Source organism: Arvicanthis niloticus, chromosome 1 (assembly GCF_011762505.2).
Source record: "Arvicanthis niloticus isolate mArvNil1 chromosome 1, mArvNil1.pat.X, whole genome shotgun sequence".
NCBI classification, from domain to species: Eukaryota; Metazoa; Chordata; class Mammalia; order Rodentia; family Muridae; genus Arvicanthis; species Arvicanthis niloticus.
In genome coordinates this window covers 91,956,590-92,028,678 of record NC_047658.1, presented here as the reverse complement: position 1 = coordinate 92,028,678, position 72,089 = coordinate 91,956,590, and positions in this window count along the sequence as shown.

Genomic DNA, 72,089 nt, shown 5'->3' with positions numbered 1-72,089 from the left:
ATTTGCCTGGAGCTTTGTTAATATTTTGTTATATATTTTCCATTCCACTCAAAAGAACTGATATTCACACACACACATGCATACGCACATGCACACACACACTTTTGCAAATAATTCAATCAAAGCTCAGAGAAATGTATTCTAAGGTTACAAAGTGGTAGAACCTGCATTCAACCTTGGCTGCTGTAGATTGGATGCTGTCAATCACCCAGCTGCTCATGAGAATAGAATTGGGACCCAGAAAATAAATCCTTCTTTTTCTTAGCTCAGTCTAGAGAAAAATCAAATGGGGAAGGGGATCAATGTCCTCTGGTCTTCTCACTTCCGCCAGCCGAGGCTATTCAACCTTGAAACCCCCATAGTGTATGTGAGCCAATTTTTCTCTCATTTCCAAGAAGTTACATTTAGCATGAAGTAAATGACCTGAATCCTACCACGGCTGTTTCATTCCCACACTCGTCTTATGAATTTGAGCACTGTTGCTATTTTCATCAACCCTCCCCTTCTTGGTCTCTAGGAATATAGGCCTACCTTAGGCAAGACAGCTGCCAAGTCATCTTCATCTTGTCTCTCCTAGTGGAACTTGAACCCAGACTCAGCAGCAATAGAGCCCCAGGTGCCTTGGTCACCCTTCCAAATGCCATCATGGCCAGAGAAGAGAGAGGCCTTGAATAAATAGTCAAATAAGGGAGGTGTTCATCCACTGTGTATTGCTCCATTGATGTGTGTTGCCATGGTGACCTCTGATTATTTTTGAGCCAGGAGAGTTAATCCTATTGGATTTTCTGTCCTAATAACTTAAGAAATTAATTTTCCATATTATAAAATTCAAATGCACAATCTTGTGAACCAAGATTTAGCAAGCTAAACTAATCCATTCAATTGCATTCCAGGCTGAGGTGTACAGGCTTCTACGTAGCAAAAGGGCAGAACTTACTGGCAAATGGCACCACAGACTTCAGTCATGTTCTGAAAGGTGGCTGTTCATTTTCAAAAAGCTGAGTCTTAAGACAGCACTAGAATTTTCTAGAAAGGTCAAAGCATGCTGAAGCATATAAAGCTTTATTTTCTTTTGCTTGTAAATTTCCAAAGCTTGTCTAGTGAGCCTGAATCATTCTCAGTCTCCTCTTCTTTCTCTACTCTGGGTTCATCCTTCCTTTTATTGGAAACAAGACCCAGGGATCTCTGAATGGATGATTCTTAAAGTTAAACTCATCCAACTAGACTCCAGAACATGGTGACCTGGGCACCATACCTTTGTGTCCTTGACTTCATCCCTTTATAGCCAATTTTGTCTTACTACAGTCGTGCTTCCAAAGCTTCTGCCCCCAGACCTGGGCTGTTGTTACATTGTTCCCACATTTTCTACTCTATTCCAACCATTGTACAGTCTCTTCTTCTGCCTTGGTCTGTTGCCATTTTTTGTAAAGAGTTTTAATATCATGTGAGTGGACACTCTGTGTCTTGGTTCCCACTTGCTAGTCCTCTGGTTTCCTTCAAGGCCTTTAACTTAATTCTGCATACACATCATGGACTGTCACACCTATGCCCAGGAGATTAACTTACTTTCCAGCATTCCCTCATTCTGGGCTTCTTTCTGGGATTTCATATCCACTTTGGGATATTGGCCAGAGCCTGAACTCCAACTGGTACGTGAGGATGCTTTTCCCCATCTTGGATATTCACTGAACATCCAATCTCCAGTCAATCTTTGCTGGATTCCCAAGCATCATCCAGGATCCTGGCTTACCTTCCCACCGGGCGCAGTCATTTCTGGAATGGAAGTGTCTGAATTCTCATTTTGAACTATGGCAGCTCTCTCTGACTTCCTCCATCTCCCACCTACTTATCTTTTGGGGTTTCTGGAGATAACACCTCCTACATGCATACTTGATTTAGATGCATTTCTGGAACCTTCACACTGCTTAGGATATGGTTCCAGCATAGATGTTTAGGTATCCTATTATAACCACACTGGACCACAAACACCCATATTTATTCTGTCAGTTTTGTATCCCATCCCCCAGAAACTGACAATAGATTGTCCATTGTTGGAATGAAGCTTTTACAGAAACAAAAGCCTTGTCTGAACATTTTCTTAAATAACCAATTGTTAAATACTCTATCTAAACTTGTTACTTTTCCAATTTATAATGTTTGTGATTCTTCCTGCCTGCCCTTCTGTCTTACACAGTGTTTTATTGCTGTAAAGAGACACCATGACTACAGCAACTCTTATAAAAGAAAGCGTTTAACTAGGGCTTGCTTACTGTTTCAGAGGTTCAATCCATTATCGTCCTGGCAGGGAGCATGGCAGTGTGCAGGCAGACTTGGTGCTGGAGAAGCAGCTGAGAGTTGAATTTCCTGATCTGGAAGCAGCAGGAAGAGAGAGGCACTGTGCCTGGCTTGGGCTTTTGAAACCCCAAAGCACACTCCTAGTGACACACTTCTTCCAACAAGGCCACACTTCTTAATCCTTTCAAATGAATGGTACCACTTCCTGATGACCAAGCATTGAAATCTATTAGCCTGTGGGGGCTGTTCTCATTCAAACCACCACATCCTTGATCCTGAATCTGAGCTGTCTGTTATCTACTCCTTCATCTCTCCTCTTTCTACTCCCTCTCTGATGTATTCTACCCCCTCTTCTTTTACCCTGAAGAGGGTCAGTTTTTTTGTCTGCTCTAGCAGACCAGAGCTGGCAAAACTAATTTAAAAAATAGTAGAACTTGACAAGAAATACCTAAGATAATTATCTATTTAAATAGTATTTAGTAACACAAAATGAAAACCAATCAAAAAAGTAGTGACATCTCCAAAGATGTTTCCATACAAGTTTCAGTAAAGTATAAATTTTAAAAGAAATAGATTGTTTTATAATTGTGTGAATTTTGTAATGATCCCAAATAAATCATTTTTTGTGTGTGAATTGGCTTTGGAAAATTGATCTTGCATTAAATTAAAGGGATCTGATACTTATTAGTTATGCTTGCTCTATGACTACCAAGTTCCTCTCATCTGTCTGTCTGTCTGTCTGTCTCTATCTCCCTTCCTATCATGCTTTCACACACACTTGCATACACCATCCTTAATTTCTCTTTTCACTCGCACATTTTTAAAATGCAATATTTAAATGTTAATGCTTTAAATTGAAATAGTATTATGTAATTTCTCACCTAACTTTCTTCTTTCCAGACCTTCCCAGCTCCCGTTGCACTTGTTGAACGTGTGTGTGTGTGTGTGTGTGTGTGTGTGAATAAATATGAATTCCTCTGCCTGTTTTTGTTGTTTGCATGTATATGGTTTTAAGACTTTCCAGTGTAAATTGGATAGCCAATAAGGGGGCTCATCCCTGGGAGAAGCTATTTCCCCTCTCTTAGTAGTCATTGGTTGCTTGTTTGTCTATGGGTGATACCCCACAAATTTTTCTTCCCATGTTAATAAGTCCACAGATAATTTGTTCTGGTCTTGGTTAGACAGTCATTTCTAGGAGGCTTCACAGCAGGCTTCCTGGTATTCTGGTTTTATGATTTTTCTACCTTCTCTTCTGTGGTGTTCCTTGAGTCATAGATGCAGGAGCTATAATGTAGAAATATCAGGTGGGCTGGGTGCTCCATGATTTCTTAATCTCTCTATTCTGCCCAGCTGTGGTTGTCTGTGATGGCCTCTGTTTGTTATAAAGAGAAACTTCTTTGATGAGGGTCAGTAGTTCACTTACCTCCAAAAGATGGTTCACATCTTTTTCTTTTCCCACCCGCTCTTCCATTCTTAGCCATATTTGAATGTACACACACACACACACACACACACCACACACACCTGAGCACACTATGATGTTCTTCCCAACAACACATTTTTTTGTTCTCATAAACAATTCCAATCTATCCCTGTGGTTTCTCTTCCCTACTCCCTTCTCCTCCACTTTGTTGCCCCTCTCCCTTTCAAAGTGCTGTCTCTGTTTCTTTTTCTCTTTGTCTTTGCCAAATCCCACACTCTTCCCTCTTCCCCTCTTTGCCCTTTGGAATGCTGTCAAGTCCTCCCATATGCATCTGAAGGAGAGGAGGGAACCAGTACTGAAGGCAGCCCTGGCTTTTAGCCCAGAGAAGACACCCTGAGCAGCTTTCCAGCAAAGTGAACTTCCCATCACTGCCAGGGGACTTTTGTTTTCAGTGTACTCAAAAACTAATAGTGATAATAGTCACAGCCAAGGTTTAGAAAGAAAACACAGCCTTCCAGTCCAGAAGCTCACACATAATTTTTAAAGGCAATTTGGAAAATGTTTGAAAACCCTGACTACATGTGGCAGGCTTTCCTTTAGTGTGACTGTGCTTTCTTGCCCCTGGGGTTTACATGTGCTTTACTCCCCAGTTTCATGTCCCATTGTGGTGGCATCCAGGTGACTGAGTCTTTGAGACACCTCCTGTCTTAGCCAGTGTTCTTTTGCTGTGAAGAGATACCATAGCTACAGGAACTCTTACCAAAAAAAGCACTTAATTGGCACTAGCTTACTGGTTTGGAGGTTTAGTCCATTGTCATCATGGCAGGGAACTTTGTAGCACACAAGCAGACATGGCACTGGAGAAGTACTGAGAGTGTCACATCTGGATCTACAGGCAACAGGAAGAGAGAGCCACTGAAACAGCCTTGAACATTTGAAACCCTAAAGTCCACCCAAGTGACACATTTCCTTCAACAAGGCCACACCTCCTAATCCTTCTCATATAGTGCCACACTCTGATGACTAAGCATTCAAATGAATGAGGCTATAGGTGCTGTTCTTATTAAAACCACCATACTTCCTCATGGAAAGGCTCAGGTCATGTGGTCTTTAAGGCTTAATGTTGCCTTGTAAGTGTGTGTGTGTGCATGTGCGTGTGCGTGCGTGTGTGTGTGTGTGTGTCTATGTGTGTTTGTGTATGTGTGTGTTTGTGTTTGTGTCTTATAAAAGAGAGACTCCCGCCCATCCATCTCTTGCTTCCCGGATAGCACATGAGCTATTTATATGCCAAGGTTGGATACCATGAGGGACCATCTACAGGATACCTGCTGTTGGGATCCTCCAGCCAGAAAAGTCATGAGTCAAATTCATTTTACTTACACAGTCCAGGTACTCAATTGGAGCAATTGAGAATGGACTAAGACACTTTCCATTGAGATTGAAACTGAACAAGCTGGTGCTTCCTGGTCATCGGCCATCTTGAGATATCACTGTGAGCACTCACTAATCACCAGTTCTGTGGATTTTGTGATTTCCTGTTCACTCAGCTAAAGCCTCAGTTTCCTGGTGATGGGGGTGTGTCAGGGCTGGATGTAAGTTGCAGCATCAGGCCTGGGTCCTAATGGGTGGAGAGAAGGGAGTACACTTTTGAGAATGCTTCTGTGTACTTTCTTGTCCAAGCTTTTCTCTAAATATATCCATGTCTGATCAAAGCTTATTGGACTTTAGTTTTCACATGAACCATCTACCCTTCAAACTGTGAGCAATCAAAACACAATGGTCATTGGATACAATGGCTCCTCGAGAGAAAAATATCTAGGAATGTGCTCCTAGTACCCACCTATGAGAACAAGTATCTCAACTCAGCAGAAAGCCCTAAACAGAAGGTGGAATCTTCTGGTCATCCTGATATGCATTGAATATGAGAATATGGTTGGCTGGAAGGGGACAAGGGTTGATTGATGAATTTCTCAGTTCAGAGCCTGGATTCAGGGATTCTCTCTGATCTAAGGAGCAAGGAATCTTCTCTGCTATCTGGCGCCTTCCCCAGCATTAGGTGTTGAAAACAGGATCTGAAGCTGCATTTTCAAGTCATCCTGAACACCACAAGGCTTAGCTTCTCTCCAAAGGTCATTAGATAGAGTCTGTTTTAGGTTCATGTTCGTCTAGAGGTTCACAACTAAAGATGCCCCTGGGACTATATGTACATCCATCATTAATGCCTGTAGGTTTGTGTGTGGGCTTGGTTGACTGAGATAAGGGGCATTGGAAACAAAGGATGAGAGTGGTGTACATGTAAGATTCTGTGTAGTTTGTCAGGTGTTGAGTTTCCTGGCTCACTGGACTCCTGTGCGAGATCTTGTGTGAGATCTGGGATTCTGACTCTGCAACTTTTTTCATTGCTTTTCCTGTCATTGTGCCAAAGACTGACAAATGCTACTTAAGGGAAAGAAGGTTTATTTTGGCTTATAGTTTGTGGTGATGGTCCATCATGGGAAAGCCACAGAGGCAGCAGCTATTTAAGGAGTTTAGTTTGTCACCTTGCATCCACAGCCAAGAAGCAGAAAGCAATGGACACTTGGGTTTCACTCACTTCTTCTTAAAGAACCATAAACCCCCCACCCCCAACTCAGGGAATGGTACCACTCACAGCGGGCAAGTGTTCCCTCCCCAACTACATAGTCAAGGTATTTCCTTACAGGCATTCCCAGAGACACCTAAGTAATCCCTCACAGTTGTGACTAGAGGATTGTCTCCCAGTTGAGTCCAGATCCTGTCAGACTGACAACACTAGCCACACATAGGTGAGCTGTTTCTAGTGACTTCATAATGCTATATATGAGTTATGATCTGTGAAAAGTGAAGGATATATAATGATTTGCACATGCACACACCCTTCAATGTACACATGGGGGCATGTGCACACACACAATTTAGCCACAAGAAGCTACCAGCTCCCACCCAAAACAAAATTTCATAAAGATGTCTACTCAGTCACTTACAAAAGCTTTTGATAAAAAAAAAACCTAATTTGCTCTTTCATTTATCATGGTTCTTATAACCTTAGAGGACACTGGGAAATGTATGGGTAATATATAGTATAGACATGATCTCTCTGTCCTGTCTGTCAAAGATATGCTCACATACTTATATATGTGCACATGCACAAACCAAGTTGTAATCCCTCAAATATGTTATGCACGGGGTACATTATCATATACCTAAAATACAGGCTTTTTTCTGTCATATTTATTTGTTTATTTATTTATTTATAAACTTTCACATACACAGATATTAATAAAAATTTTACCTATCATTAATGCTATTACTTCTGAAATACCACTGGAGCAGCGTCTTCCAATTTTTTGAAGTGTATGAGCACACTCTGGGGCCATGTTACAAGACAGAATCTGATTTAGAAGGTCTTAGGTAGGGGGTAAAACTCTACATTTCTGATAAGCTTTTAGAATGTACTCAGGATTCATACATTAAGGTCGTTCCAGGACAGGGGGTAGGTGACTGTGTGAACTTCCCACCAAATCTTCCCAGGCACCAAATCTGAGAAGCTCTGTTACTGGCTCCTGTTGTGTCTCCTCTGACACTACAGCCAGGGCATCATATAACCAGTGAGGTACAATGTTCAGTTTCACTAGACTTTAAAGCAGTTGTTCTCAACCTGTGGATGGTGACCCTCTGGGGGTTGAATGATCCTTTCATAGGGATCAAATATCCTGCATCGGTATTTACATTATGATTCATAACAGTAGCAAAATTACAGTTATGAAGTAGCAACAAAATAATTTTATAGTTGGGAGACACCACACAAGGAATGGTATTAAAGGATCCCAGCATTAGGATGATTGAGAACCACTGTGGGAGAGAGGTCTGACTATGGCACATCTGTACTGATTGCACTCACTCTCCTGCACAGTACACATTCGTGGTACCCACAGAACTGTTGTTTCAGCACCAATCTGATCTACACGCATGCTCCTGTCCCTTTACTATCTAAGGGTCTGAATTTTGTTCTATAGTATACAGTAAGTGATTTTCTCTTATAATTATAAGAGAAATTTTCTTGGTGGCACATAAGAGTTACACTTGGTTCTACCTACAAAGAATTTAACCCAACTGGACTAAAATTCAATTAAAAACTAACCAGATAACATAAAATTAAGATTCTCCTCAACAATCCCAAAGAACAGCCAGACTTGGGCCAAGTTGACTAATGATCAGCCCAGAATGCTCATTCCCGCATCAGCTTGTCCTGCAGCTTCGTCCTCAGCCTAACCATCCTCATCCCACTGTCATCACCATGCCCTGGTGACCACACTTCCCAATGTTTCCATGCACATCACTTTGTCCCATACTTTTAGGTCTCGTTTCAAAGCATGGCCTTCTTTTTTTCTTAAATGCCTTCTCATATTCTATCTAGCAAATTACTCTCCACTGCTGTCTGATCTTTGAACCCATGTCCCCACACCACCACTGTGACAGACTTAATTATTCTTTTTTTAGGAACTAGCTGTGATCCTTTCATAACTCAGCATGGCTGTATTTGCACCCATGGAGTCTATGATGCTAAGTCTGAGCTCTTGAGGTTAGAGGTGATGCATTACTATTGGACTACCTAACCTGGGAAAGAAAGAGGCAGACAGAGACAGGACTGGGCCCTGAGCCTACTTCTGGTTAGCTAGTGGGAAGGCTATTGATCTGATGATGTCTCTTCCTGATTCCATTCCCTTTTTTTAATATAAGCAAGAAAATTTACCAGCGAGAGCTGCTGCAGAGATTAAATGGGAAGACGCTGCAGGAGAAATGGCAGATAAAGGATCTCATCACCTGTGCATCCTTGACACGCAGAGGCTGGCCTTGGAATGTATCAGGAAATCAAAGAGGCTGCAGGTACCTTAAGTGGGAAGACAATGCTAGGATCCACACTTGTGATATGGGCTGCAGCAACCACGGAAAAGGGGAAATGAAAATTATAAATAGTAACAGTGATGATGTCCTTGGATCTAAGCCCCTCACTGTTGGGAACATAGCCTGAAAAAAAAATGGAGATAACGAAATGAAAAAGGATAAACAATCACAGAAATGGCTGCTGTTGTGGTGTCTGTATCAAAAAAAAAAAAAAAAAAAAAAAAAAAAAAAAAAAAAAAGGCATGCATGCAAGGTTTTTAAGTGGCCCCAAGTCAAACTGGCAGTACAAATTGTGGTTTCTCTTTATAAAGCTGTATTGATCAGCTATCTCAAAGTGAATCAGAGAATCTATAGAAATGTTGGGAAATGCTTGTGTTCCCACATTAAACTGAAATGATGAATACTGAATGACCATGCTGGAATCATTGCTCATATGAAACTCACCGGCAGGAGAGATACGACTAAAGAAAATATGTAGAAAGAAAAGAAGATGTGCATATGTTTTACGATTATAGAATCCATGGCTTTCTCTCCTTATTTTAAAGAATGGGGGCTTTTTGTTTTATTTTGTTTTTATAATTTTAGTAAAACCATTCCTTTTTTTGTTCTCTGGCTACAAAACTGGTCTGTTTCATACATCTTTGCAGCAGCATGCTCACATCATGTAAGAATCCAGGATCGTACTCAGTGAATCAAGCTCCCGCCTGTACCCAGGAGGAGCTGTGTTCTCATGGGATTGAGATGTATGGCAAAAACAAACAAACAAACAAACAAACAAACAACAGATGCCTAACCATGAAAGAGAAAGAATAGCCTGAAGTGAAGGGGAAATCGACAAGCTCAGGAAAAGCAGAGCTGAGTCCCATGCAGCTCCACACCCATCACTCCTAGTGAAACTTCTCAAGGCCTTCTGTGCTATGAGCCTAAAAGCCAAGGGTACGGAAGTGGTCTCCAGGATGCTGTATGCTATCCCTTCACCATCTGGCCTTTCTGCCTTACTCACGACACTCTGTCCACTCTGCCCTCTGTTGCTCTTTTCATGCCAAGTATGCGAGCCCCAGGGCCTTTGCAACTGGTTTCCCTGCTTTAAATGCTCAGTTCCAAATAAAGATTGGAATGATGTCATTTTAGTGAGGTCGTAAAGACCATGCAATCTCAGGTCTCTGGTCTTCCTTGTTTCCTGTTTTTTGTACAGCACTTGTCACCAGGAGACATCTGTGTCTGTGTAGTCATTATTAGGTTTCTGTCCTGTTCTACTTCAACTTTAATTCATCATGGTCATGGGACCTTGGTGTGATTTGCTCATTGTCAGAGCCTAGAATGCTGCTGGGCACATAGTAGGTCTTCAACAAAAGAATTACTGAATATATGAATAACCGTGGGACTGTCTACAAAAGGTAGTGTGGTGGCATTTTCCTCTGCACTAAGTCACAATGCCAAAGCAGCCTGTATCCAAGCAGACACTAAGAAAACACAATACCAAGCAACCAGAGCTCCCAGGGTTTAAACCACCAGCCTAGGAGCACATAGGGAGGGACCCATGGCTCCTGCTGTATAAGTAGGGGAGAATGGCCTTGTCACATATAGGTGGGAGAGGAAGTCCTTGGTCCCATGAAGGCTGAATGCCCCAGTATGGGGAAATTTGAGGGCAGGGAGGTGGGAGTGGGTGAATGGGTGGAGGCACATCCTTATAAAAGTAGGAGGAGGGGGGATGGGATAGGAGGTTTCTGGTTGGGGGTAAATGGGGAAAGGGGATAACATCTGAAATGTAAATAAAATATCCAATAAAATTAATTTAAAAAATTAAATTAAATTAAAAGTGACACTTGCAGAGCTCCTATAAAGAGCAGCAGGCTGGGCCAGCTGGCTCCAGGCAGCTAGAATCCCTTGTAAATGAAGCAGCGTGCCTGTGAAACCCCAGTGCCTACCTGGGAGACTCAATGCATTTTAATAAGAAAACAGACTTCATTTCTTTCTGTACTCCACAGCACAGGCTGTCAGCAGTCAAGGGAGGGGGAAAAATGAAATGTACTTCAGCTATTTTTGCATTCAGCAAAGTATACAGCTTAAAAAATAAAACCAGAAAAACAAAGGCAACCAGTCTAACAAATTAGATCTAGCTCTCGGCAAAGAGAATGTTTTTATTTTTAGCCAGTGCTAAACAACCCTCCCAACACTGTAAAAGTCTCTTGGACTGTGAAACTCTTAGAGCTGGAAAAGGTCCCTCTCACCAGCGCAAATGCTTCCAGTAACACCGTGAAGCAAGATTCATTAAGAGCTATCTTTAGCATTATCAGCAATTTTGCTATTATCCGGTGTCCTTCATAAGGTGCGCAGTAGCCTCCACTCTGAATTACAAAAGGGAGATGAAGGAGGACTGGCAAGGAAAGCTGCCTGGTCGTCCTAGGAAATTGCTGCTGAGGAGAAGAGGGAAGAAGACCAGCAAGAGAAAGAGCAGGAATTTAAAGAGAAAAATTCAAACTAGAAACAGCAGGGGCATTAAAAAACAGTCACATGTCACTGGGTGCTCTCCTGAGGAAGAGTTTGTATGAGTTACAAAGTATCAGTAGCAGCAGAAAAAATTAAAACCAGAGGTTCAATAGAACCCATGAGAGCCTGGACACTCCCTTAGAATGACCTCCTGCCTCCATTAGGTATTTGTTCTGTGGATAAATGGATGGATCCAAATTAGAGCAATGAACTCTTAAAATGCACACATACACACACGCTCATATGCACCAGTGCATACATGCACACTCACATACACACACATTCACATAAATTAACATGTGCCAATGCACACATACTCATACATACACTCTCATACTCTCTTAAGCATACACTCATATGCACCAATGTACACACATACATATACACATACACACATGAAATTACATGCACACACACTCATACTCTCAGACACAGTCACAGTGTAACATATCTATTTCATACACACATGCACATGCATCAATGCATACACATAGGCTCATTCACATGCCCATACATCAACACAGACAGTATTTATACACACATAATCAGCAATTAGATTCAACAATGCAATACACATTTGTATACACATAATCACCAATACGTTCATTCCCATAAACACATTCACATGTGCCAATGCACACACAGGAATGCACATACACTCACATACTCACTCACACACTAATATATATTATATATTATATATATACATATATATATATTTCATACACACATACAATCACAAACACCAACATGAAATCATTCCCATATATACAGACATCCACATGCACAAATATATATACATTTCCATTTCCATTCACAGAAACATATTAACTGCATCAGTGTGTACACACACTCACATTCACACACTCTCAAGCATACCCACACAATTTCTCACTCCCATGCACCCTGCACTGGCTATTATCAAAGCCCAAGGGATGCAAATGGCATAGTTTCCTTGAATTGATTTGTGGAGGTGCAGAGTTCAGGTAAGCTGACCCATGTGATTTAATAAATTTTCAAAAGGCAAGTCCTTTGGTCGCCATGATGGCAGGGCAGGTACAATCATCAAATTTTTGACATTGGTTTGACATATGTGGTAACATTCAGATTCAGAGATCCCAAAGAATAAACACACACACACACACACACACACACACACACACACACACACCACTTCAAAACAACCTCATGATGGTGCACATAGTAGAATTTATGTCCTCATTTTTCTTTTCCATGCAAATGGTAAGCTCCTGGAAGCCTAAGATGCAATGCAATGTGCCTTTCCATCTTGATAACATGGTAGGGTGCTTTGATGTCAAGATGTGTGTGTGTGTGTGTGTGTGTGTGTGTGTGTGTGTGTGTGTGTACACCAATGTATACCAATAAATTTCATTAGGGTGCTCATAGGAGCATGGGCAACTTACCGGTGGCTACAGCATTGAAGAACTACACACACACACTCACACACACACACACATTTGGGTGTACATATTTGCATGACAAATTGTTGACTGGCCCAACCTTGTGAAAACCAGCTCAGGAGCTCAAGAGCCAGACTTGGATTCAGCTTTTTACACTCTCACTCTGCCTCTGCCCACTTCTCCTGGCTCTTTTGTTCTTTTTGTCCTTCTTTTTTTTTGTTGTTGTTTTGTTGTTGTTGTTGTTTGTTTTGTTTGTTTGTTTTTGTTTTGTTTTGTTTTGTTTTTTTTGAGACAGGGTTTCTCTGTGTAGTCCTGGCTGTCCTACAACTCACTCTGTAGACCAGGCTGGTCTCGATCTCAGAAATCTGCCTGCCTCTGCCTCCCAAGTGCTGGGATTAAAGGCGTGCGCCACCACTGCCCAGTTCTTTTTGTCCTTCTTTCCTGATGTTTCCCAGCCTTGCAAGTGGTAGTATGGGTACCCTGTTCATGTCTGGGCATCCTGCAGTCATCTCACCTCTGAGTGTTTGACACTCTAAATGCACAGTTCCAAGAGAGAACTGCACAGACAGAAAATTCGAGTGAAAGCAATCAGCTCTAATGTCCCAAGATGACAGTTTTTCCCAGCAAGCATGGGTATTGGAGGATGTCCTAGGAAAGGGAAATAAATCAATGACCCTCAGCTGATCTCAGGTGCCACATGCTTCTCAGAAATTCAACATCTTGTCACGCTGGGTAACACCCAATCAAAACACTGAGACTTACAGTGGAAAGAAGAGACTAGGGCTAAAGTTCTGGTTCTGATTTGAAGATTTACTTTTTTCTAACGCTACCTGTCAATGTCACGAGGGCATGTTCATTGAGTGATATCATGGAGCGAAACCAGTGAAAGGCAGACCCTCCAGAAAGCATCTGTGCTGTTGAACAGCTGTGCCTGTGACTCAGCAGAGAAGTGCTGTTGTTCTTGTAGATGGCCCGAGTCTGATCTCCAGCACCTTTGTGAACCTCCAGCTCACAACTGTCTGTAACTCCAGTTCCAGGGTGTCCATTCTTACACTCATTTACACCTTCTATGTACACACACACCCATACACATGTTCACATGTATGCATGTACAAACACCTAAGATAAGAAATCTAACATTATGATCTATTTGCAAAAATCACTCATCCTTTTATATGAAAATAAGCTGAACATTTTAAACATCTCTCCCCCAATGAAAAGGCATGGAACACAGCCAGTGTCCCAGTTTGCAGATGAACCAGAGTTCTGGGATGCCTCTCCAAGTGTCTACTAAACAACTCATTGTTACTAAGACAATAATGTGGTGACTTGAATGAGAATGGTCCTCATAAGTTCATATGCGTGAATACTTGGCTGTCAATTGGTAGGACTATTTGGGAAGGATTAGGAGGCGTGGTCTTGTTGGTAGAGGTCTATCACTAGGGTGGAGTTTGAGGGTTAAAAGGCTAGAACTCTCCCCAATGTGCTCTATGCTTCCTGGTTGTGTATTATGATCTGAGCTCTTAGCTGCTCTGCTAGTGCCATGTCTGCATACCTGCTGCCATGCTCCCTGCCATGACAGTATAGACTGATATCCTTCTGGAACTACAAGACAGAAATAACTCCTTCTTTCTATAACTTCCCTTGCATGTAGTGTTTTATCAGAGCAATATACAAGCAACTAATACCAGCTGTCTGGTAGGATAGTGCCCACTTGGCACAGAGGCTTCCCTGCTGTTGGCAACTCTGGCTGGCTGATTTTTTTCTTATTACTCATATTACACATGTCCCTTGCAAAAGACATTTCAAATCCTTTTTATAGTGATATAGAGACTCTACTAATACCTAAAAACCTTTGCATGTGGCATGTGCCCATGGTACTATGTGTCTATAGACTCACCTTTATGTAGGGCAAGGTTACTTCTCTGTAGAATACGACAAACGGAAAATATGCCCGGTGAAAAAATGCATTGTATATACACCTGGCCTGCCGCCCATTGAAGTTTAATAGTGTCGTGTTCAATGGATAGAATATTGGTTGGTGACCTTTATGGTAGCAAACTGACAGGAGCTGACTAGGAGCGGGGACTTATGCTTGATGACCAGCATCATGTGGCAGTACCCTAGCGAATGTCGCCAGCCCAGGAAAAGATGCAAGTTCAAAGTGTGGACTGAATTAAAGCATGTTGCTTTTGAAGGTCAGAAATATTTTGGGTTAAACCGTGGTATGTTGGGGCCATCTATATTCACGTGTGTCTTCATACAAGTCCACGAGTAGGTACACACCACTATGTTCCACCTCACACTTTGCTCCTCAGTAGCTTGTAGTGGCTCCCCACCAGAGGGTAGGGATCAATGCCATGGCTCCGGCTACTTATGCATGAATCCTATCTTCTTAGTCAATAAACTGCCCTTTCTAACAAGGATGGATTTCACTCTTGTCTGATGGTTGTTTCTGCTGGAAAATCCCCTCAGGCTTTGGAAGCCTTCCCTCAACTCTGAAAACTGCAGGTCTCAGGATCCAGAAGGGAGACAATTAGATGCTGTCAGTTAGCAAACATTCTGTCCACCCAAGCCCCCAGGATTTGGCAGATTTATGAGATGGTGAATGAGCCATTGTCTTGCCAGGACTCTCATGGACTCCTGTTGCAGCCGTAGAGACTTTTGTCCCCTCTCCTTTTGTCCCATTTAACACTACAAAACTTCAGTTTGCAAGACTTGTTAGAATGTTAAGATTTTTTGGTTTGGGTTTTTTTTTTTTTTGCTTGTTAATTTTATGGGACAGGGTTTCTCTATGTAGCTCTGGCTTTCCTGAACTTACTATATAGTCCAGACTGGAATCAAACTCACAGAGATACAGAGAAGCCTCTGCCTTCTGGTATATACCAGAAGCCCATATACCACCATGCCCAGCTGGAATACTAACCATTTTCTTGCTTAGAGGTCCTTAGCCTAAGAACTCCATTCTACTAGCTACCACCACTCATTATATTCATTCATTCACTCACACATACATACATACACACACACATATATGTGTGTGTGAGAGATGTGGTGTGTTATTATTGTTGGTGGTGTATGTGTGGAATGTGGTGTGATGTGTGTGTGTGTGTGTGTGTGTGTGTGTGTGTGATATGGTGTGTTGGTGGTGTGCATGTATATGTGTGAGATGTGGTGTGTTGTTATGGGTGGTGGTGGTGGTGGTGTGTATGTATGTGTGTATGATGTGGTGTGTTGTTGTTGGTGGTGGTGGTAGTGGTGATGGTGGTGCGTATGTGCATGTGTGTCTTCTTTCAGAAAAAGGTTAATGCATTTTTCATTGACTATGTGGCATGAGTGTTCCATTAATGACAAGTTGAACCTTGCTGTGATCAACACTTAGAGTTTAAGTATGGATTAATGAGCTGTATGTAAAAGCCAACATAACAAGGAATCTTTATTTGGGCTTGCTAATGTGTCAGACTAGTTAGATTACACTAATTACACTCCCAAGAATTTGCTCTCTAGATGTTTCCAACTAGAGTAGGGCCACAGGGAAAGTGAAGGATGCCCCTCATGCTGTGTTGGTTAAATACAAAGCATCTCCCGTGGGCTCCCATGGGTTCCCATGCTGAAGGCTTGGTCCCCAGATGGTGAAGCAAACATCAGGAGGTAACTTGGTAGAGAAAGTCAATCACTGGGGACTTGCCTTTGAAGCGGGATTTGTCTCTGGTCTCCTTTTGTCTTTCTTCTTAGCAACTATGAGGTGAACAACTTTGTTTTGCCCCATGCAGGCCCACAGTAGAGAAGCAAGCTGAGCTTGGACTTGAAGCCTCTGGAATTGTGAGCTCAAGTGAGCATATCTTCCTTTAGGTTTAGAGCTCTTGGGAATGGCTCATAGTTTGGAGGGCTAAGGAGTGTTGCTGATCTACCCACCGTAAAGTGATACACCTCCACTGCCTTTGTCCTGTTAACTTCCCTCAGTGTTTTGCTTTGCATCTTTGGTTCCCAGGTGGAAAGTATGTGTTTCAAATCATGATGAAAGGCCTGACTCCTTCGATGGTGGCCTCATCATTACGATCAAAGCCAGTAAAAACAGACAAGGTTCAATGTGAGTTCGGTGGCTTCATGGCATGTTTGTAGCTTCTAGTCTGTTCGAGACCTCCTCGTCCTAATGGTTAGCTCTGTAGATTCAGGCTCCAGTATCAGGTGCAGAGCCAGTAATCTCTAAAGCTTACTGTATAAGTCACTCCTCCTCTCCAATACATCCCTCACATGTGTCCTCAGCAATATAGATGCATGCACATGTGTACATACGTATATGATCTGCTGATTTTGATCTGCTGACTCAGATCTACTGACTCTACCTCTCTGGAAAGAGCTTGACTGAAACAGAATGTTTTTTTTTTTTTTTTAAATAGTGATTAACAATTTGATGGTATCTGAAGATCTGTCTGTACAAGCCATTAGGTACTTCTGTTTGATATTTCAGGGATAAATCACAGACACTTTCAATGGATCTCACAGGACATTTCCCCCCATTTTTTCCTGTTGTAAAAACACACATAAAATGTAGCATTTTAGTAATGGTAAGTGTGCAGTTCAATGATATTAAATAAATTTATAATGTACAACCATGACATGTACCTTCATATCATTCTTCATCTGATAAAGACAAAGCTTTGTGGTAATTACAAAATAAATGTCAGTTCTTCTCTGTCCCCAGCCCCTGGCAATGCCATTTTATGTTTAGGAATTTGACTATTCTTTGCACCTCACATAGCTGGAATCATACAGTAGTTTTCCTTTGTGAATAGCTAATTTTGCTTGCAGAGAGCCTTCAACATTCACCCAGGTTGCAATATGCCAGAATCGCCTTCTTAGAATGTTAGAAAGCTAACATTCTATCATATTTCTGTAGGTTTTCATTTATTCAGTTATCTATCACTACACATTGGTATTGTTTCCCCTTTCTAGATATTGTAAATAGTGTATGTGCTCTGAACTCAGATTTATAAACCTCTTATCAAGACCTGTCTTTGAGTGTTCTGACATGTGCTTAGAATTGAGTTGCTGGATTATGAGACAAAATTCTATTCTCAAGTTTCTGAGGAATTGCCACAACAGACGACTTGCAGCAAAGGCTGAACTGGTTTCTTTATTTTTCATTCCCAGCAATGCACAGAAGTGCCCAACCTTCCCTGGATCACTACTGGCATTTCTTATGGTTTTGTTTTTTTTTTTTTTTTTTTTTTTTTTTGTATTTGTTTGGTTGTTTTGAATCAAATATTCATCCTACTGGCTGGAGGGAGCATTGTGCAGCTTTAATTTCCATCTACCTGACTGTTTATGATGTTAAGCTTCTGTTTCTGTGCCTTCTGGTCATGTACCTGCATCCTCGGGAGGAACGTCTTCATGGGTCTTTCGCCATTTTACAGCTGCTTGTTTTGCTGAGTTTGAGCACTCTGGACGTTCTGGCAATTCCTTGCCAAAAGCATGGCTTAAAATTTTTCTCAGACATGCAGACTATCTTTTAGCTCTTTGGCATTTTTCTTCCTTGAAGAACAGAATTTTTCTACTCATTTGCCTTTATTGTATCTTTTTTATGGCTTAGAGTGACCATTGTGTTTTGAGTGACCCTTCAGGCATAGCTAGGGCTGGACTTCTAGTGACAAACTCTCTCAGCATTTGTCTTCAAATGTTTTCAATGTTTCTATCACTTCCTAATTGGAAATTTTTCTCCATATGGGAAGTGTTCCACAGATAGTGCTCTTGATGGATAATAAGTTTGTGGGGGACATTTTGACTCTACCTGGAGACAGTCTCCACCCCTTCATAGTTTATTATGAGAAGCCTGATGAGGGTGCTACAGAAGACCTGGTTCAGTTGAGCCAGTTCTATCTCACAGATTTTAAGGCAATCTTTGTCATGGGAAAGTTTGGTTCCAATGAGTCTCAGCAGATCCCCAAGGATCTAATTTTCTTGGAATTAATTGTGCTTCTCTGGGGATTATACATATGGATTTAAACATCCTCGCTGCCCTTACTCCCCATTCCCTCTCTTTCCATCCTGAATCTTACAGGCTGTGTGTGCTTGGCTGCTTGATGATGTCTTCATAGATGTCTGAAGCTCTAGCCACAGATCAATCTTTTCTTCTTCTTTCTCTTCAAATCTGGCTATTCTTTCAATATTGCCGGTGCTCCCTGCTTCTCTTCTTTAGGCTAGCTCCAAACATCCAGTTCTCTTTCTTCTGCCTCCATATCATCAGGTTTCCAGGCTGTGCTGGCAAGCCTAGCTTCGATACTTTCCGCATCCTTTCACAACCATCCTTATAGCCTCTAGTGGATTTAGTTCTTGTATTTTACTCCTTTGGATTTCCCTTTTGGTTTGTTTTCTATGTGCTTAAAAAATTGCACATAAAATTATAGCTTTAAACCCCAATTAGTTTCTTGAATATCTTTTAAATTTCAACTTATATTTATGTGTACATGTATATGCAGTTGAGTGTAGTTGCCTTCAAAGATCAGAAGATGGTATCAGATACCCTTGTGAGCTGCCCAACTTGGGTGTTGGGACTTGTCTGTTCAGGTCCCCTCCACAAGGGGTGTTCATTCTTAAGCACTGAGCCATCTCTGCAGGTTCCCTTCCTGCAGTGTTTTTAAGGCTTCTGTCTAGCACTTCCTCCATCAGTTCTTTTCCAAGAACAACTCTTGTTGTTTTATTATCATCTTTGGATGGCTTACACATGTCTTTCTATGTTACTGATATTTGTTGAAAGCTGGCCATGGGAATGGTGATATTACAATTCAGAACTAGCCTTTAAGTTATCATAGATTTTAGGGAAGCCTCTTTCTAGACCCTGTTTTGCTGCTTTAAAGTTGTGTAACCTTGGACCACTCAAAGGTCCTCATCAGTACAGCCTCTTCCTCCACAAAGCAAAGGGTGTGATCAAATATTGTCATTGCTATGTGTTGCTGGATCTCCACCACCATGCTTCTCCAGCTGTGACAAACCAGGCTGGAGCTCATTCTGCCCAATGAATTGCAAGCAGTTGTGGCCTGCTGCTCCTGATAAGGCCTTTGGAAACCAGCCTGTGCCCTCTCAGCCCTCATCTACCTTGACACAGCTATTATAATGGCCACTTTTTGAGCATATATCAGCATGAGCCCTGACTCTGTGGTAGAAACTGGTGTCATCACAAGACTAAAAAATAAAGTTGCTGGGTGAAGCTTCTAAAATGTAAGGATTGATAGGTTCATGAGTGCATAGCCTAGGCCTTCCTCACCAACACACAGGTTTGGTTGTTTTAAGGGACATGTAAAAGTGTGAAACAGCTGTCTGGGACCAAGCATTCAATCAGTGCTTAGGAATCATCCTCACCTGTTTTTTTTCTACATGTAATCTGCTACTGGGGTAAAGTCATCTTTTCATGTCTAATAATCTGAGCCCTCTTTTCGTTTCCATGTGTGAAAAGCTCATTCAGGAAAATGTGAATCTGTGGGACCTCTAACTGAGAGCAGGCTGGCTCTGCAAAACGGTCTTTATGTGCAGAAAGGATTCTGTGTGGGAGTGGTTGGAAACAGCAGGTGCATCCATATAATAGATGTGTTTGCTGATAAACAGTGGCTGAACACCACCTGCTCAGGAGTCTACTGACTGTATCTCACCAAATGAGCAACTCCTCCAGGTGCTGCTGGAGACACACAAGGATTTTGTGATAACAAAAGCCTCGAGGCCAAACAACAGCTTCTCCCCGGGAAGCAGACCCAGGACGTCTGTGCTCTAGAATCTCTTAACAGTGTAAGCTTTCAATCATTGAAATGAACTGCACAGAGCCCAGGGTGCAATAAAGCTAAGATCTTCTCAAATGAGAAGACACATTTATATTCTGGTGCCTATCATCAACTAACCACTCAATCCCAACTCAGCAGTAGCTCCTGGGTGACTTTGACCAAGACACTTAACTTCTCTGAGTCCATACTGCTGTTTCTAAGGTAAGAATACACTGGAATGCTTGTCTTATAGGTTATTGAAAAGACTGAGTGAGATATTTAGAAAAACAATGGGTACAATGTCTAATCTATGCAGAAAGACATCAACGAAGACCCAGTGCCCATCACTGCCTCATTATCATAAGCACTGCTGAGGCCAGAAATCTGTGCGTGGTCTTCTGTGATCAATGGACCATGTTGACTGCAACTGCACTTTAGAGAAAATGATTATTCAAATAACTCTCATTTATCTAGACCAAATTTAACCCAACAAATGAACTGTTTTAAGCATTGTATTATGTTTTCTTACCAAGCTGGTTCAACATATCCTTATAGAACTTCCATATAAATGCTAGTTGTATAGCTAGGAAATCAGGATTGGGGGATAAGTCATTTGCCTAAGATAGAATATCTTTCATAACTTTTGTATTTTAAAAATTAATTGTGTGCATGTGTGCCCACACATGTGTGCATACAAATGACCCCCTGCCTGAGACAAGAGACCAGATCCCCTGAAGCTGGAATTACAGGTGGTTATAAACCAAAGAAAAATGCTGGGAACTGGACTCTGGTCCTCTGAGAGAATAGCAAGTGCTCCTTACCACTGAGCATCCCCTTGGACCTTGGTAGAGGTGAGATGAGTTATTTTGGTCTGCCAGTCTTTGTTTTTGTGTTCCTAGTACAATGTCAGGTGACCTAGGTAGCCACCTTAAGATATGGTATTATTAGCCCTCAACCTTAGTAATTCTAGCCAAAATGCATCTCTTATTTACTAAATCAAAATGTTTAATAATATTGGCATTTACAATTATTTACCCTGCCTTACCCCAGTTAGAGAGCATTCTCTTGTCTTGCTGAACAGGGGTTCAGGCCCTTTCCCTATATAAGGAGATGGAAGGATAGAGCAAGCAGAGTCACAAAGGCACTTAGTCACAAGCAAAGAACACAGTTCAGGTCCTCAGAGAACAGCCCATGACTCTTCTTCCCATATCCATAGCAACGGAAGCCAACTGTAAAATACTAATCACCACAATTAGAGAAAGTGCCATCAAACTCTTGTTTTCAGTTCATCTCAGGAAAGACAAAGGCCTCAGCTTGCTTATGTGGCTTAGTTTTTCCCAGCTATGTTGTCTTCTTTGTAGTGAGCAAAATGAAAAAGGAAATATCCAGTTCTAGAAAATAGACCCAAGGGTGTGCCAATAAAGACTTTGCCTAAAAATAGACTCAATTTGGCAAGATCCACCTGCCATTCCTAATAAAGCAGCAGAGGAAGCGTGAATCTGAAGCCCTTGGGAATTGTTCTCTTTCGTTTTCCTTTTTAAACTCCCCTATTTGTAGCCCCATTTTAATCAACACCATCAAGGCATAATTTTCCATAAAATAAAATGTACCCATTTTAAGCATAGCATTGGCCAATACAAAGGCCAGAATAGCCATCATCCCAATAAAGATGAATGCTCCCATCACTTCAGATGGCTTGCTTGTGAATTCTCAAGGCCCAGAAGATGTCATTTTCTTTAAGCAAGCTCTGTGGTGCAGTTTGCCTGTTCCAGAACTTGAATTAGATGCAATCCTATATCCCCCTTTGTGTTTCTCCTGCCTTTCCACCACAATATGTCTGTGACAAATTTTTAGTTCTTTGTGTGGCTGAGTCAAGATTCAGTATTTTTATTTATTTATTTATTTATTTATTTTGCACATGAGTACCTAACACTTCTAGAAACTTTCATTGGAAAATTTGTGGAAAGTTTGCCCTCTGAGTACTGGAATTAAAGGCATATACCACTACACCTAGCCAAAATTATGTGCATATGTATGTGTTTGTATGTGCATATTTGCTTGTAAGTAAAGGTACCCTCTGAGTTGAGGAGGTATCAGACCCTGTGGAGCAATAGTTATAGGTTGTTGTAAGCTATTTGATTTGGGTTCTGGGAACCAAACTTGGGTCTTCTGAAAGAGTGCTGTTGCAATTTGAATAAGAATGGCTCCATAGAGACCTGGAAGTAGTAAATGACCAACCAATGACTGGCCCAACTTGAGGTCCATTGGATGGGCAAGAACCAATCCCTGACACTATTAATGGTACTCTGTTATGCTTGCAAACAGGAGCCTAGCATAACTGTCCTCTGAGAGGCTCCACCCAGCCGCTGACTGAAACAGGTGCACAAACCCACAGCCAAACATTGGACAGAGCTTGAAGAGTCTTATGGAAGAGTTGAGGGAAGAATTGAAGATCCTGGAGGGGAGATGGACTCTACAAGAAGACCAACACAATCAACTAACCTGGATCCTTGAGACTCACAGAGATTGAACCACCAACCAAAGAGCATACAAGGACTGGACCTAGCCTCACCCCAAATTTAACAGAGATGCAGATTGGCCTTCATGCAGGTCCCCCAACAACTGGAGCACAGCTTATTCTGGCTCTGTTGCCTGTCTGTAGATCCTTGTCTGGTCTCAGTGGGAGAGGATGTACCTAGTTTTGCAGTGCCCTGAAGTGCCAAGGAGGGTTGGTACCCAAGGGGGACCTCCCCATTTTCAGAGATGGAGAGGAGAGGAGAGAGGAGACATGGCTGTGTGAAGGGCAGGTGCTGGGAGGAGAAAGAGGGGCTGTGATCAGGATATAAAGTGAATGAATGAGTGAATTAATGAATGATAAATGAATGAATAAATAGGAAAAATGGCTCCCATAAATTTGAATGTTTAGTCACCAGGGAGTGGCATTTATTTTTTATGTACTCTAGTTTTATAAGCATAAGGATAATCATATGGCTGAAGTGTTTTATCTTTTAGTCTATTCATATAGTGAGTTATATTGATTGACTTTAATTCTGAATCAACACTACATACTTTGGAAAACTCACTTGGTTATCATTTGTTTCATCTCCACAGGTTACTGAATCAATTTTGCTAATACTTAGTGCATTATTTTTTTACCTCTGCAATGAAGAATATTGAATTTTTTGTTTCCTCTTGAACTACAGACAGTTTACATTAAAATGAGGTGAATTTTTAATTGTTTTCTTTTAAAATATCAGAAAAATATTCTGTTTCTAACGTGTAGATGTTTTAACTCATGTTACAATCCATCATATTTATCCATCTGTCAATCATTTCTCATTTATCTGGAATCTACATATATACTTATATATCTATAATCTATCATTTATTTATATAATCTTTGTATCTGCCCTATCATCTATCTATCTATCTATCTATCTATCTATCTATCTATCTATCATATCTCTGTATATATAATCTATATATCTATCATCTATGTATTATTTATTATCAGTCTATCATTTATGTACATATATATTTTTAATCTATCATCTGACATCTATCTATCTATCTATCTATTTTGTATCTATTGATCTATTCATCTATCTGTCATCTACCTCTATCTACCATCCATCACCCTTACTTGCTACTTCTCAGGGTTTCTTGTTCCTTTGGATTACCACTTGTCTATTACACACTTCAGGACACTTTCCTTTTTACATTCAACTTGATTTTGCACTCCCCCCCAACTCCCTGAAATTCTTGGACCTATCTTAATACTTTTGTAATTGTAGAAAATTTGACAGTATTTTGTCCTTTGTATTTCTGGGTTACTATCATTCCCTTGTACTTACTGGGCTCAATTGTAGTTTGAAATTGAAATGTTCCCCATAGGTTCGTGTATTCAAAAGGTTGTCCCTGAATTGATGGTGTTGTTTGAAAAGATTATGGACCTTTAGAATCTAGGGCCTCACTAGAGGAAATATAGTTAGGGATGGGATTTGAGGTTTAGATAGCCTGGCTTCACTTCCTTTTCTCTGTCTCTGCTTCCTGTGTGTGGGTGAAATGTGATCATCTGCATTCTTGCTCTTGTAGACATGTCTGCCTGGCCCTTTGCATGTCTTTCCCTGCTATGATGGACTCTATTCCCTCCCGAACTGTAAGGCAAAGCAAACGCTTTCTGCCTAGGCTGCTTCTGGTTGAGATGTTGTTACATCAACATAAGGGAAGCAAATATAGGCTCCCAGACATTCATGTCCTGGTTCCTGGATGCCTTGTTCAGTCATAGATAGTGTGTAGAGGTCAGAGGGCAACCAACTGTGGCTTCTAGGAACCAAACTCAGGCTTTCAGACTTATACCACAAGTGTCTGCTGGCCCCTCTCACTGGTCCAGTAAAACTGTTTTGCTTTTCATTTTAACTGGAGAATTTTATTATTAAATTGTGTTTTGTTAAGGTTTCCCAGAACTAGCTAACTTGTAATATCTGTCTCTGCAACCTGGCCACTACAACAGAATAATTGTTGGACAGAGTCCAGGGTAGGCCTTACTCTAGGGTACTCATATAATTTGTGTTGCATGTTTTTTGAGAGCCTGTGTATTAGGCTTGGTTACAGGGAGGGGCTATTAGAAGGTGGAAGTCCTTAGGTTGCCAGGAATGGACCCTTGAAGAGAATCTATCTCTGTTCCTCTGTTGCTGGGCTGATGAGTAGCTTTGATCCACCACACAATTCCATACTATGCTGTCTCACTAACTCCAAAACTCTAAGCCAGAGAAACCTCTTCTCTAGATAATTTACTTACCTCAAGTATCTTGCTATAGTCATGAACAGTAAACTGAGATGATAGTGTGAATATTAAGCTATGATTTTTCACTTTGATGAGGGCACTGAGGATAATAAGGTGTGAATGATGATGGTGTCTTCATTCTTACCAGGCTGAGATAGCATGTCCTTCATAATTTGACCATGTTTCTCTACTTAATGTTCATCTAGATAGCAGCAATTTCTTTAAAAGCCTCACACTAAACACACACAGTTCAGCCTTTAGCCAAGGACACCAGAAGGATCTCACATAGGCTTTGGGGCATCCCATTTCCCATAGTTCCCTTTGCATTTGACATGCCAACGATTGCAGAAGTTTTAGCTATCACAGCTGCTGTTCTCTGCTCACTCAGCCTGGCATGAATGGTGCGCTCTGCTTGGGCTCCAGCTTACTTGAATTACAATTGGGAAATCATCTCCAAACAGAGAATTGTGGCCATTGTGTAGCTCAGTGTGGCAGTATTATTTCCACATGTGTCGACTATGGATGGGACTATCATCTTGCTTTGCTCAATGTAGCCCCTGAAAACACTTGCCTTATTTACAGATTTTAGTTCCTTAATTTATTATATTAAGAAGCCTGCCTCTACTTACTACTGCTCTGAATGCAGAATTTTCATTTACTGTTTCTTTCAGTTTTTTTTTCTTTCCCAAAGAAGCCAAGGAAAAGTGGTTAATCTTAGTTATATCTCCAAATTGATAGACTATAGTCGATGGCACTGCTTAAGATTTGAAGTTTGGAGTTAGGAGGTTCTTTGTGTAGCCCTGGCTGTCCTGGGACTCACTCTGTAGATCAGGCTATCCCTGAACTTAGAGATCTACCTGCCTCTGCCTCAGGTGCTGTGATTAATCTATGAGCCACCATGCCTGCTAATAAATTTTTTTTTTTTTTACAGTCCTGGAGTTTGATGCCAGGGCCTTGCTCAATCTTTGAGATAGGTCCCCAGCAAAGAGCATATTTTTAAGTTGAACGTTCCTCCTTTCATAAAACCCAAAGGTGGGTGAAAGGGAATTTGAGAAGAGGATAAATTATTCCCTCAGAGTTAGGCAAGTCCTGAAGCTTGAATGCTTTGTCACAGGGGTGGAGGCAATGCTGGGGATGAGCAACTACTTGCAAAGATGGTTGGTACCCACTAAAACTTCTCTGTATGCAGGACACTCTGGGGAGGAAGTGATTCTAAATTAAGCCCATAGGGGTACAAGGTAGTTAACTAAGTTAGGTTGTCCTAGAAGCAGAAAAGAATTCAGACAAGAAAACCAAAAACAAATGGTGAGTTGGGCATGCTTTAAACCCCATTACAGAAGACATCTGATTGAACTAAGGCATCATAGTTACCTGTCGAGTTGGCTGACATCAGTGTCCAGGGTCTTCTCAGGAGTAGAGAGCTTCCAGAATAAAGAAAGACATGTTAAACAGGCAGAACTTTTGGTAGCCAGCACGGAAATCCACCGAGAACTTTAATATATATATATATTATATATTATATATATTATTTATATATATATATATTCTGAAAGTATTCTCTATGAATTTATTTCAATAAGAAAAAATCTACATACATAGAAATGGTAAAGAAAATTAAATTAAATAAATTCGACTGTACCCATATGATGAATATGCATCATACCATGATCAAAAGTGATGTTTAGGGAATATCTATTTACACAGGAAGTTGTGCATGATTTAATGTAAAATGATTAAAAGTAGACTGTCGATGAACATCTCCACTGTGCATGCTGTAGAGACAAATAGACCCCTAAATTGCAATTGTCTGGTAAAACAGAATCTTATATCTTACTCATATTCCAACAGGATGCAGATTAGACAGATATCCTGAGTGATTTGTCTTTGAGCTGTTAACAAAAGATTCAAGGATGATTCTGCTATAGGCCAGAGGGTTTGGAGAGAGAAAAGTTCCTTGTGCAGATCAATTTGTTCTCTGTTCTGGAAATGTTTCACATCATTTCTGTTCCATTGTTCTAGCAAAGCTTAATAGCAAGGCCCAAACCCATTTGGAGGGAGATACAGAAATACTGAGGAACATACTGTTATAGATGTAGGGAAAAGAAAGTCTAATACATTCTGATTCTAATCTTTGGAAAACCAACCCATGAAGTTGAAGAGCTTACTCAGTAGTTAAGATCACTGGCCACACTTGCAGAGAACTTGGTGTTAGTTCCTATCACCTACATGGTGGCTAACAACCACCTATAACTCTAGTTCCATGGGATCTGACACCCTCTTTTGGCCTCCATGGGCACCAGACACCCACGTGGCACACAGACATAAATGTAGACAACAAGTTCATTTAGTGCAAACTTTTAAACAAGAAAACCAAAGTATTCCATGCATCTAAGCATCATCGGCCTGCCTGTGCACTGTTTTTCCATTTATTCATTTACTTAGCTGTGTTTATGATGGGAAGGAACTTGTCAACATGCACACAGGGACTATACACGAACCAACTGGGTAATTTTCTTTTCTTTATACAGAATTACATGCTTACATGGATTATATACAACTTACTGGATGATCTTTTCTTTCATATACTGGGGTTTTGAGCTTGCTATACTGTATTGCAGTTATAATGAAAGATATTGTGACTAGTTTTACAGAGAGCCAGCCAACACACTCCAGCAATCCCTAATGTTGAGGGGGATAATCATTTGCATGAGCAGTTACTCTGGTCACAGATGGTTTGCAAGGAGATACAGCTTTGTGGCTTCTGGCTACCATCTCTGACCTGCTGTAGCAAATGGTTAAGAAACAGTCAGTGATAATAGCCCTGTGTTTGTTAACATCTAATCAGATGTCTTACCAAGGCTTGAGAAGTTCCTTGTGTACTTTCTTGTGTCAACTCAACTTTTTCTTTTGTATCAGTGAGGACAAGCCCAGCTTGTAAGCTTTCATTTTAAGCAAATATACTCAAATTGTCTAGCTAATAGCAAGAGAAAAATATTAAGCCTGAAGGCATTGGACAACAATAGACATGTTTTGCTATATGTATACATGTTCTATTGTCCACTATGTGTAGAGATGTGACATCTCCCACTATGTGTGCAGACATGTGACAACTTCTACTGTGTGCAGACAGGTAACATCTCCCTCTATATGTAGACATATGACATCTTCCACTGTGTACAGACATGTGACATTTCCCACTGTAGGCAAACAGGTGACATCTTCCTTTTTTTAAGTAGACATGTGAAATCTCCTACTCTGTACAGACATGTGACATCTCACGCTGTGTGCAGAGATGTGAAGTCTCATATGTGTGCACATATGTGGCATCAACTTCCACTGTGTGCAGACATGTGACATCTCCCACTGTGTACAGACAGGTGACATTATCTCCCACTGCGTGTAGACAAGTGCCATCATCTACTGTGTGTAGACATGTGACATCTTTCACTATGCATAGACCAGTTATCATCCACTGTGTGATATCCAGAGACAGGACTAAGATAGAGGAGTTTCACAGAACAGAGTCTTACAGTAAGCTCTCAATGTCTATAGCAGCAACAAGGTTAGTCAGGAACACCTGCCCTGAACCAGAGGATCAAAGACACTCAATGCCCATTAATCCAGGAAGGTTCCCTGGGAGTAAGTCTGAATGTGCTTAACTCCATCATCCAACATCTTAGAACATCTTCAACATCTTTGACATCTTCAACATCTTCAGGCTAGCTCCGCATCCATAGCCTTCTCCTGAGTGTTTCCTAACTAGTAAGCAGGCAGGCGCTGCTTGGGGAGAGAGCACTTTCTGAAAGACACTCAGTCAAGCTATACTGCTATGCAGACACTGAAGTGACAACTGCCATGGCATCTGCATGCAATCAAGACAAGACAATCAGCAGAAGATACACAAGGCTACTGCTGTCAGAACAAGCACTATTACTGTACTATACACTACAGAAAGTACTAAGAGGACATGCCACAATGTTGACAAGTTATAGTGAAATAAATATATGCTTACTGTTTTCAAGTGTGACACACCATGTATGACAGTTGACACACCTTTATGTAACCAGAAATGCCATGAGTTTATTTGCCCCACATTATAACAAACATGGAGTGACAGGTTACAACATAAAGTTATAATGACTGCAGAGTTATGGTGGCACTAGGTGATGGGACATTGGGAGCTCCATTTTAGTCTTAATGGGATCACTGCCACATTGCTGACTTCAGTTATTTAGAAGATGCAGGATGGGAATTCCCACCATCTCAGGGCCTTCACACGTTTTGCCACTCCAATACAACTGAGTTTCTTTGTTTCATTTCTTAACTATCTCATAATGAAACTTCATATTTCAGTTCAGTTTTCCCAGAAAAGTTCTCATGTGGTCCAGAGTGCCCAGCATACCTTCCATGCTTCTTTCTCAAATACTCACCACAGGAATACACCTGTAACTTCTTATTTGATAGACGCTTGCACCCCAAATGACAATGCAGGCTCTACAAGGAGAGGATGCCTTATTATTTTATTCATTTTGTTCTCTAAGAATACCGTGGCTCAGGCATTTAATGTACATTTAATGTCAAAAGAAGATAAATGAGAGTTTCTGTGGAAGTGAGTATATCACAGGGAGGGTAAGCAACTTTCCCTGGGCCTTAGAGTCTTGAGAACATTCTGCTTCCTGTGAGATACACAGCAAGTAATAAGTAACAACTTGTATTAATAGATGTTCTTGGAGAAGCCAAGTAAAGACAGCAAGCCAAGGGTTTCATTTTGTCAGCCAAGCTCTGCACAATCTACAGTTATTACATTATATTCATTTTGCAAATTGAGAATCATGAAGTTACATAACATATTCAGGAGTCTAAAAGTGCTTTCGTGTTTGTCTTTAAAGAATTATAAATGTTTAGGGAGTAATGGGGCAAGAAGTCACAATGCCGGTGACAATGACAGGGTGAAGATGTGAATCCAGTTTGTGAATCTAGGACAACTCTTACTAGGTCTCCTAGAACCCAGGAGAGATGCAATACACCATAAAAATGATTGGGAAAGGATGGGGTCTCTGAAAGCAGAGAGGGCGGAAAGGCTGGTCTCTGCCAGAAGAATCAGTGTGTTGTGAGGAATTGGTGAAGAGTACATCAATCCTCACTCCAAACACAAGGAAGCCAAAGAGCAAAGGCCTAGTGGGGTAAGAAACAGGGCAAACAGCCAGTGCTGCTGAGTGTAGGTGTGAGGCACGCACTATACAAGAGGGTGAGTGTCCAAACGAGTAAACACAATATATGTGCTAAAGGGTGGGTGACTGAAAAGTCCCAGCTCAGACACTGATGTGTCTAAGTTTAAAAAGGAAGTGTCAGGTTAAGGGCATAAAAGTCAGTCTAGGAGAGTCATGTAGCCCTCCTTTCCCTCCCCTTCCCTCTCCTCCCTTCTTCCTTGCCTCCCCATTCCCCCTCCCATTCCCTTTCCTTTTCCCTCTTCCTCTTCCTCCTCCTCTTCCTCCTCCTCCTCTTCCTCCTCCTCCTCCACCTCCTCCTCCACCTCCTTCTCCTCTTTCTTGTCTCTAGCCTGCATACACATGATGGACCACAGTCACATCAGAGAACACATTCTACCCATCATGCTATAGGGGAGCTCTTATAATCCAGGCTGCTGTACCTATAAGTGGGAGCTGCAGGTGATGTATGCTCTACCCACTAAAGGAAGACCCTATTTCCCTCTCCACTTCTCACAGCTTCTCATAGACACTGGATAGTATAAGGACCAGTGGCTATATAAGAAGAGATGCTGATAAAGTGGGTACTGTACACTGGAAAGATTTGTTTTTGAAAGACTTGGTGGCTCATAAATAATCAACTTCCTATCACCTAATTAAGGACATGGGCTATGCAATCCAGGCAACCAGGATTCAAACCCCGAGTCTACCACCTCCTGGCTGTGTGAATTCAGGGAAACATCATTACCTCTCTGAACCAAAATTCCTCATCTGTGTTGTCTCATATCCCTTCAGAAGATTCTGTGAGATCCCTAAGATGCATGAAATACATGGTATCTAAAGTCAGTAGCTGCCACTGAGTTGATGTGCTGATTATGTCAATGGGTGCTCTTTAAGAACCACATAAGAAAGCAGACAAAGATATTCAAAGTATGGAACCAGCCTGAACCTGGTCTTGGCAATGTCTGCTGAACTTCTAGATAGCTCAGGAATTCTAGTTTTCAGTATTAGATCTTGAGACTCGTGTGTCTGCATAAGAATGTGCATAAAAGAATGCTTGCTGCAGCACGCTTAGTAATTTTATAAGAAAAAGTGTATGTCCATTAAATTGGGGACACTGGTTAAGTAAAAAACAGTACAGTCACAGTATGGAACGTTAATTATAGTTTAAGGGAAGAAGATGAATCTATGCTCCATAGTTAAATAGACAAATAACGAAGCATACATGGAGTATGATAAAATTTATGCAAAACAGGATTTAATTCTATGCTCTAATCATGAGAGAAAGATCTGGAAATGTTTACAAAGCTGACATGTGTATCACCAAAGAGAAGAGGAGCCAGAGTTAGTCTTCCTGAGCTAGATGTGACGGTACAGCTTGTAACCCCAACACCTGGGAGGTGAAGTCAGTAGGATCATGAACTGGAGATTCACCCATGCAAAGCCCTGGGTTAAGACAACTGACAAGAAAATTTAGGTTCCTAGACAAAAGAAACTGTAGAAGGACCTCTACTTTTTAAAAATAAATTATTCTTTGTGTAATATGTGACTGCACCTGTGAAGGGTACATGCATACCAGGGCATGTGTGCATATGGCCTTCAGGGGTCAAGCCTTACTTTCCTACCTTGCTTGAGACAGGGTCTCTACACTTCTGCTTTGGCCAGGCTGGCTGGTCCACAGGCTTCTGGAGAGCCTTTTTTCCCACCTCCCCATCTGCCCATAGGTGTCCTTGGGTTACACATGCTTCCAATACTGTATTTGACTTTTATGTGGATTTTGCAGATCAGAAATCATATAGTCAGGCTTGCAAATTCATCTTCTCAGCCCCATATCTAGCTTTTAAATCTTTTACAAGAACATATTCACATATAGCATGTGTAGTAAAAATTTTAGGAAACCAATAGAGAAAGCTTAATCCCTATGTACGGCTGAGCCCAGAGGGTAGGATAAATTCCCCAATACCTAAGTTCAATATCTAACTCTGACTTCTTCCCAGGGTATGAAAGCATCCTCTAAGATGTGCAGATGTGGAACACACAGCCTTTTATTTCTTCTGTCCTGCACAAACTGTTTTTGGAAAGAAATTGTATGAGAATGGTTTGCCTGTGCTTAGAGTTTTCTGGAAGTTTCCCGGAACAGAGATAACTGCCTGACCTCCTCGCACCTGGATCCATAGTTAATAGTCTGTAAAAGTAGTGGTCTCTGGACCACGAAGACAATGTGAGATAGAGTGTGGGTGTTCACAGGAGCCAGCTACTGTCTGAAGAGATGCTAAAGCAAAGATATAGATGGAAAGTAGCAGGATGCAGCTGTGAGCTGCCATGAGTAATCAGGTGCTCTGGGCAGGCAGGTGCAATGGTCTGGTGCTCTGAGAGCAGAGGAGAAAGTCATGGATTAGGATAAGTTATAGATGTGTTTGACCAATGCCAAAATCATGGGATGCTGAGACAGGCACAATAGAGAACAACCTGGGAACTCTGTTTCAACAGCCAAGACTGCTACTGGGAGGCTGAGTGATGCCTTGTGCCCAAAAGAGATATTGAATCCCAGTAGCTTCCAGTGGCTTCCAGTCATTGCTGGCTTCCTTGTCCACCCGTGTCATGTTATGGGGAGACAGAATTGCTAAATTACAGGCTTCACAGCCAGGTTATCTGTAGTTTGGATCAGAACTCTGCTAGTATTAATTAAATTGTTTGTAGGTCTAGTAAGAAAACTATCTACAACATTAAGAGATTTTAACCAATAAAAAAATGTAGTTCTTGTTTCTTTTTATCACTAGGGATAGATACCTGGGTCTTGTGCTTGCTATGTAGGCACTCTGCCTCAGAACTACATCCCCAGCCCCATATTTCATGCTTCTTTTGTTCATCCACTAAGCGCCTGTGGGAGGCCTTGAGCTGTTTTTCTCAGTAGGTTATTGATGTCATTATCATCTGTAAAAGTAAAAAGAGAAAGCCCAATGAATTGGGTGCTGGCCCTGAGACATATCCTGTGTACTCACATTTCAATGAACATGGCACAAACATGACTCACAACTCAAAGGGCAGGAAGGCCAAGCATTTTATGCAAGCATGAACATCAGCACTAGAATTTACAGCAGGAGCAAACTCACCCTCCTTGTGTCTGATTGGAAGTGGCTGTAGTTTACCTAATCCTGTGGCTTTGATGTGAAATGTCCTCCATAGGTTCATGTGTTTAAATGTTTGGTTTCCAGATGGTGGCGCTGTTCTGGGAGGTTGTGGAAGGCTCTGGACATAGAGCCTAGCTGGCATACATAGATGGGCTGGCTCCACTCTGCTTGAGTTCTCTCTCTCTCTCTCTCTCTCTCTCTCTCTCTCTCTCTCTGTCTCTGTCTCTCTGTCTCTCTCTCCCTCCCTTCCTCCCTTCCTCCCTTCCTCCCTTCCTCCCTTCCTCCCTTCCTCCCTTCCTCCCTTCCTCCCCCCTCTCTCTTTCTGCTTCTTGACTGCTAGATCAAAGTTTCCAGTGCCTCATAAGCAGGCCATTCATGATATCATGCTTTCCTTGTCACAATAAGCTGTGCCCCCTAGATAAATCATTCCTCCTTTAAGTTGCTCCTTATGGGTTATTTGATCATAACAATGAGAGAGATAACTAATGCACCTAACAAGTGGTAGTTAGAAATAAACTCAGACCTGAAGAGATGCTTAGCATGATGCACAACCCCTAATAAATTGTCGGTGATTGCTGGCTTTATTGGAGCTAAGAATTTACAAATCCCTATTACCTACAATCAACTTGGCTCAGCTCCCTTCCTTGCCTAAACTATTACAATGGGGGCAATCTCTAAATAGCACAGGTGGGCTAACATCTTCCCTATTAGCCATCTATCTTCAAGATGTCAAGAAATTGTTTATGCCATTCCTGCTATTCGTAGTTGAGACCAGAAATGTGGCTAAGGTATTTGATGGATCACATGCTGAGCTAAGGGAAGACTGCCATGGAACCTGGAGAGCAAAAGTTGGATAGAGAGATTGTGCTGAGGGGTTTATTGCTAAAGCTTAGTCATTGCCAGAGGTGTGGGGGTTGGTGCAGGGAAGCTCATGATGCAGAAATAGAAGCAGGAGCAGAAGCTGCAAGGCAGGCGAGCAGATGGAAGTTATTTTTAAAAGGAGGTTGCACAAAGCCGTAGGTGGAGAAAGCTCTAGACACAGAGAACCAGGGCCATAGGTTAGAATGTCCTAAAGAGAAATCTGTATTATCTTGACAAGGGTGAAATTTTTCTAAAACCACTTCTTATGCTCTGTGTCCCCAGCATCAAGAATAAAGACATAATTTTAAGAGTCAACATGCAGTTTTCAGGTGATGGACAGCTACTCCCAAGCTGCTTTGAACAGAAAGGGAAGCCTATTGGTGAATGTAGTTAGGAAGTGTAAGACAGACATGGCTTCAGGCAGTGATGCATCTGGGTGCCAAAATGGTGTGATTGGTGGTATATATGTTTTATTCTGTTTTCTCAGTTATGATCTCATTCTTGTGCAGATTCTTCCCTCTAGGTGTCCCAGTGGCAGCCAACACCTCTCTACTCCCCAACACAGCAGCTAAGTATTTTTAAGCATTGATTATTAATTAACTCATCTGGGTCTAAGTACCTACTTCCCTGAGATATCTATTGGCTTGAGTCTTTCCCTCTATTGGAGATAACCAAAAGTGTATCAGTGTACCAGACCCACAAAACTTTGGTAGCCAATGCATGGGTAAGACTTGTAAGTATATATATCATCCATAATGAGATACTTAGAAATCCTCCTGAGACAGAGACAGAATTGCATTCCCTGGATGGATCCAAAATGACATTCACTGAAGTGTGCAGAACCTGGGTCAAAAGCACCCATTTTTTGCTGCACTTGGCACACCTATGCAAGTTCCCCCAAGGCCTGTTTCATGTACCTGCTGCTCTCGAGGGGTTTAGAACGCCCTAACAACCACTAGTTTCTTTCTTCCACCTGGCTCCTCTGAGGCATTTGTCTGCATTGGGCCCATGTGACTGCTGTTCTTTAAGGTCAGTCTTGGATGGCATCTGTCTCTGGTTGGTAATTGGATACTTAATGTGAGAGCAATGACCTGATGGATGGATGGCTTATGAAGATCCAACTGGAGGAAGTATTTGGGATTTATAAATAATTCTCAGAAATGTGCAGGACATGCACAAGCACATGAAGGTGGAGGTATCTTAATCCCAGTCCAGAGCCCTGTGTGCTGTAGCTCTGCCCTCCAGGAGCCTTTCTATCTTGGGATTTCCTTTACTCTTCCTGGAGAGCCTGGTCAAAGCAGAGGCTCAAAATCATGATGCTGGAAATGTTTCCCCGCTCTACTTTACTCTGTGTTCATGATTTTCCTCTGCTGGAGAAACGTTGAGAAGCCCCTGGAGTTTAGCTTACCTCCTAGAATAGCCATGCTTTCCCGTCTCCTTCTCCCAGGCAGCAGCCTGCTCACCCAAAATAGAAATGCTGGAGTATGGACCAGGTTGGTGATGCCTGGAGCCTGGAGCCTGGAGCCTGATTCTGGCAGCTAAAGAAAAGTGGAAGACTCCAGAAGTTCACATGCCAGACTCTGGCTCTGTGGTGAGGAGAAGGCAGCTCTCTGTGGCATCCAGAGCCTGGCACACAGCTTTTGCTGCTACCAACCCAGGCTTCTGGAAAACATGAGAGAAAGAAGGGGACAGTCCTGTAGAACAGATGGATCCATATAGAAAGTTTCCATGGGCCATCTTTATTTTATTTGAAACTAAGGCAGGGTGCAGTCATTTTCTGATGACCACTCACATAGACCCAGCCATCCATGTCATGGATAATCCAGCTCGATCAGTTATCTTCTAAGAAGAGCACTGTCATGACCCCCAACACACACACACACACACACACACACACACACACACACACACACACACTTTCAATGATGTAGTAAATGAATCACACTGTGATTGGTCAGCTGACCTTGTCCTTGGTTTCAAAGCTGGTGAGACAGCATGACTGAAGTGATCTCCCTAATGAGTATGGAGCATGGTGAAATAAAAGGTTTTGCTTTCAGGATATCCCTAGCTGCCTAACTATGCAGAAGTCTTGCTTTCCCCAACTGCAAAATGAAGCCAAAATAATAAGGTTGATTACCAAGTAAGACAGCACAGGTAAATATATATTATACAATATAATTCTGTGCAGAGGCGGAACAGCAAAGAAGACATAGACTCTCTACTCATAAGCAAATTATTTAAGCTCCATGAACCTAAGACTTGAAACCGGAGGTGGAAACTTTTTGCTAGATTATTTTATCTGTTAAATAACCAGTAATAATTGCTACTTATTAAGAATTGTTGTGAGTATTGACTGAAAAGGCACCTGAAAACATTCAGCACAGACTAGCATGTCACACTCAGACTCCAAGGAGGCTGCCTGCTGCTCTTACCTCTTAGACAGTGTATTACCAGCCACATCTTCATTTGCTGAGCCTGAATCATATGAGGCCCTGATCCAAACTCCCTTCTGTCAGATCCAGACCAGGAACAGGTTAGAGTGAGCAGATAAAAAAGGGCACCTCTTCATGGGCGCCAGTTGGGTATTAGCATGGTTAAAAATCTAAAGTGAAAACTTCTGGTTTCTTTGGAAAGTCAGTTGTGTTGGATGGTGTTTTTCTGGGGTAAACATGTGCAGGAGTGTTTTGCTGAAGCAGACACAGGTAAAAAGATGTTTTGCTAAAACAAACACATGAAAGGACGTATAATAAAGTATTCTTTGCTAAGGACACATATGTTTTGGCTTGCCTTCCATCATGTAGCTGAGTTCTGTTTGTTGTGACTCCATAGAGAGAAAAGCCCCAAACCCCTTCTAATTGTCTGGTGGCTTCTTGCTGCTTCCACAGACTCAGGTCAATTGGTAGAGTGATGCCAGCTAATAAAAACTCACATCAGGTTTTGCTACGACAGACTCATGTGCTGAGGCAAGACCTGTGGAGGACATGTGATGTTTCAAGGGAGTGTAAACAGGACTCAACGGACAATATCGGGGGCTTGCATAGCTAGCTTTACAACTCTTCTTGGTTTTGCATCTTCACTGATCTTCACTTCGTTAAGAGAGACATGACAAAAAACTCCTGACCTAATCGCTCCTGCTGATTCATACCAATTTGACTGAGGCCTGTTTGTTTCTGGTAGGTCATGCACCGCTACTGATTCATGTTTACTATCCCAGCATCACTAAACTGGATGGCTGATATATTCATAAAGTATTTGTGAATGGATCGAGCCACTGCTGCTGACTCCTGTGAATTGAACTGCTGATTTTCTGACAATGCAGATGAGATTTGGTTCCAAAGAACCTTTTCTAAACAGGTCCACTTCCCTGTATCCTAATAACATTTTTTTTTTTCTACCTCTAGTGGGTAGTGGGCTAAAAGAGAGGTTAAAACATTTAAAAACTGTTATTAAAATTAGAGTTTAAAAAGTTTAAAGTACAAAAATCTGATAATATTTTTCTTAGTGTGTTTAGTGTTCCTTAAGTGCATACTGCATGTATTACTGTTTCCTTCCAGCAAATAAGCAAAGCTGCCAGGGGTGGGGAAGTTGGCTCTCCCCCTCCTCACTCCAAGCAAAGGAACTCTCAGTTCCACAATCAACTGAAGCACTCCATGCCAGCAGCAACCATTGCGGTCACTTTGTGGATGACATGAGACAACTAAACAAAGATTGTGGATTATCACCCTGGGTCCTGAAGACACAGTTTTCAGCAGCCTTTTCTCTATTAGAAGCCTCTAAGAAATCTAGATGACTCTAGAATTATTTCTACTTTGGCCACAGGGGCGTACTATTCCCATTAAAGGGGTTATTGAGGTTGGGGCTGGAAGACTAGGCTGGGACTAGTCCCCAGTGTAAATCTCAGTCACCATGATTCAGGCTAAAAGGTTAAGATGTGGTTGGTCTGTTAGTTAGTTGTTTTGTTGTTATTTTTGTTGTTGCTTGACACAAACGTTTCATCTGAGAAGAAGGAATTTCAAGTTAGGAAATGTCTTCATCAAATTGGCCTGTGCACAGATCTGTGGGACATTTTCTTGATTAATGATTGATGTGAAAGGGCCTATTCAACTGAATAGAGTGCCACCGATGGGCAGGTGACTCTGGGTCATATGAAAAAAAAAATAGGCTGAGCAAGTCTTGGGGAGCAAGCCAGTAAGCAGCACTCCTCCATGTCCTCTGCTTCAGTTCCTGCCTCTGGGTTCCTGCCTTGAGCTCCTGCCCCAACTTCTCTTCATGATGGACTATACACTGTAAGTTGTAAAAAATTCTCTGCTGTGCAAGTTGCTTTTTAATTTTTTTATTTTTGCCATGTTTATCCCAACAAAAGAAAGCAAAATAAGACAGTGGTCCAAACAAATTGCTAAACAAATGATTGTGTTAGTCAAAATGCCCTTCCTCCTGTCACAGAATCAGAGTCTTAGGCTCACTGTTCTATTTAATTTCCGTCTCTGTGATAAAATATTCCCACAAAAAAAGCAGCCAAAGAGAGAAAGTACTTCATTTCACTGTGCAATTCCAAATCACAGCCCATCACTATGGGGAAATCAAAGCAGAAACTTCAATCATGCAGTCACATCACGTCCATAGTTATGAGCAGAGAAAATGAACTTGTGCATGCTTACTTGCCTTCCACCTTATGTTTAGCACAATTTTCCCCATTTGCATAGTTTGAAACCCTTCCTCCTTGCTAGGGAATTACACCACTCACAGTGGGCTGGGCCTTTCCACATCAATTAAGAAAGTCCACCATAGACATGGCTACAGATCAACCCAATATAGACAATGCTTCATTGATACTATCTTGCTGGGTGATTCTGGGTTGTGTCAAGTTGATGATTAAAGCTAGTTGTTATACTCAGTCAGATTGTCAGCTAAAAGACTCTTCCTCTGTTGCTGGAACATTAAGTCCAATGAAAGTTTCTCCAGGAGTGGCTGTTTCTTGCCTGCTTTTCAGGAGTGCAAGCTAAAATATCAGAGACAATAGAGAGAGGTGATGTCAGCAGTGAGAGATGATTGGCTGTTGAAACAAACAGCTAGATAACTCAATGGCAACCAGGAGAGGAAGAAGGGGTCAGAAGTAGAGAAAGACTGAGAGAAATGACTACAGGAGGGCAGAGGGCTATAAGGACCCAGAGAATAAACCTGTAGCCCCTTGTCACTGGAAGAGTGCCAGAGAGCTATAAAGTTGTTGAGGCCAAGAGTTTTAGTCCCAGGCTGAGAACTGTAGTACTGACCAATGCCAAGGACTAGGGCTCTGGTACCCATCTCTGCATGGGGACTGTAACTTGTATATGACTAAGGGCTTGCTTCCCAAGAACTGCTTAGGTACTCTGACAATAGAGGAAGCTGCCTGCTGCTGCTTACTTTTGTCTACGGTTGCTGTATCTCTGAGGGAAAGGAAGGCACCAAAGACAGCCTTTTGAATGTTTTCCCCTCAATTATCCAAGATTTCAATTTAGGTATAGCCCAAGAAATCCAGGCAACTGGCTTGTGATGAGACAACTAGAATGCTTTGAAAGTACCCAGAGAGGCGCTGATAGGTTCAGACTAGGAAAAGGGCAAATATAAATGAAATGAGGTCATTGCTAAAGTGAGGAACTGGGGCCTCAAGAGATGCTTGGTACTCATGCAGAGGACCTGAGTTTGGTTCCCAGCATACACAGGGAGGCCCACAATCTTATCTAACTCCAAATCTGGAGGATATGTCACCCTCTTCTGGTCTCCTTGGGCACCAGACATGCACATGGTACACATATAAACCTATTTATATAAAATAAAAATAAACAACTATTTCAGAGTTAGGAGTTGCTTACAACAAGGAAAAGTTGAGTTGAGAGGTCTGAGACTGTGTGTCTGGTTTTTGTCACTCTTAGACCGTGCATTAAGGATAGACCTGCAAAGTTTTTTGGCCAAGGTCATTGTGATGGCTAGCAGAGCTGGGGTGTGATTTCATTACATACCAGCAGGTGTCGACGTTGTCTATCTTGACAAGCACACGTGTGCATGTGGGATCTAAAAAAAAATGAATAAAGGAAAGAAAGAAAGAGAGAGAAAGATAGAAAGAAAGAGAAAAAAAGAAAGAAAGAAAGAAAGAAAGAAAGAAAGAAAGAAAGAAAGAAAGCAAAAGCAAAAATAATTAATTGCAAACTCTTGTGAGCCAATACGACTTCATGTTCTCCCACATAAGACTTTTACATATGAGAACAAGCAGTGTTCCAGGCTACTCTTGATGGCTTAAAACATGGTTATTACATTTTATAAGTTAGGACAAAAGTCTCTGAATTCTAAGCCCTGGCTGTGAAAAATGAGCTTTACAACATCTATCCAAGAGAAAAGAGGAGAGAACAGGAGAAGAGGATGCGAGAAGGACAACACAAAGAAACGTCACAGCAGCCAATTAATTGATCAGAACCTTAAGCCATGGCTGGGGCATCTGGATTCAAAGGTGGAAGCCTTGTGACCAGGTTAGCAGATTGTAAGCCCATCTCTGTGAGCAGCCCCCTCTCTGTAGCGAATACACAATAAAAGTAAAAATTGAGGAGTGTGAAATCATCCGTGTTACCCACCAAACAAATGGTGTAGCATATAGTATAAGCTCAGCGAATATGAACTATTACATTTATAATAAACAGACTGTTTTTGCAGATAGAATGCTCGAATGAACCTAGTCACCAGAAATGTTTGTTTTGCTTTTCTGCTCACTTTGGTGTTCTTGAACATTGTGCAGACGGTGCCAACTAGTTATCAAATAACTGTTTAATGGGCAAAAAAGAATGGGTCAAAGTTACCTTTGAGAAGTGCTAATGTAAACATAAAGAGATGACACCAGGCAGTAACACTTATCACCACTGAGACAAGGAGACTCCTTCAGGATGCAGGAACAGGTGTTGCTCAGAACGCCTCTGCAGGACAAGGGGCCATACCTTTTATCATGTCTCTCACAGAATGTACACAGAAAGAAATATGTAACTTATCACTGGGGCCCTCAAAATAAGCTATGGAGAAAGAGAGGATAACATGTGTAAGCCATACTCTGCCTTTCCCCGCAGGCTTTGGGGACACTAAAGCCAGCAAGAAAACACCAACGTCACAGTGGGGCTGGCAAGATGGCTCCACGGGTGAGAGCACATGCCACAGAAGGATGAAGATCTGATTTCAAATCCATAGCACTCAGGTAACAAAGAGGTCTGTTTGTGCTGTGCATGTGTCTGTACTGGGGACCGAATTGGAGACTTCTAGGGCTTGCTGGCTTCCAGCCTAGACCTCATCTCACCCTAGATATGATGAAAGTGATAAAAAGACACCCTATGTCCTCTTACCTCTGAGCACATGGGTGTATAACACACACACATACAAACACACCCCCCCACATATGCACAACACCATATAGTGCACACACATGCACACATATTATACACCCACACACACATACACACCACACATACACACACTATAACATGTAGGGACTCAGGCACACACACCACACATACACACATGCAGGCACACACAAAATGAACACACATGTATACACCACATGCATGTATGCTTGCAAGTATGCACACACACAGAGACACACATAAGTCTTATCTTTTCATGCACTTTTTGACATATTCATTGTAGTGTCTTTTATGTATACCAGTATGAGAAGTTCAAACTAATTAATCAAGGTCAAAGAGTGGGCTGTTGAGATTCTAGTTTATAGCTAGCTAGAAAGTACAGGTTAAAGAGAAGGGTTTGCTACAGATTTCTGAAATAAAGGTGGGGACAGTTTGGGAACTAATTTCTGACGTTATTTCCAGGTGGATAGTGTCTGCTGTGATCACATTAACGGATCTTCACCTGGTGTCCATCAAACAAGTGATCAGTTACTCACTGGGGAGAAAATTCCTATACATATGGTGTCAGTGATCTAGGTTGATTGTAAGCGTGAAAGTAGATGGGAAAACTGGCAATTTGTCCTGACAGACACATGGTGAAGATGATAATATTAAGAGTTCATGATGTAAATACTGACAGAAAATTGCAAAAGATTGTCAGATTAGATTCAGTAAGCAGGGCTCAAACATATTCTGCCTGTGAGAAATGGACTACCAATGTAGAGACTGAAATATTAAAAAGGAAAACAACATGAAAAGCCTTATCAAACAATCCATGGTTGTGTTAATGTGAAAAAAATTGCCAATGACCAGGAAGTCCATTTCCTAATCATCAGAGAATAAATTCTTAAATAGGACATGACCAAGCCAGACTTAAAACAGAAGCAAGAAGATCTGCAATTGCAATTGGATGAACAGAGAGTATAATCTGTGATTTCAATACTTTTCTTTTGATGATTGACAGAGTACATAAAGGGAATTAGCCACACCATGGATTTGTGAGCACTACCATCAAACACCTAATACACATTTATAATACACTCCACCAAACAATAGAAAAATATAATTTTTCAAGGGAACATACCACATTTACCATGATCGATCATTTTAAGGGTAAGAAAACTCTTAACCAGGTGTGGAAACTGATTCTAGCATTTGGAATCTGATATAGGAGGATACTGGGATGAACCCAGCTTGGGCTGTATTGTAGGATTTTATTTAAAAATGGAAAAATATATAAATATTTCAGAATTTAAAAGGATTCAAATGTAAATACCTACAATGCACTAGACTCTCCAAATACTAGAAGAAAGAATGTTGAAAGTTTTCTTCATTAAGAGCGATAAATGGGTGTGCAGTCATCCACGCATAGGTTGTCCATGCCCCAGTGAATGAGTTTGTAAAGCACAGAGTCCAGTTAGTGCCCATCACATTCATGGGAGTATGAGGTCACCCACTGGGCTCTCACATTCCCATGCGTATGAACAGCACTAGCTGGGTTCAATGCATTATAAAATGGAAAATTAAGGGCACGAATAGGATCAGGATACATTGTACATGTGTATGAAATATAAACAGAATAGCTACATAGAAAATAAAAGAAGGATAACTGTTTGGTGTCCTGGTTTGTTTGTTTGAGGTTGTTGCTATTAACTTGATGGGAGCTATAGTCATCTGGAAGGAGGAGCCTCATTTGAGAAAAATGTTTCCATCAGGTTGATCTGTGGACAAGCCTGTAGGGCATTTTCTTGATTAATAATTGATGTGGGAGGGCCCAGTATACCGTGGGCAGTGCCATCCCTGGTCGGAGATACTGGGTTGCATAACAAAGCACCCTGAGAAAGCCATGGGAGTAAGCAGTGAGGAGCGTTCCTCTGTGGTTTCTGCTTCACTTCCTGCATTTAGCTCCTGCCCTGAATTCCCTCCATGAAGGACTGTGTGCTGTAAGATGAAGTAAACCCTTTCCTCTCACAAGTTGTGTTTGATTATGGGGCTTATCAGAGAATAGAAAGCAGACCAGGGCGCTGGCATAACAGGTGATGGACAGTGTGTGAGAACAGTGTGTGATGTTCCGTGGGAACGCTGTGCAATGTGTTTGTACATGGTGCCCTAGCCACAGGTCCAGCTTTGTGATTTTCTATATTGGCTAAGAAAGAACAATCCTAAATTTTGTTTTAGCAAATGGAATAAATCTTCAATTAAAATAATTAATATGTAAATGAGCAAACGAACAAACAAATGAGCAACTAAATAAGTTCTCTACCCATAGTAGGATCAACTCCAGAAATGTAGAACTTAAAGCTCTTACTCTTACAATAGTTGAAAGTCAAACCTAACCATTAAATAGCCCACGTATCAAGGAAGAAGCCAAATGATAAGTTACAGAGGATTTTGAAGTGAATAAAACTAAAGATTCAAATTTCTAAGTGTTTAAATACCATTGAATCAGAATTTAGGAAATATTTTACACCTTATGTTATTCCTATTGGCATTAGTATGCCAATGTTGTTTGAGATCCCACCAGAACCTCCCACTAACTGGACTGCAACAGTATGTTAGATCTTGTCCAGACTGTTTCTATGAAGGTTTACAAATTAAATTCCTTAAACAAAGTAGTCCCAAAGACTTCAGAAGCACATGGTCAGATCTAATAAGTCAAAGCAATGACTTAGCTCTGTGTTCAGGTTTCTGTGTCAGTTACTCTTACATTACTGTGTATAATACCTGAAGAAACACATGTTGTTCATGATTTCACTTATTATATAGTGGAGAGGGTGTGGTAGAAGAGAGGGGGTGCAGACCATAGTAGCTCACATCATGTCATTTATGAAGCAAAAGAAAGTTAGACTAAAAACCCAAATATAATCTTCAGAGTCACATTTCCAGTGACCTTCTTCCTCCAGTAAAGGTCCACCCTTTAAAGCTTCTACCAAGTCTCAAAGTAGAGCCATCAGACGGTGACCAAGTATCTAACACAAACTTCCTTGGGGGAAGCATTCAGCTTCAAGGCATAATACCTCATGAAGATAGTCATAAACACTGACTAAAATGTTAACAATTCAGATCCAAATCCATTGTATGTAATGAGGATGGTTATGTGCTGATTTTGGTGTATCTGGGCATTAAGGCCAGGATTTTGAGTTTTATTGAATTTTCCAAAGTTCTAAGTTGGACTCCTCAACTGTAGTTCATAATATTAACTAACTAAAAGGGAAAATATGACAGCTTCACAAATGCAGAAGTAACACTATCAAAATCCCTGATTTCTAATGAAAACCTCTTGGTTAGACAGGAGGTGCAAACAGAAGGAATTGAATTTGATCCCCAGCTCTCCTGTAAAAGGAAGGCCCAGTGGCCAGCCTGTGCTATCACAGTATTGAGGAGCCAGAGACAGCAATCACCAAGTTAGATGGACTGGCTGAGTTTCAGGCCAGTGAGAGATTCTGTCTCCCGACAATGGTGCAAGTCTGAGATACAACGCCTAAGGTGGCCCCTGGTTTCGACAACCACATTCACCATAGACACATGTGCTCCTAGCCCAACCACTGTCCCCCAATACCCTCACCACCACCCCCAGACTGCCAACTTGGCTAAAAGATCTAACATCTAATATAAGCTGAAGTTTCCCAACATTTTAAAAAGTTGTTTTATTTGTTTTTGTGTTGTTGTCCGCTTTAAATCTGGGTCCCTGGCATGAAACTCTAAGTCTTTGGCCAGACTCTTTCTCTTCTGAAATGCTGTTTATCTGCTCAGGAGCCTCTGTTTACAGAGGCCAGTGGTGGTGGATGGAGACTGTAAATTATGGGCTGATTTTCAAGCCTGAAGGTGATAAATGAACAGATTTTCCCCCAGATTGCTGAGCAAACAGCAGCAGAGCAAACTAATGTAAAGATATAATCGTGATTAATCTCTTGATTAAAATAATTAATCTTGGTTAATTCTGCATTTAATCATTTCTTTTTATCAATGTCTAACATGCAGCTTTATAGAAATATTCATTTAGACTAATGGATATTTCATTCCTCCAATTAGTCTGTTTATTCTGAGCTCCTAAACGCCTTAAATTCTAGCTCTTACATTTTTAGGAAATCTCAGTCGTAATATCTGGGCAGAGTGTTTCCTTTATACCCAAGAAGTCCCTGCCATGTGTGGTTGAGGGAAAGAGAGTTAAAATTTCTCTGAGGGGCTGAAGGAGACTACCTGGCTGTCTCTTACAACATTTGCTTAAGTATCCCGAGTTTTACTCTTGTCTCCCAACTGCTTATTATGCTAAAAACTACAGGGTGTGTTTTATCAGAATTCACATGCATTCTTTTATACCTAACATCTGGCAAATCCTCTAAGACATGGCCTTAGCTTTCCCATGTCATTGAGGAGAAAGCAAAAGGCCAGAGTGTTTATGTGACTCTTCAGAATTATATGGTAGAAAACAGAGGAGGCATTGCTTCTCTCCTGGCTTCTCAGATCTCTTCTCTTCTCTTCTGCTAGTTGGAATAAGCTTTATAAAAGACAAAAGTGGTTTAGCAGAAGACCAAGGTCTGCAAATTCTTAAGTATACTGGAAAAGGCTGAATATCCATTGCAGCCCATCTGTCTTGAAGAAGCAGGAGTTCATTCATGCTTTTACTCTTGGCCTATTTATTGACTCCATGCCAAATGCTGTCCTAGGTGGTGGGAGCCCATCATGAACAATGGGCTTAAAATTGTGAATTCTGGTTCTTGTAAGAATGCTTTGGGCTTGAAATTTAGTGTTAGCATCTCCAAAGTAAATCACCCCAGCCATAGTCTACAGGATGCATCTGGTAAGAAGGGCTCATGAAGGGAAAGATGAGAAGAGAGGAATGGGTGGGATGGGTGGGTCAGGATGGCACAGGACAGGAACAGATGCTCCTCTGGATCACACTGGTAACATCAGCCTTCTGCTGAATCTGTTTCACTCCAGCATTTTCCTTCCATTACAACTTATCTGGTTTATTTATTGCTCATCTTATTCTTTTCTCTCTCTCCACACCATAATGTCAGCCTCAAGGGGACAGAAATTGTATTTTGTTTCTTGCTGTACTCTCAGAACACGAAACAGTGTTAGGCCCATATCACAGGAACTGGGTGAATCCTTCATTATATGAATGACAGGTGAAGTGTAGGGTCTAAATGACAGTAACGAACAGCAAGGACCATTTTCACTGCAGCAGCTCCATAGTAGCAATTTACTAGTCATCTCTCCTCATCTTCACAGGAGCCTTGATCACTGCCCCACTTCACAGATGAGAAAACCAACTGATGGAGAACAGGCAAAACAGCTTGCGCAAAGTCACAAAGACCTGCCTGCTGCCTGGATCACTGTGACCTGTAGAGTACCTGGTCAGTCTACCCCTCAGGGTTACTAGGTGCTACATAGTTTCCAAGATATTCTCTTGCTCAGACAATGTTTAACCATGGATGTTAGAAGTGTCCTAGATTTGGGTATACTTATTCTTTATATAAATTATAACAGGTTCACAGAAAAGTCACTATACAATCAATTCATGCTTATTTATTTTGATTTAATTTCCTCTGTGAGAACAGAGAATAATTGAGTGTAGCTGGGAAGGCAGACCTTGCTCATCTCTCTGCTCCACTGTCTCTCTGTAGGAGATCCTTGTCAGCAAGTAGGGCTGTTCTAACAGAAACAGCTCTATAACCTTGGAAAATCCTCCAGTGGGAGGCTCAAAGTCAAGACACCCTTGGAACTGGATAACACTATGATATATTTTTCATTATGTGGAAGAAGAAATATATTACTGACTTAATCCAACATAGCCATTGTTAATAAGCTGTCTGAGCCTTAGAAAAAGAGTGTGGCTTGTTCAAGGTCACACAACAATATCAATGGAAGTCTACCACAAGCTGGTGCCAGTGGGGCCTCTGCCAACGCCATGATGGATTCTATCAAAAACAAAACAAACAAAAAACCATGAACCTGAAACACTCTTTGCTGTGTCCCATTCATACTTTAGATAGGATCTGAGTACAGCTCAAACCTCCATCTTTCCTGAATCAACCCTTACTCAGATCTTGCTTTTGGATTTTAGATGAGGGTTTTGGTTTCTGTTTTCGGTATAACAAGACATATCTTTTTAATATAAGTATGAAAAATATTTAGCAATTTGTCTATAGTCCTATTATCTCAGCTTAATTCTTTACCACATTATAGCATCGGGTTTTTTGTCCTCAAAATGCTTCGGTGTCGTCCTCTAGCCCGCACAGAACCATCATCTATTATTCTGCCAGTTTGAGGTATCTGCCAGCTAAGCCCCTAAAGCAGAATTGTAAACTCTTGAGCTATGTGTAGAAAACCACTGAGGTCAAACCTTGGCTTCTGCAGAGAGGGACATTGAGGCCAGCAGTGGCCTCTTGAGTTCACACAGCTGGGAGACTGTGTTGCTGGGATTTGAACCCATCATTTTGTGCTTTGTTTTCTTTTCCCCATGTCCATTCACTTGCAGTGAGATCTGCCATGCACACCTGAACCTTCTCTGATCCACTCTGTTTTGTGTTGACATCAATAAAGACCAGAAATTTACTTATCATGGTTCTTTAGGCTGGGAGCCTGAGAACAAAACAGTGCTTCCTAGTCTCTACTTATATGTTGGTGTTTTTTATTTGTTTGTTTTAATTTTTTGCTTCATCAGCAGAAACAAGAGATTCTGTGAACTCACGTGGTGGAAGACAGAAATCACAGTTAGATGTTGCATAAAGCTTCTTTTATATGGCCTACATGTCATTCATGAGGTAAGAGCCCCATAGCCTTGTCACTTCTTAAAGTCCCACCCCTTAGTGTTGTATTATCATGCTGACAGTGTCTGAATTTGGGGACTCACTCCCACTGTTAGTACCTTCTGCGGTGATTTAAGGAGAGTGACTAGTTGGTCCCCAGTTGGTGGAACTATTTTGGAAGAATGTGGAGGTATATCATTGTTAGAGGGGTTATGTCATGGGGGTGGGTGGGCTATGAGTCTTCAAAAGCTCTCTATTTTGGGTTCACTCTTTGCCTCCTGCTTGTGGATTGAGATGTGAACTTTTAGCCACCATTACAGATTCTCAACCTTCCTGCTGCCATGCTTCCCACCATGATGGTGAGGATGCCTATCCCTCAATTAAACTCTTCCTTCTAAAGTTGTCTTGGTCATGATGTTTTATTATAACACTAGAAAAGAAACTAATACAAAAGTTGGTACCAGGGTGTGGGCTATTGCTGTGACAGGCCTAACCATTCTGCTTTGTTATTGTTGTTTTGTATTATTTTGTTTTGTTTTTTGGAGAAATATGGAAGACCTTGGGACTTCAGACTAGAAGGTGAGTAGAGACTGTTAGCTGAGCGTGGGCCAAGCTAGTAGATGTTTGGGCAGCAATAATACTGAGCGTTACTCAGAACATGGAGGTCCAGCTCGAGAGCTTTCAGAGAGGGACAATAATCCTAATAGGCTAAAGACCCTTCTTGTGATATTTTGAAAAGTAATTGACTAAGTTTTTGGCAGAGGAGTTTTCTTTTTTTTCCTGTTAGTTTGTGTTTGTTTGTTTGTTTGTTTGTTTTTCAAGACAAAGTTTTTCTGTATAGCCCTCGCTGTCCTGGAACTCATTCTGTTGACCAGGCTGACCTTGAACTCAGAAATCTGCCTGCCTGGCTGAGGGATTTTCAAGATAGCCTAATACTAACTTTGTTATATGGTTATTAGTAATCAGTCCTATACAGACCTATAGTAAAAAATGAGCAAGCAGGGCAAAAAGAAAAGCAAAATATACCATTTTAAGAGGAGAAGAGGGCCAGGAAATTGAGTGTCAGAGCCAAAGCTTGTGCTGAAAAAGATAAAAGGATTAGGGGGAGGCCTGGCTCTCATTAGAATAAAGGGAGGGGTGTCCTCAGGACTAGACCCCACAGGGTTAATTATGCTTTTAAACTGTGATAGAAAAGGGCCTAAGGAACATTCTACTCTTAAAAGTAGCAACCAAGGAAAACTGCTACAAATGTGATTGGGGCTGTGGGGGGGAGGGGCGTGCAGAATTCATCCCAAGTTGGTAGCCAAGTTTAGCAATGTTTCCCATTTAGTTCTGGCCTTAGAGTCATGAAGGACACATTAGTAAAGAGGTTATGGAAAACTGCTGAAGTCAGCCATGTGGTGGGGTGTACATGCCTCCCCGCCATCCCCAAGAGACCATTGCGTATAGCAGGGGAGTCCAAGCAAGGAGGCCCTTGAGAAACCATTGAGAGAAGCTATGAAGGTGAAGCCTGGGTTTTGTTGGAGGCCCTAAGATGCCAGAGCTGTGGATAACTGCCAAGGAGAGCACAGGAGAGCAAAGGAGCATAGTCATCCCAAGAGAGAGTGGTATGTTTCAAGTAGCAATGCTGGAAAGGCATCAGAGCCCTTTGACATCAGACACAGAGTTGCAGAACTTGGAGTTTGCCCCACTGAATTACAGTACTGTTTTGTTCCAGTATTTCCTCACAATGCCGGATTCCTCCCTTTTGCAATAGCAATGTGTGTTTTTCGCCATCATATGTTGGAAATGTATAACTGGCATTTTGATTGTAGAGATTATAGTTAAAAGATTGTCTTGAATGTCAGAAGAGACTTTAAAAATTCTTGAAACTGAAAAAACATGGAGAATTTGACTAAATCTGTAGCCTATGAGGGCCAGGGAGTAGAATGTGGTGGTTTGAGATACTAGATTCCCTATTGTTTGGAAAGCGTCTTAGTTTGGGTTTTTATTGCTGCAACAAACAAACAAACAAACAAACAAAACCACCATGATTAAATCGACTTTGGGATGAAAGAGTTTATTCGGGATATGCTTCCTCAGTACTGTTCATCAGAGAAAGAAGTCAGGGCAGGAACTCAAACAAGACAGGAACCTGGAGTCAGGAGCTGATGAAGAGGCTATGGAGGGGCGCTGCTTGCTGGCTTGCTCCCTATGGCTTGTTCCGCCTGCTTTCTTATAGAGCCCAGAACCACCTGTTCAGGAATAGCCCCACCCTCAATGGGCTCTACTCTCACCCATCAACAGCTAACTAAGAAAATGCCCTGCAGGCTTGCTTACAACCCCATCTTATAGACACATTTCCTTAATTGAGATTCCCTCCTATCTAGCTTGTGTCAAGTTGACATATAACTATCTAGAACAGAAAGAATTAGGATACTTAACTTTTTGAAGGAGGAATGTCATGGGGGTGAGCTTAGATACTTCAAAAGCCTCCTGGTTCCCAGTGTGCTCTTCACTTCCTATTTGTGGGTCAGGATGCAAGCTCTTCCAGTTGCTGCTCAAGAACCCTGCCTACCTGCCTACTGCCAACTTCACAATGTGATGGGGACAGACTCCTAGACCTCTTAAACCATATGGCCTAATAAGCCCTTTCTTCTAAAAGTTGCTTTGGTCATAATGTTTTATCATAGCATCAGAAATGAAACTAATACACTCCTCTAAAATGACCTACTGACCAAAAATCTTTGTGAGTGCCCAGCTCTGCTGACTAGCAAACTTAGTCTCAAAGACTTAAAGGCCAGACAGCCATATTTGCTTGCTTGCTGCCACACAGAGAGTATGTTGTCTGCATAGACTCTGCAGAAAACTGGTCAGAGATGCCCGTGATAGACTACAAGGTACCTGCAATTATCTTCAACTGCCTCTTGCACTTCCAGAAGATGTCAGACTCCAGATTCTGCAACCCTTCAGCATGGACCCACACCAGGAACTCTCCAGGAGCTTCTGGGACTTTAGCATTGGACAGAGGATGCAACATTACTTGCTCTTGTTCCAACTCTTCTAACATCTTGGACTGAGCAGCTACTGGGGACTGTGCTTGTATAGCATACAAATAGCCATTGTAGAACTACTGAGCTTCTTGTTGTGTAAGGCAATATAATGAATATGATATATATTTATGTACTATATAATACCTATATATACATATACACATATATACATTATGTATATATAATACATATATACACATATATGTACACATGTGTGTGTGTGTGTGTGTGTGTGTGTGTGTGTGTTTGTGTTCTGTTCTCTAAAGAACTCTGGCTCAAACACTTGGCATTTTATTTTCTTCTTCCCCACTTGAGCTCATTTGAAATTAATGATCTCACGTGGTCATGAGGTCTGGAAACCTAGTACAGTCTTTCACTTAAGGGAAGCAGTTATCTCTCTTGGAAGGCAGTTCCAACTCTCTAAGTCTAGACCTTGTGAAGAAAGCTGTTCTCTCGCCTCACCTTTGGAGTGGGTGCTGCGGGCTGAGGTGGCTGTAGGTGCTAGCAAGGGATGGAGTGGCTACCTGAGCAGACTGTAAACAGTGGCTGCAGCTTTTCTCAGCTGGATTTCAGAACTCTTTTAGCTACTTCCAGTCTAGTGCACTGAAGTTCTGTTGTAATCTTTGGAGCTAAATCCTGATAAAATTCCAGGTGCCCCTAAGTGACTCTTAGAATCATTTGGAATGAACTGACAGTAGCTGTGTCTCAAAGATGTTAATAAGGATCTATGGTGGTAATAGGACACAAGGTGGAAACGCTGTGTTTAGAGTAGTAACATGAAAGAGTATACTGGGAATTCCCTTCTCTGTGTCCTTTAAAACTATTGTCATAGTTTGTACATATGACATGTATGCATGAGCAGAGGTGTGTTTGTAGGTTAGAGAAGAACTTGAAGGAGTGGTCTCTCTCCTTCCACAATGGAATCAAACTCAGACCATAAGGTTTACATGCCAAGCATCTTTACCTATCAGGCCATTTTGCCAGCCCTTGTTCGTCATTTGATTATAAGGTCCTGGCTCAGTATTTGAGCTCTGGGACACAAAAATTTTCTTAGCATGACTGTAAAATTTAGAGGGGACAGAGATGTTCCCAGAGTCCCTGATGAATCACATAGGTTTGGCAGCATTGGGAAAACTTTAGTGGTGAGGGATGATGCAGCTAATATTTTAGTTTCTTTTTCTTGTCTCAAGTCCCATTAAGACCTTCAACCTAAAGTAAGAGCATCACCAATTTGCAGAACTGTGCCTTCAAAAAGAAAGAGACCTGGACTATCTTTTAATGACATATAGAAATGACTATAATGGGCTCAGTTTCTGCCAGGTTAGAAAAAGTGCTATGATCCTCTTAGGATGGTGCAGGAGGATGGCACAGGGGACCGGTTGTCCTATTTGCTCCAGGCACAACTGGAACTATGCCACTTGAGCAGACACAAGGCCATAGGTCTGCTGACTTTCCCAGGATAGTCACCTTTTAATTAAACCCATAACCTTTTTCATTCCAAGGGTCCAATTGTAGCTTTGAGATCCAAGAGATAAGTAGGTGTGGAGTGTCCTTGGTGTCTGGACTTAGAGCTGGTTGTGCAGCAGGGGTGGGCTGGGAGAGTGGTTTTCTGGAGCTGCAGGGCAAAGGGGAAGTGGATTAGGGGATGTGTGTGCCATTTACAATTCTAAAATTGGATTCTTCATGGCTGGGGACTCATCACCCTGTGGAGTCAGATCAATGTTCTGAGCACAAGGCAAACTCATGCTGGGTCTCTGTACCAGCCCCACCCCTTGACTTTTGACAGTCAAGTTGTTCAATCAATAAATAATTACTGGGCCCCCTGCTGTCCTCTGAGCTCTGGGCTAGAGATTTATTTATTGGTGCTAAGTTCAGACTATGCAGGGGGGCACTAGATAGGTCTGAATTTACTTGCAAATACTTTCTGAACTTCCATGATAGTAGCTGTAATTATTGCCCAAAATAATCCTGAATTTTTGTCAGGTGCTTTTCTAAATGATCTAAACATTTTTGGAGATTTGGTTCTTTCAAAAGCCACAGGAGGCCAATATTATCATTAGTTATACTTTCTAGATGAGGAAACTAAAACCTGCAGCGATCAGAACTAGTAACTGCCCAGAGGTTGAGCTCATGCAGCCTGCAGCAAGAGAAGCAGCCTTCTTGACTGTTTGGGAAGCGGATGCACCCCAACAGTGCTGAGCTCCCATCAAGGCCTAGGAGTAATAGAACTGTAGTTGCTTAGAGGCCAGCGTGTAGACATCACATCACTTCAGTCCAAAGCTTGTACATACCTCTTAGTAGCTTACGTCTTGCAAGTCTTTTACATCCTTTCTGCTTCATTTTTCTCCAAAGATGAGAATTTAGATGTCTACAATTACTGTAAGGACCAGTTGCATGATGGCACAAGACATGTGCATGCATGCCACTTGATCCATGTGGTCATTGTCAAACTCTGTAATGTCCAAAATAATAACAGCCACTACTCTGCACTGAAAATTCATAGTCCAATAAAAGAGAAAGTTTCTATGCTGAAGAGGTTATTTTCTAACTAATTTGCATATAAGAAACTAATACGGCAAAGTGACAACCAATTTTAAAATATAGCAATAACCGTGATATGGGCTCTTTCGATTGTCACAACTTTTTGAGAAGAAAAGCATATTATTATCTCACAGTGATAACTGGTAAAAATAAAGGTTCAAGAATGAGGATAATTGTTACAATAATAATAATGACACTGATCATGGTAATAATAAATAGGTTCTGGCTTATTCTCTGACAGGTTCTCACCTGGTAATTTTAAACCATGGCATAATATTAGCCTATTTTACAAGTAAGAAAATGAAGCATTGGGTTGTACCACTAACAAGTGCAAAAGTCAGGACTTGAGTCAAATCTTCCTTCCCCCTTCCCCCCAAAAGGTTTCTGCAAAATTCTCATTTGCAGTGTTCCGATTTCTAGAGCTATTAATGCACCGAGTACTCCTAGTGAATGTGGTGATTTTGAATATGCTTGGCCCATGGAAATTGGCACTATTAGGAGTTGTAGCCTTGTGGGAATAAGGGTGACTATTGGAGGAAGTGTGTCACTGTGTAGGCGGGCTTTGAGGGTTCCTAGTGTTCAGGCTCCATCCAGTGCAGAAGAGGCCCTCCTCCTGGCTGCCTGTGGAAGACAGTCTCTTGGTTGCCTTCAGATCAAGATGTAGAACTCTCAGCTCCTTCTCCGGCACCATGTCGGTCTGCACACTGCCATGCTTCCTACCATGATGATAATGGACTGAACCTTTAAAACTGTAAGCCAGCCTCAGTTAAATATTTACTTTTATAAGAGTTGCCTTGGTCATGGTATCTCTTCACAGCAATGAAATCATGAGTAGTTACTGTGGGGTAATGAAATAATGATCCAAGTATGACATTACTAGGAGGTGACACAGGATTAGAATCTAAATTATATCAAGCGTGGACTGTGACAATGTGGAGGGGAGATTAAAGTGGCAAGAACAAGAGTAGGCCCTGCATCAAGTGGGAAGAGTGGATGGGAGACAGAGCTGAACTGAGAAACAATGATCAGATCAGGACTCCATGTCTCAACCTAAGGGGAGTGTAGTAGCTAAGAGGTGTGAGGCAAGCCTGGAAGTCAGGACTTGGGGGTTTCTCAAAAGACAAAAGCATTAAAGTACCCAGACTTCTGCGTATGGTTATGTTCAGAACTTCTGGGATTATGGCTTTTGTTAGAATTTCAAGACAGTTTTAGTTGATTTAACCAGTTACTGATTTATTTATTTATTTATTTATTTATTCATCCATTCATAACCAAGACACTGTCTTTCACAGGCAGCCAGGAGGAGGGCCTCTTCTGCACTGGATGAAGCCTGAGCAGTAGGAGCCCTCAAAGCCCGCCTCCACAGTGACACACTTCCTCCAACAGATTTGAATGAAGAACTTTTGCATATGCTAGGCAAGCATGGTGCAGTGTAACTCTACATCTCCAGACTTGAGGACAATGTATAGTATGCAGCCATAGGGCAAAAGTAGGAAAGTAGGAAGGAATAATGTTTTCTTTGGGCATCATCCAGCCAGAAGTTTTCACCTATGTTCCCCCAACAAGAACTCATAGATTGTTTGTTCCTTAGCTGCCAGGGAGGGTGGGAGATTCAACCAGACAGCCAGTCCATTGCTTGGATTTAGCATGCATGGCAGAAAGAATGGACAGGGTAAACACACAAGAATAACTATTTACAGCACTGGACAGAAAGTGTGTGTGTGTGTGTGTGTGTGTGTGTGTGTGTGTGTGTGTGTGCGTGTATGTGTTACTCACAGGCCATCTAATGACACTCAAGATAAAGAGTGTTTCAGAGAAGCAATCTCCTGAATTTTCTTGAATCTTTGTCACATGAAATGATGATGTTCATGTTAAAGCCAGGTGTGATCCCAGGGGTAACCTGGGCTACATAATGAGACCTTTCTTAAAACAAAAACTCCACAAGATTATCAAAAATGTAAAATGAGCTCTCAGCTTTGAGCACTATCTAGGAGCTTGCTTATCAGATAGGCTATACATAACTGACCAAGCCGAGTCCATAGGTGGGCCTGTGACCTACAAATCAACTGAAGGTATGATTTTAGATATACTTGGAAAATGAAGCAAGCAAGAAAATGAAGCTAGGTAACTATTGTGTGACTCCTTTTAACATGAGACTTTGTCTGGATTTTCTACAGAGTTACAACACGGCAGGTATCAGTCTATTGTGAAAAAAAGAGGGGTAGGGCAATTTCTTTTTTCATTTTCTTACTGTAAATTTCTGTTTATCTCATCTGCTGCCTTTTCTCCCCAGAATCAATTGAAGGTTATTTTGGTATATTTTGGTGAGACTTTATGCTAAAATCACCACCCCCAATACAGATACAAATATTGTCTTCTTTATCAAAGACATCTCCCATGATCAAATGGCTACTTAGACACTGTCAGACTCCCCTGTGCCTGTGTGAGCATCTACTTTCTATGAAAGGTGATGGCAGCTCCTGACTCAATTCCCTGGATGGGTGTGTGTCTGGGGCAAGGTGGTCACTGCTATCTTTGAATCTAAAAGAAAGTTTTAGCTCTTTTTTCCTGCCATTGCCCACAGCACCAAAACTCTAGGAAAAGACAAAGTATTGAAGAAGGTGACATCCTGATCCTCCTTAATGGTCCCCAGGATTCTCATCAAGTCCTTCTAAGCCCCAGAGTTCAGTCTGATATAATAGAGAAGGTCACTTGTCAGAAGGACCCTACACTCGAATATACTCCAGAGCTACAGCCATTATTCCATGTTTAACCATGTCTCTCTCTGAATATCACCTTCCTTTCTTCATTAATTTAGCAGGCTCTGGCCTTGATTGTAGTTGCATGGAACAGAGATGGCAGGTACTATCTTTTTCCTTCAAAAATCCACACTGTAGTATTGCATCCCGGGAGACAGATACATACAACAATGAGCTTTTATAACCATACCCAAATGTGTATTAGATACATGTAACTATACATACACATATGCATGTTTGTATATTTACATGAACAGTATATGTTTCCCATGTGTGTATGAATACAATGTTTGAACTAAGTTTTTGGTCAAGAAAAAGTTGAATAAATAATGAGCTTAAAAAAATAATGAGTCTAATGGGTTTTTGTAGAAGGGAAAGTGAGTATAGAATGGATAGCAGAAGGAGGTAGTGATTAATATCAGCTACACCCAGTTACAGAAATGAGGCTGTGTTACTATGATGCCTTCACTGACTAGGGTACCAAGTTGGCATGTAAGATGAAAGTCCTGTGTGTATCTGTAAGTGTTTAGCATTTGGCAGCTGGTGAGTAAATCAGCAGACAGAGTAACAAAGCACTTCCTTCATTTTGAGGGCAACACACCTTCTAACTTCCATGGGTATCAGAGGTTTAGAGCATAACTATTCAGGGCATCCAGAGCATCCCAAAAACCACTGCCATATGGAAAAGAAGGAGACATAGTCTCTACTGCCAGGGAAATTAGTCACTACCTTTCCCACTCTCTCAGCCTGCCAACTTTAATGCCTTCCATGCAGAATGTGCTACAATGAAAGAGTGTGTAAGATGAAAGACTACGGATAGGACCACGGTGAGGACAGCAGGTAAAAGAGGATGGGCATCTAAGCTGCATGGATAGGGGCAGCCAGAGTTAGGCACAGCTGGGAAGGAGAGCCAGGAATTTAGGTGAGAAAACAGAGGGAAAGTAATGGGAAATTGAGGTATAAGATGAATCCATTCCCATTAGGCTTCAGTTGTCATTTGTAGTTAAGTTTCATTAAAAAAATGTGTCTCATTTGATGATATTTCCAGTGTGTGTATTTGTCTGTGTGTATGTATGGATACATAAATGTCATATATATATTTTATAATATATATATTTATATGACATATATATATGACATTTATAAATGTCATATATATATGTCATATATATGTCATATATATATATGACATTTATGTATCCATACATACACACAGACATATACACACACACATATATATATGTGTGTGTGTGTGTGTGTATTTGCATGATAAAACATATGAACATGCTAAGTGAGTACTTGGTAATGGTTTTCAAATAGGTAAGTTTTTAATGAATCAACCCACATTATTTTCAAATGGTTCCCACTCAGTATACAATGATATTATACATTTTCCCATTAGGAAAATATGGGTAAAGGATATAAACAGAAAGGTTACTTCTGCTGCTAGATTTCACAGGCTACAGTATTTTAGAAGAACCCTCTGCCCCCAGAGACAATGTTCCCACCAGATTGGCATATGGGCAAACCTGTGGTATATTTTCTTAATTGATATTTTATATGAGAGGGCCCATCTCACTGAAGGAAGTGTCAACTCTGGAGTAGTCCTGGATACTTTAAGAGAGCAGGCTGAGCAAGCCATGAAGAGGAAGTCAGGAAGTAGCATCCATCCATGGCTTTAGCTTCAGTTCCTGCATCAGGTTTCTGCCATAAGTTCCTGTCCTAGCTTACCTCAGTGACAGACTTACATGCTATAAGGTGAGATAAACCCTTTCCTCTCCAAGTTACTTTTAGTCATGGGGTTTTTCACATCAATAGAAACCCTAACTAAAACAACCAATGTGGAGGAAATTTAAACAGTTCTCAAAACAAAAATCATGCTAACTTTTATTCAAATTTTGGAAAAGAATGTTTATTATTTAAGTAAGACTTGGGAAATAATTCATAAAGAATGACATCTACACATTTCCAGTGTACAAATTAATGGCTTTGGGCATAAAATGGCCACTGCAATCAAACACTGGCTATTTTAATGGCTACAAAGACATCTCCTGGTGTTGTCTGTACTTTCAGGTTTATCCAAGAAAGAGCCACTTCTTGCTATTATGACAAACCGAGGAGAAAGGGGGTGGGTAATGAATGGAGGGATTTGTAAGTGTGAGACTGGAAAAAAAGGAAGAGAAGAGGCGGAGAAGAGAAGGAAGGGGACTTTGATTAGGATGTCAAATAAATAAATAAATAAATGAAAAAAGATTTACACATATTTATTCCAGCTTTGAATAGATAGATCCAGACACCATAGAATTTTTGATAACTGGCTCTTTGTCTTTGCATGTTTTCTGTTCATCTATGTGCACATGGAAAATGTTTGTCCCTTTATATCGTGTATATATCACAGTTTTTTATGCTATTCATGACTTGATTCCACAGTGGGGCTCTATGGCTATACCTGCTCTGCAAAGCCGTTTGCACACTTCTTGCACAGAGATGATTTAATGTCTCTTGGATACACATTTAGGCATGCGATCAAAGTGTTGCATGCTGAGTGGACTTTGGACTGTATAAAATAACTACCAGTTTCTCAAGGTTTTTGTAACGTTGTACTCGGCCACACTAAAAGGACACAGTTGAAGCTGCCTGGTGTCCATGCTGAAGACTGGAAAGTTTGGACCTTTCAACTTCAGCTGCCTCTAAGGCCCATGTCATCTCAACAAGCCACATAGATATGCTTTGTTTTTCTGTGACGTATGCATGGTCTGTAGTAATAACTCTGCATACCCATTACTTCTAAATTATAGTTCTCTTCTTATCAACAGCTATTTCCGGGAAGCAGCTCCTAACTACTTATTCAGCTGTACTTTCCTATTTGTTTCCTTTCTTTTTTATTGATTTCTCATTTTATTTTTATTCCCTTTCTTTCTGTTACCAATTTTGGGTTTAACTTTTTCTTCTACCATACCATAGGTGACATATTCCTTCTTTTCTTAACATAAGCATTTACTGTCACGTGTTTCTTTTTATACATTTTGTTGCACCGCTAGTGATTACATGGGGACTCTCAGGGACACTTCCGGAGCTCATTGATTAGATGTATTTGTAATTATTACTAAGTCCTGTTGAGTTTATGCTTCATCATTGAGACATACCCCCATACACAAGCTTTCTTACACAGTCTGTTTTCTCTCCTTACTCTTTGTGGTCATTCCAGCTCCTTGGTGCAGAACATTTGCACACTCTCTTTCTTTCTAGCTTGTCTTAATCAATTCTGTGAATTGGAATCTGTGAATTTGAAGTGCTGTCCTAGGAATCCTCAGGTTGGCTCTGTTGTTTCAGGTACAAAGTTGGTCATTTCTCGCACTGCTCTTCACATGGAAACAATCTTATACTTGCCTCTTGCTTGCCCAAGTCTTCGCTTTGGCTTTGGCTTTCAGCAGGCAGCTATGATGGCAACAGTGGTGTTGTCTGGGTGTTTACACTCCTTAGAGACTGTGAAGCCCAGCTCCATGTTCACTTAATTTTCTTCCTCCCCCCCAATTGTTGTGTTAATTCTCCCTTAACTATATCTCCATTTCTCCACATCTCCATCTCTATTTCTGTCTATCGCTATCACTCTTTCCCCACTCTCCCTTCCTCCCAAATTTAATGCCTATTATTTGTAGTATCTGTTAAAATTTCCTATCTTGCCTTTGGCTGTTGTCATTTTTTTTTTTTTTTTTTTTTTTTTTTTTTTTTTTTTTTTTTTTTTTTTTTTTTTAGCTCTGACCACATTCTAAAACCACCTTTGCAGACTTTGTTAAACATAAAATCAGCGCCCACTCAGGTTAACTTTTAACTGATAATTTTGCTGCATACAGAACTCTCTTGTTTCCATTTTTGTGTGTGACTAGTCATTTTTTAGTGAAAAATTTTAATTTTAATAACTATGGCTTCTCTTTTTTCCCTTTCTGCTACTGTTATTAGTGTTGTTGTTGGTAGTTAATTTGCTTGGGCTCAAGCTGAAGATTCCTTCATATATACAGCCCTTGATATCTTGGCTCCACTTTAATTCTCTTTAAAAAATATTTAGATCCAAAACATTTTTTGGTTTATATTAGATATGGAAAAATATGGTAAGCAAAATATAATGTTTTATTTTATTTAGTGAATTTGAAATAAAAGAGGAGTAACTAAATTTTCTCTAAATTCATCATTAAAATAAACTATAAATCATGAAAGTGAATTAAGTTTATTTATTATTATATTTTATTACCATACATATATTTCATTATTTGGAATTTTCAAACAGTTCATTTTGTTTGAAATTTTGGTTTTTCCTTCCTTTCTTTTCTCCCTGACTCCTCCTTGTACTATCTCACCCAGTCCCCAAAATATCCTTCACTTTTATGTAACATGTTCCATTTACTCCCCTCTGTGACTCTCTCCTCACCAAGAGAGCTTAGAAACCAGCCAATGATTTTCAGAGAAACAGCTCAGAACAACTGTAACTGGAGAATGGGGTCTGCCAAAGGTCATCCATACACAAGTGTCAGAGAAAATTAGCCCTCTCCCCTTTGAGGCAAATTTCCCTGCCTCCCATGTGAGGCTCCACACTCAAATCATGATTTCAGCAGAGCCCACACTTTGAGTCTGACACCAGACTCTGTCATGTCTGACCTATTTCTAAAATCTCACCTCACTAAATTACTTACTGATTCTTGCTTTTTGGCCTCCAACTCTGCATTCTGTCCATGGCAAGCCACACAGCTGTATTTCTTAGTACCTTCAGGCAAGTTAGAACATTGCTTTCCCAAGTAATTACCATGTTTGCTCTTATATTTAATGTAAAGATGGTCCTTGGTTTACAATGATTCAATTCATTATTTTTCTTTACTATAGTAAAAGTAAGGCACATTGAGCAGAAACCGTATTTCTAATTTTGATGTTGACTCTTTCCTGGATGAGTAATATGCCCTAGAGAACCTTCTTGCCTGTGATACAAGCACAGCTCTCAGGAAGCCTCTGTAGTAAGGGAAAGTAGCCACAGCTCTGCAGAGATCTATATTGCTGAGCTGGTCAGAGATTTGGGTGTATTGCATGCATTTCCAACTCATAATGAGTTGATTAGGATGTAAGCAAGTAACATCATAGATCTACTTTACAATACTGTCTGCACCAGCACTATCACATTTCCATTTGCACAGACTTCTATTTCTTCTAGTCAGGGGACACAGTTTCCTGGTGCTCAGTTCATTTGGTAATTCTTTTTCATTGGCCACAGAACCCTGTACACAGTTCCTTATTGAAGGTCTGAAACTTTTGGGTTACTTGTTTCACTTTGAAACAAGCTAGCTGGCAATTCAGTTGCTGCTAGAATCATTTTATCCCTCCAAGGTTTGTTTTAACATCTTGCTAACGCAAGGGAGGGTCAGTTGTACTGTGGGTATACATCAATCTGATCACTTAATTCTTTCTTCTCCTGAGGTACTATTGAGTGTGTCTGAGAGACCAAGAGAGTCTTTCTCCCATGATAACTCTTCTCTCAAATGTCTCTGGTGTTTCATCTGAGACTTGGTTAGCTTTTCAGCTTACAGTTACCTCATTTTTGTGTGTCCTTGGATCCAAGCATTCAGCCAAGATGGCTGGCTACCCATACAGAACTGTAGAACCCAGAGTTCTTTCTCTGCTTTGTCATATGACGTCAACATTGTAGCCTTTCTTAAAACTAATTAAGTTCCTTCCTCAGATCAGTGTGAGCCTGGGAACTGCCTGGGTCTTCTTTCTCACATGTGTGGCCTATGGAGGAGCTGGAGAAGACCTTTGATGCTATCCTTGAAGGCCAACCTCATGTGTCCTCCCTTCTTTAAAGAACTTGACTTTTGTGCACTAACTCTGAAAACAGTCATTGTGTGTTTTTCTCAGGTTCCAGACACTAGGAAGTAGAGGAAGTATAATTCTTATTATGTTAGGTGTATGGAACTTGAAATATCAGAAAATGTTACTCAAAGTGAAAATGCAAATATTTTACTCATCTGATAGGCAAATTAAATTATTTTTAAAATTTTAATATACTCTATTTTGATCATATACTTCTTCTCCCCAACTTCTTTCAGAGCCTGCTCACTTAATGTGGGGAGCCGACAGAAGGCAGCTATCATCCTTGCAGCCATCTTGAGCCACATACCCTGACAGGAGACTTGTTTTCAATATCCTACAACATCTGAGCACACTCTGATAACATCTTGTTTTATATACCCAGTATTTTCCCTTGGGTGTGTGTGACTTAAAGGTGTGATTTAAGAAGTGAGACTTATAAAAGGCGAGAGGCAGTCAGAAGACTGGACTGGAAACTTGGAACTTGGAGGCACTAGGGACTAGGAACTAGGGACTAGGAACTCGAGACTTGGGACTTAGACTAAGAAGAGAGACTTGAGAATAAATGGGACTGAATCTCACTATGTCTGGTCTCCATTCTTCGTGTCCGCCCTCACTCTCTCTTGCTGAACCCTGACCCGCAGACCATAGCAGCAGTATGAGCCGGGACAATTTAGCCCCCAAAGCTTAGGGCAGTGTGGGCTCTAACAATTTAGCCCCCAAGCTTTTGCCAGTGTGGGTTCCAACATTTGGCAGAGCGGTCCCCGACAACTTAACTACATGTTCTTTCTTTGGCTTGAAAAAGAAAAAAGAAAAGAAACAACAAAAAGTAAAAGACAAAAAACTAAAACAGACAAATTAAATAAAAGAAAATCAATAAGATAAAACACCAAGACAAAACCACCACCAACAAAAACCACAAGTCTGTTCTGTGTCGATTAGCTACTCCTGGGCTTGGGGCCTGCCTGGCAGTATGGTTGACATACCCACTGACAGTCCATTGTAGAAAGCTGATTTTCACTTTCATGCCAGTTGTAAGTAGCTTGTTGTTTAAGGGTAGGGTTTTGTGCTCACTTCCCTTCTCAGTGCTGGATTTTGTCTGGTTTTAACCTGTGTAGTCTTATACGCCACCACAGTCTTCATTAGTTCATGTATCCATTGGTTTAATCAGCAAACTTAAAAAACAGAAACAAAACCTTGAAACTGGCATGCAGAGCTGGGGAGTACAAGGACATCTTATGACAAAGCACAGTTCCACATATGCACAAATATCCTGTGCTGAGACGCGACAGTACCATGTATGCTAACATTAAAATTGGTTAAATTGTAAAAACTGTCTCAGTAAAAATGAGAGGGAAGACATCAAAATATAACATTTGTGGATGAATAAATTGATATAATTTTACAAAAGTGACCTGGAAGTGTTTATCAAAAATCAATAAATATCATTTGATCTAATGGTTTAATTTTTCAAAATTTTATTCTACAAATTAACTTATATATGAGCATAATTTTACCTTTCCCCAACCACCACGTAGAGAAAAATCTATAAATGAGACTATTTAATTTAACATTATTTACAGCACCAAAAATTGGTAACAGTTTCAATTCTCACCAATACAAAGCAATTTAAATATTGGTAGATTCATGCAGTGAAGAGGCATACAGACAAAAATGTTCTCTGTGTCTCTCTCTATCTCTCTCTGTCTCTCTCTGTCTCTCTCTGTCTCTCTTCCCCGTGTGTGTGTGTGTGTGTGTGTGTGTGTGTGTGTGTGTGTAAGAGAGAGGGAGAGGGGTGAAGGAGGAGGGAGAGGTTTGAATGAATGAGAATGTCCCCAACAGGCTCAGATATTTGAATACTTAGTTCCCAGTTGATAGAACTGTTTGAGAAGATTTAGTAAGTATGGCCTTGCTGAAGGAAGTTTTTTCATTGGGGTGGAGTTTACGAGTAAAAAGCCTTGCCTTCTTCCAATTTGTGCTCTCAGTTCTGTGCTTATACTTGAAGACTACATCTCTCAGCTTCCTGTTCTGCCCACTAAGCTTTCTGCTCCTATGCTTCCCCACCATGATGGACTCAAATCTCTGGAACCATAAACCAAAATAAACTCTACCTTCTATGAGTTACCTTGATCTTGGTGTTTTATCACAGGAGCAGAAAAACAAGTAAACACACACACCAATATAGATATATGCACATATATTCACAGTTTATATGTATATATGTATATATTATGTAAACATATATATTGGTTTCTATAAAGAGTTAAATGGTAAATGCAAGGTACCACACTGAATAAAGCATATTGCCACTTATGATCCATATCTAGTACTAAGACATAATAGAATTTAGAATAAGTGGCTAGGGAAGGTAATTTGTAATCCAATACTTTCCTGTAAAACAAAACAAAACAAAATAGGCGCTACTATTGTCTGTGATTACTTTTTTCTATAACAGTAGATTCATGCAGTAAAGAGGTACACAGACAAAAATTCTGTCTCTCTGTCTCTCTGTCTCTCTCTCTGTCTCTCTCTGTCTCTCTCTGTCTCTGTCTCTGTCTCTCTCTCTCTCTCTCTCTCTCTCTCTCTCTCTCTCTGTGTGTGTGTGTGCATGTGTATATGAAAAAATCCATTTGATGGTTTGCAAAGGATAACCTGGAGGAGACCGAGTTTGCCAGGGATTCTTTCCAGTACATGACACTTGTTTTCAAAACTTAGCTAGAAATGAATGAGCTACAGAGACAACAGCTGTTCTGAGGTGTTTCCAGTCACACCAGATCAGAGTCAGTGAGAGGAGTGTGTCAACCACAATCCGGATGCTCTGGAGAGTGCTTCCTTTAAAGGAGATGGGCACCAAGGACAAGAAGAAAGATTTGCTGAAAAAGATGGCTTTGTTTGAAATGTACGACTGTGGAGTACTCACAGGAAATTCCGGTAAAATAGGTAGAAAATTAGAAATTTGGATACGGAGCTCTGGAAAGCAGCAGAGAATATAAATCTTCAATTTTACAGCTAACTGAGCTCAAAGATATTGAAGAGAAATGGGAACTGCTCCCCAGCGGGTGTGGGGAGTGAGTGTCTTGGAGGCCTGAAGACAGCTGTGAGCCTGTAATATGTAAATAAAAAGGAATATGATGATCATTCCTGATTTGGGGATCAGAGCTAAGTGAGTGTGGGTGTGCCATGGGAAGTAAAAGCCTACTTGATTTTTAATCTTCTTCTAGCTTGGCCAGGATGACTAATTCTGACCCACAGCCTGAAGTGCATGTGAGGGTTATGAAAGGTGACTCAGTATGTTCATTCTCCAGGAGACACTCACTCTTGCTCTGCTATGGGGATTGTACCAAAGGCTCCAGGTTTTAGAATGAAAATAGCCTTGGCTGGACCTGCTGATGCCTGCCTGTAATGCAGATCAGGTGTCCAAAGTTTGTCCTAGGCTAAGTAGCAGTCTTAAGACTAGCCTGGGCTCCATGAGAGGGTCTCAGTACAAAACAAAATAGCATGGAGTATGGAGACACTCAGGGGATGCCCTAGTGAATCTTCCAGTGCTGTGGAATCTAGAAAGGAGTAAGAAATCCTTGAGGCATGGGGGCATTACTGGAATGCAAACTTACAGCCTCAACTCACATACCTGACACTCTCCCCCGATCACACTCCTCTTATCTTCTTTCTCACCACAATGATGGTCTTGTGTCCCTTTCTTCACTTTGTAATGTTTGAATGGGTGTGACAATCCACATTTAAGGAGTGGAGAGTTACACTCCCTTAGACATCTTCAGAGTAGAACTTTACATAATTTATTTGGGATTCTTTAACAAGAGAGATTTGGTTTTTATGTTTGACTTGTCAATTTATTCAGTCATGTATTTATGTCAGTATACACTATGAATATTAGTTAATATTTTATTATAATCTAATATTACTTTATTTTGTGGCTTTGAACTGTCACATTCACTTTTCAGTTAGTTCTTGGGCTCCTCTGACATATTTTAATAGTTTTTTTTTAAAGCAACTTGTTGCCTATAAGATGTACCATGCTCATTTTGTACCAATTTCACATCAAATAGAACTGTTCTCTGATGTTTCCAACTTTACAGCCACATGGATCAGTTGAGGTCTCCTTGCTTTGTTGATCTGTAAACTTCTACTCCTAAAGTGAAAATGCTGGTCCCTACCCCCACTGCAACCCCCATCTACTTCCATAATTTTTTTCAGTTCCTGCACTGGCACATGCCATGCAGAACTATACTTCCATTTCCCTGGGCAAGCAATGTCACCAGGAGAAAGCAGCCTTCTGCCTGTTATCTAGACACCCCATCATCTCTTTCCTTTTTCCTAATAAAAACCTATTTTTTTTTAAAGTTTAAATTTGTTTTTCATGGTATGTACTTAGCACATGAGATCACATTTTGATGGACATACATTTAATGAAAAGATCACAAAGGCTCAAGTAAATCAGGAACCCCAGCAATATCATATAGTTATCTTCAACTCTAGTCTGTTGGCAGATTTCCAGTTTTCAGGATGATATGGGCTAACACTCCTCATGCTGTGGTTACATCTTGATCCTCTGTCTTCCTGTACATCAGCTTTGCACACTCGGAGCTGACTCTCCAACTTCACAAGGTAACTCCACTCAGCTTCTGCATTGATGTTGCTCTCAACTTTTTCTTATTTTATAATGTTTTTTAAGTTTTGACAATAAAATATTACAATAGTTCTCCCTTCCCTCCTACATATTCTTCCTTGCTTATGATCTCCTTTTTCATTAGTTGTTATTGTTTGCACATATGTATTTGTATATACACATATATTCCTATATATGGCCTTCTCAGTCTGCAGAGTGCCACTTGTTTGTTAGTATGCTTTCATGGCTGACCTTTGGCAGTAGGTAACCAGTTGCAGTACTCTGCTATGAGGAAAAATAGCTCTCCTACTCCCAGCTTTCCTCAGGTACCTGTAGTTCTTTGCATATGGTTGAAGTCTCCTAGGGTTTTAAGAATTAAAAAACAATCAAGGCCAACAATTAACAAGTGAGGCTTCAAAACTAAGCTTTTGAACAACTAAAGAAGCAATCAAGGAGGTGAGGGGGAAGCCCAGAGAGTACGAGACAAACTTTGCCAGATATCTACATCTGGCAGAGGATTAATATCCAGAACAACTAGATACAACTAGAACAAAAACAGTTAAAAACCAAATGGTCCATTTGAGAAATGGGCTTGGGAACCTAAATAGAGAGTTCTCAAAGGAAAAAGAGAGAAAGAAAAGGTTATGTGCTAGGTATGACAAGAATGTATTCTATATACACTTAAAATTGTCAAAGAATAATTTTAAAAATCTGAGTCTGTTATTAGTACATTCCAAGAAAATCACATTAAACACATGCTTTAATTTAGTCAGAATTAATTATTCATAATAATAATGTTATGATATAAGAAAAATATTCTTTTTCATTATTCAAGCCATATGTTGTTTATCTTACTTTCCTTTAGAAATTCTCTTCACGGGTCTTGAGACACCACTCAGTACTTAAGAGCACATGCTGCTTTGACAGAGCACCCATGTTCAGCTCCAGCTCACAACTGCGGGTAACTATAGCTTTAGGAGATTGACACCCTCTTCTGGACTTCATAGCTATTTGTACCCACACACCCACACCCATGGAACCCCTCCCCCCAACATGTACACATAGATAATAATGAAATGTAAATTTTAAACATTTCTCTTTATTATACTTATGATTTACTTAAAAACATTTGTAGAAAAACTGAATTCTTTTTTACACAAAATCTATAATCATTCTCGATTTTGAGAATAGGAAGATCTTCACAAGTGCCCAGAAAATCAAAATCCTCCCCTTTCTCCATCCTTTGACTTTGCTCTTTCCTTCTTTCTCCTCTTCTTCCTCCCCCTTTTCTTCTTCCTCCCTTTGTTTCCCTCTTCTATCTACTCCTTTAAAAAAAAACTCAATCTCTGTAGTGCAAGTTGGCCTCAAACTCATGATACCCCTGTCTCAGCCTCCTAGATACTGGAATTATAAGGAATGTACCACATTTAATTTAATTATGATTTGTGTTTAAAAGTTTAGGAGTAAAGAATAATCAGAATCAGTATTGCTGCCCAACTCTAACAACCCATATTTTTAAAGTTTCTTTTTAATTATTTGAAAATTTTACAGATTATTAATGTATTTTGATTAAATAAACTTCCCCATTGCCTTTCATTCTATTCATTCCTTTTTTCAAGCAACATCACTTTTCCCTCCCAGTTTTGTGTACTCTTTCTAAAACACACAGAGTCACACCAAGATGTTTTATATTATTTTTGGCCATTATGAAAGGCATTGTTTTCCTAATTTCTTTATCTCAGTTTAAGTCTAATCAAATAAGTGAGAGACCTATATGACAAAAACTTTGAGTCTCTGAAGAAAGAAACTGAAAAGAATATCAGATGGCTGAAAGATTTCCCTTGCTCACGTATCAGTAAAATTAACAGTAAAAATGGCCATCCTACCAAAATCAATTTAGAAATTCAACATACTTCCTATCCAAATTCCAATACAATTCTTTACAGACCTTGAAAGAACAATACTCAATTTCATGGAAAAACAATAACAACAAAAAGGATGACTAAAACAATAATGTAAAATGAAAGAACCTCCAGAGGTATCACCATAACCAAGCTATATCACGGAGCAACAATAATAAAAACTGCATGGTAGTGACATACAAATAGACAGGTGGATCAATAGAATCAAATTGAAGAACCAGAAGTAAATCCACACACCTATGGATACTTGTGTTTGAAAAAAAATCCAAAACTATACAATGGAAAAAAGAAAGCATCTTCAACAAATAGTGCTGGTCTAACTGGATGTCTGCATACAGAAGAATGCAAATAGATCCATCTCTATCACCCTGCACAAAACCCAAGTCCAAGTGGATAAAAACTCTCAACATAAAATCAATACACTAAATATGATAGAAGAGAAAGTAGGGAAGAGCCTTGAATGGATTGTCACAGGAGACAACTTCCTGAACAGACCATCAGCTCAGACACTAAGGTCAATAATTAATAAATGGAACCTCATAAAGCTGAAAAGCTTCTATAAGGCAAATGACACCATCAAAAGGACAAAACAGCAAAGTGGGAAAGATTTTCACTAACTCTACATCTGACAGAAGGCTAATATCCAAAATATACAAAGAACTCAAGAAACTAGATACCAACAAACCAAATAACCCAATTTAAAAATGGGGTATAAAGCTAAACAGAGAATTCTCAACGGAGGAATCTTTAATAGTCAAGAAGCATTTAAAGAAATGTTGAACATTCTTAGTCTTGAGAGAGATGCAAATCAAAACAATTCTGGGAGTCTATGTTACATCTTCAAAATGGCTAAGATCAAAAACTTAAACTGGCAAGGATGTGGAGCAAGGAGAACACTCCTCCATTGCTGGTGGAAGTGCCAACTTGTACAACCACTTTGGAAATCAATTTGGCAGTTTCTCAGAAAATTGGTAATATATCTACCTCAAAATCCAATTATATCATTCCTGGGGATATACCCAAAGAAGCTCCACCATACCACAAGGACACTTGCTCCAGTACGTTCATAGCAACTTTATTTGTAATAATAGCCAGAAACTAGAAACAACCTAAATGTTCAAATAAAGAATGGATAAAGAAAATGTGGTGTATTTACTCAATGAGTATTGCTCAGTCAGCAAAAACAAGGACATCATGAATTTTGCAAGCAAATGGATGGAACTAGAAAAGATTATCCTGAGGGAGGTAACCCAGACCCAGAAAGACAAGCATGGTATGTACTCACTTATAAATTGATATTAGTCATAAAGTATAGGACAACCACACTACCAAAGAAACAAGAGCCAAAGAAACTAAGTAACAAGGAAGGCCCAATGGAGGACTTGAATCTCACTGAGGGCTGAAATAGATTCGACATCAGGAGTGGATAGAAGGGGGCTGAGTGAGGGAGGTGGTGAGGAGAGGAGCAGAAAGAATGAAGTGGGGTGGGAAATGGAGTGAGGGAATACTGGGAAAGGCAACTGGATTGGGGGGAGGGTTCTGAGAAACCTTGCTAGAAATCTAGAAAGTGGAAACTCCCAGGAATCTATAAGAGGGACCATAGTTAAGTCTTCTAGCAATGTGAGATATAAAGCCTGCACTAGCTATCTCCTATAACCCGGCAAGGCTTCTAACAGAGGGATTAGGTCACCTATTCAGACACAAAACCTTAAACCCACAATTTGTCCTGCCTACCAGATGTGCCCAGGTAAAAGATGGAGCAGAATTTGAGGGAAGGGCCAATTAGTGACTGACCCAGCTTGACACCAAAGCCATGAGAGGTAACCCACCTCTAACACTATTAGTGATATTCTGGTATACTTGCAGACAAGAACCTAACATAACTTATCAGACAGGCTTTACCCAGGAACTGATGGAAACTGATGCAGAGACCCACAGCCAAACACTAAGTGGAGCTTAGGGAATTCTGTGGAAGAGGGGGAGGAAGGATTAATGAAGCAAGATGTCTCAAGGACAACACAATAAAACCTACAAAATCAGCTAACCTGGACCCATAGAAACTCATAGAGAGTAAACTGCCAAACAATGAGTATGAATGGACCTAGACCCTTTGCACATATGTAACAGTTGTGCAGCTGGGTCTTCATTTGGGACTTCTAAAGCAGGAGCATGAGTTGTCTTTAACTACATTGCCTGCCTTTGTATCCTTTTCCCCTAACTGGGCTGCCTCATCTAGTCTCAATATAAGAAGATGCGCCTTGTCTTACATGCAACTTGATATCCAAGGCTGTTTGATATCCTGGGCGGTCTCCACCTATTTTGGGGAAAGAGTGCAGGAGGGGGAGATAAGAGGGAGGGAGTGGTGGGGAGGAGGAAGGGAAGCTTCAACAAGACGTAAAGTACATAACATAATCATCTTAAAAAAAACCCCACTGAGTTCATATACTGAATCATGGATGTACATGAGTATAGAAATACTACTGGAGCAATAGACAGCCTCTCAGAGTCCACACCCTGAAGAAAACTGTCCTCTCCCATAACACTATCAATTGCCAGTAGCACCTCAGATATGAATTCCCTCATCAATCCATTTGTGTTCTTAGTCCACACGACCACAACCACACACACACACTACACACACACACACACGACACACACAACACACACCACACGGGAGATAGTTCCAGTTGCATTTAATGACCCATGTTTTTCAAGAAAGCTGGAACACATGCCCACTGTGCACAGATGGATGTTTGAGCTTGACTAACTGTAACCACAGTCCAAGTCACTGGTGCTACCTCCATTTCCTGTAGAGTTTCTTACATCCAGCCTTCAGGCTGTCTACTTATACATTCACTCCTGCTGTGATTCATTTACTATTTCCAGGACTGACGCCTAGAAGACAC